A 72,089-nucleotide genomic window follows, 5' to 3' on the forward strand; every position below is an offset into this window, starting at 1 on the left:
GCCTTTGCCTGGTTTTCAGATTAGGGCAATGCTGGCCTCATAGGATGAGTTTAGAAGTTTTCCTTCTATTTCTGTTTTTTTGAAACAGCTTCAGTAGAATAGGTATTATTTCTTCTTTAAATGTTTGGTAAAATTTCCCTGGGAAGTCATCTGGCCCTGGACTCTTATTTTTTGGGATGTTTTTGATTACTGCTTCAATTTTGTTATTAGTTATTGGTCTATTCAGGCTGTCTATTTCTTCATGTTTCAATCTTGGTAGTTTATAAGTTTCCAAGAAGGCATCCATTTCTTCCAGTTTGCTTAATTTGTTGACATACAGTTACTGGTAATAATTTCTAATAATTGTTTCTGTCTATGGCCATACCACCCTGAACGCACCCGATCTCGTCTAATAATTGTTTCTATTTCTTTGGTGTTAGTCATAATCTCTTCCCTTTCATTCATGATTTTATTGATTTGAGTCCTTTCTCTTTTCTTTTGGATGAGTCTGGCCAGAGGTTTATTGATTGTATTAATTCTTTCAAGGAACCAGCTTCTGGTTTCGTTGATCTGTTCTGCTGTTTTGTTTTGTTTTTTTTTTCTGGTTTCTAGTTCATTGATTTCTGCTCTAGTCTTCATTATTTTTCTTCTGCTTGTTTTAGGCTTTATTTGCTGTTCTTTCTCCAGGTCCTTTAGGTGTAAGATTAGTTTGTGTATTTAGGATTTTTCTAAGATTTTGAGAGAGGCTTGAATGGCTATCTATTTCCCCCTTAGGACTGCCTTTGCAGTATCCCACAGGTTTTTGGACAAATGTGTTTTCATTTTCATTAGTTTCCATGAATTAAGTTCTTCTTTAATTTCCTGGTTGACCCAATCATTCTTTAGCAGGATGTTTTTTAACTTCCATGTGTTTGAAATCCTTCCAAATTTTTTCTTGTGATTGAATTCCAGTTTCAAAGCCCTGTGGTCTGGTAACATGCAGGGAATGATCTCAATCTTTTGGTATCAGTTGAGACCTGATTTGTGACCCAATATGTGGTCTATTCTGGGGAAAGTTTCATGTGCACTTGAGAAGAATGAGTAGTCTTTTTTTTTTTTTTTTTTATGATGGAATACAATTGTATTCCATGATGGAATATAACTGTATACAACTACAAAGTCCATCTGGTCCAACGTGTCATTCAAAGCTCTCATTTCTTTGTTGATCTTCTGCTTAGATGATCTGTCCACTGCTGTGAGTGGAATGTTGGGTTCTCCTACTATTCATGCATTGTTATTAATATGTTTTTTAATTTTGGTTATTAATTGGTTTATATAATTGGCTGCTCCCATGTTGGGGGAATAGATATTTACAATTGTTAGATCTTCTTGTTGGATAGACCCCTTAAGTATGATATAGTGTCCCTCTACACCTCTTATTATGGTCTTTGATTTAAAATCTAATTTTTTGGATATGAGGATTGCTACCCGAGCTTTCTTTTGAGGTCCATTAGCATAGTAGATGGTTCTCCATCCCCTCACTTTCAATCTGAAGGTGACTTTAGGTTCAAAATGAGTCTCTTGTAGACAACATATGGATGGGTCCTGCTTTTTTATCCAATCTGCAACCCTGTTTCTTTTGATGGGAGCAGTTAGCCCCATTACATTTAGAGTGACTGTTGAAAGATAAGAATTTAGTGCCATTGTACTGCCTGTAAAGCCCCTATTTCTGTAGATTTTCTCTTTCTTTCTGGTCTATGTGACTCTTAGGGTCTCTCTTTTTAAATAGAATACCCCTTACTATTTCTTGCAGGGCTGGGTTGGTGGTTGGATTTTTTTTTAAGTTTTTGCCTGTCCTGAAAGCTCTTTGTCTCTCCATCTATTCTGAATGTCGGCCTTGCTGGACAAAGTATTCTTGGCTACATGCTCTTTTCATTTAGTACCCTGCATATGTCTCTCCAGCCCTTTCTGACTTGCCAGGTTTCTGTGGACAGGTCTAATGTTATTCTGATGTTCCTCCCCCCATATGTAAGGAATCTCTTCTGGCTGTTCTCAGGATTGTTTCCTTGGGTGCAAAATTTGCAAGCTTCACTATTATATGTTAGGGTGTTGATCTATTTTTATTAATTTTGGGAGGGGCCCTCTGTCTCTTGGAGTTGTATGCTTGTTTCCTTCCCCAGATTAGGGAAGTTATCGGCTACAATTTGCTCAAATATATCTTTTAGCCTTCTCTTTCTCTCCAGTCCTTCAGGGATCCCAATAATTCTGATGCTGGAATGTTTCTCAGCATCATTAATCTCTGCAATCTTTTTCTCATGTGCTACTAGAAGCCTACCTTTGTTTTCCTCCATTTCCTTCTTTTCCATCAGCTTGTCTTCTAGATCACTACTTCTTTCTGCCTCATTTACCCTGGCTAATAAAGTATCCAATTTAGACTGCATCTCATTCATAGAATTTTTTTAGTTTGGCCTGATTGGATCTCGTTTATGACCTTAGAGTTTCTATATTTTTGCTAATGCCTTTTTCAAACCTAGCTATTGACTTCATGATTGCTATCCTGAAGTCTATCTCTTACATCTTGCTTATATCCATATCTGTCAGTTCTGTGGCAGATGACATTGTCTCTGTTTCTTTTCTTTTCTGAGAGCTTTTCCTCCTAGTCATTCCATCATTCCGGATGGTTGAGTGAATGAGGAAACACCAACTGTGACCCAAGAAAATGCAGCCTAGGAAAATCCAGAATGTTCAGAAGCCCCTACTGAAAAAACAAAGTTAAAATGAAACACAAGAAGAAAATTTATAAAATTTAAAAAATAAAAAAAAAAAATTAAAGGAGATGAGGGGAAGGGGGCTATAACCTCTCAGTGTGAACAAAGCAGGGTGTTTCCATTGTTTCTGGGTGTATTTTAGTCTGTTTGTTAGAGGAAACTCCTTCCCCAAATTATGAGGAAACTAAAACTTGTATATATATATATATAAAGGTGAAATTGAACAGTGAAAAAAGGACTACAATAATGTATATATCTATAAAAAATATAGACATGAGAAAATATAAGTTAAAAAGCTACTATGAAATATAAGTTGATATAATAAACATCTAATTGAGATGAGAAAAAAGTAAAAGTAATAGAGAAAAAACACAAGAGAAAGAATAAAAAGAAAAAGAATTTTATCTAAAAAATAAACAAACCATTGAGTCCACATCTGGAGTTCAATATACTATTTTCCCCTGCCATTGGGATTTTACAGTCGTATGGGGTCCATAGGGTTGTCATCCTCTTGTTCTTCCAACCTGTCTTCTGGAGGAAGGGCCTGCTGCACTATTTCTCAAGCAACCCAGCTTGGGCAGAGTTGCCCTGCCCCCTTGGATGGGCTCTGTGGAAACAGAGGTTTTATTTTGTTTTTGTTCTCTGGCAGCTTTCTATGTGTCTTCCAAGGATCAGAGCAAAAATGACCATATCCAAACCTTTGTCCCACAGCAGAGAAATTGCAGTCTGCTCTCTTCACTAAACCCTCTAGGACAAACAGTCTCCATTTCTTTATGTGCTGCTGAAAACCACAGCCTCCCATGGTACAGAGCCACAGTGACTCTCTCAGAGGTCGTCCCAGGGGCCCAGGAGTGTCCTTGCCCTTTACGCATCTAAAAGGTCAAGTAGCCCCAGGCTTGCATGCACACCCACAGTTCCTGGATCCTATGTGGGCACTGCTTTAGAGCCCTGTCCTGGCTGCTACCACTCTGTGAGTTTTTGCCTGGTCCCTGGCAAAGGCTCCTGATTTTTTCAGGCTGCCCAGGAGAGGAGCAAGTTTCAACCAGCCTGGCTTGCAGTTTATGGCAAGCTGACCTGAGACACTGTTCCTGGGATCGCTGACCATAACCTGTTTCCTGACTCCACTGCTCAGGTACTCTGCAGGTCCAGGAAGCCTCTCTGGCTCCAGAGCTTCTCATATCCTGATAGATACTACAGTGTTCCACCTAGAATTCTGGTTTTTCATTTCCAGAACCCCTTTCAAAGAGGGATGTCTCTCCCTAGAACAGATGTCTAAGGATTCTGCTTTTGTGCTTTGGTGTTGTATTACTTTCCAGGAGCAACTTATGGAGGCTCCCTCCTCTTCTTCTTATTTTTTTAAGATTTTATTTATTTGACAGAGACATGGCAAGAGAGGGAACACAAGCAGGGGGAGTGGGAGAAGGAGAAGCAGGTGCCCTGATGAGCAGGGAGCCCAATGCGGGGCTCAGTCCCAGAACCCTGGGATCATGACCTCAGCCAAAGTCAGATGCTTAAGGACTGAGCCATACAGGGGCCCTCCCTCTCCCTTCTGTTTATCTTCTGATATCTCACCACAGATTCATGACTCTGCCCTTCCTACTTTGCAAAAAGCAGTGCTTTTCTCATTGTAGAGATACAGATATATATTCTTACATTTCAGACTGGTTTTGTGGGTGTTCAGAATGGTTTGGTAGATATCCAGTTAAATTCAAGGAACCAGTTGGAACAGGGTCCACTGCTCCTCCACCATCTTGCCTCCTCCCCAGCTCTATTTCTTTAAATAAATTTTTTGCTTTCCTTTTTTTTTTTTTAATCTCTTCTCCTTCTGAGATCCCTATAATACAAATGTTATTATGCTTGATGGTATTGTTGAGTTTCCTAAGTCTATTTCATTTTTTTAAAATTATTCTTAGTTTTTTCTCTCTCTTATTCAGCTTGATTGTTTTCTATTACACTGTCCTCCAGGTCACTGATCTGTTCTTCTGCTTTCTCTAGTCTAATATCTATCTAGTGTTATTTTAATTTGTTATTGAGTTCTTCATCTCTGATTGTTTCTTTTTTTATGATTTCTGTTTCTTTGTTAAGTGTTTTACTGATGTCCACCACTCTTTTCTCAATTCCAGTGAGTATCTTTATGATCACTGCTTTAAATTCTGTATCAGGCATATTACTTTTCAACATTTCACTTAGGTCTCTTGTTGTGATTTTGTCCTATTCTTTCATTTGGGATATATTCCTCAGTCTCCTCATTTTGTCTAACTCTCTGTGTCTGTCTCTCTGTGTTAGGAAAGTCAGTTATGTCTTCTGTTCTTGAAAGTAGTGGCCTTATGAAGAAGAGGTCCCTGTTCACCAGAACCTGGAGCTTCAGATGTGTCTCCTATGTATGTTGTGTGTGCCCTCTTGTTATGGCTAAACCACTTTTGCCTTCAGTCCAGTCATCTGTGATGACTCTCTTTGCCTGTCGTGGCCAGGGTTTGGTTCCTGTATTGTTAGTAAGCTAGTCTGAGTGCCTTGGGATTGAGTTGATCAGACCAGGCATTTGTCAGAGATGCTGTAGCACCAAACTGCAGACACTTTCCCTGTGCTGTCCTCTGAGAAGCTTTCATTGGTGGGTGGGGTCTACTGTCAGACCAGATGTCTTCCCTGAGCCCCCTGCTGGAACTGCAGTTGGGGTGGTATGTGTGGTTATTTTCTCTTATCCACAAGGAAGAAGTTACTTTGGAGTAATGCTGGTTCCTGTCAGGCCACTTACACTTTACCAGAGTTGTGGAACCTCTTTGGATAGACTTGTGACAAAGACATATTGGTGGGGGGCAGGGCCACAGGAAAATGTGGGTGAAGAGTGCACAATGTTAGCAAGGTTTGTGCAGCTCTGCTGTGGGAGGAGACATGGAGCAGAAGTCTGCTTGGAAGGGGTATTTTTGCAGGAGAACGTGGGCTTGGAGCACAGTGTTAGTATGTTAGGTAGCAAGTGTTGGCACCACACTGGTTCCTGTAGGTGTCAGTGTGTCTATGCTGGGAGGCAGGGAGGGAAATGGCTTCCACCAGCATTTTAGTTCCTGGAGATGTCACCCAAGGATCCCTACCTCTCTAGCCCATACTCTGAGATTAGTAAATAAATCTCCCTCCTGTGTACCTTAGGTATTTTTCAAACTGCTCTTTCTGTGTTGTATCATTACAGGGCTATTTGATGTGTTGTCTCTTCAAGGATGAGAACTCAGTTTCTTTTTTTTTTCTTTTTTTTTTAAGATTTTATTTATTTATTTGACAGAGAGAGATCACAAGTAGACAGAGAGGCAGGCAGAGAGAGAGAGAGAGAGAGAGAGGGAAGCAGGCTCCCTGCTGAGCAGAGAGCCCGGTGCAGGGCTCGATCCCAGGACCCTGAGGTCATGACCTGAGCCGAAGGCAGCAGCTTAACCCACTGAGCCACCCAGGTGCCCCGAGAACTCAGTTTCTTATTACTCTCTGATTCTCCTAGAGCTGAGCCCACTGATTTCTTAATGTTTCAGGTATTAAGCCCTGCTGATTATAAGAACTCACAAAATTATGTCCTTTTGGTTTTCAAAGCCAAATAAGATGGGGATTTCCCATGCCCATGGTGCCCGGTGTGGAGTCTGTTCTTCTCCCCTCTCTGCACCCAAAGCATCCCTCCTTCTCACAGACAGTCTCACAGTCCTCTTTAGTGTCCAACCACATCTCTTCCCTTCCTACCCTCTTTGATGTGACATTTCTTTAGTGGAGAGTCTGTTTTTCAAGTCTTTGAGTCGTTTTCTGGGTTATTCACATTGATCTGTGTGTTACCTAGTGTATCCATGGGACAAGGTAAGCTTAGAGTCCTCCTGCTCCTCCATCTTCCCTGGAAGTCTATTCAGTTTTGTTTTGTTTTGTTTTGTTTTGTTTTGTTTTGGGTATCTGTAACAAGTGGAATATTCTGTGGACCACCTTCAAAGGGAAGATGTGTGGTGTTTGGGGATGGACAGTCAGGAGGGCAGTGGCTTTGGTCCTTGTTGTTTGGGTCCCTGTGCTGGCTGGATATCACACAAAAGAACCAGCCACCTGTGCTCTGGGTCTGAGCCAGTTTGCAGGGTTCAGCTAAAGGTCTGTTGTCAATCATTAGTATTTCCCAGGCTGCACATTGAGCAGAATGGCTGAGGCCGTGTAAACTAAATGCTACCTGAATGTTATAGCTATGAGAATCAGAGAGGCTTGTAAACAAGGGGTGCAGGAGGTGGTAGTTTTGTGGAGTGGTGACTCAGAGTCTAGTCTTTATTCTGCTGCTGTGTTGTGGTGAAAGGGTATAGGTGATGTCCAGTAACATCAGTGATGGGAAAGCTGGTGGGTGAAGGATGAGGACATTCCAATGTAGTCAAGTTACACTGGATTCCTATCAGTTGTCAGAACAAGAAGCCAGTTCTTGAGTTGATACTCTGGTCTATGTACCATGGGTGGCCATCTCTAAAGTTTCTGGGCAGTGTTGGGGGGATTTCTATCCTAAGAAAACCTGGCTTCTATAGGCTGAGCACACTCCCTATCATCCTGTTTTTCTCCAGCCATCTTCTATTCCCAAGTTTTGATGGCGACAATGACAGAAGCTAATTGAAGCAACTCTCTGAAATGATGTATGTAACTGCAGAATTTTTCAAGGAGGGATAGGTGGTAGATCTGAGATGGCCTAGAGTGGTTTTTGACTACCCTCTTGCAGCATTTCACCTTGCCATCCTCCTCTATACCCTTCCATGCCAGATGTTAGTAGCACTGAAAGGCCTCCTGAGGTGGTCCTCAGTCTAGTGTGCACTTTGTTTAGGGCATATAACAGATGCATGTTCTAACTGACAGTGTAGCATAATGGTTAGAAACAAGGATTTTGGAACCAACCTGCTTGACTTGAAATCCCAGCTCTGACATTTACTAGCTGTGTGATATTGAAGAAGTTACTTAATCTGTCTGGGCCTATACAGTTGAGCCAATGAGAGTGTTAAACTCCTAGTGTTTGTTGTGAAGATTAAGTAAGTTAGTAATTTGTAGAAATAGAAGAGGCCTGGCACATAGGTGGGTTTAAGAAAGGATCACTGGTATAGCTAAGTGTAGAACAATGCTTCTCAAAACATGGTCAGAAGACCACGTAAGGCCAGGAATAGGGAGGGGAGCCTGTTAAGTAGGAAGATACATTTGGGTGCGGCTCAGACAGGGGAGCCAAGTGTCAACAAGCACTGCAGGTGATTCTTAAGGAAAGATCAAGAGTCACTGTTGTAGGCAGAATTCTATGGATGCTTCCCCCACAAGGGCTGCTGCACCATGGTTATCAAACACTAATCCAGGTGTTGCTGTGAAAAGATTTTGCAGACAAAATTTACGTCCCTTTTCGGGTGACCTTAAGATATGGAAATGATCCCGGAGGGCCCGATCTATCATGGGAATCCTCTAAAAAAGACAGAGAGGGCTAATTTGCCAGAGGCATTCTCCAAAGCATTGCTAATTTAAAAGAGAGAGGGTCACGTGAGAAGGAACAGAGGTAGCGACAGATGCTGGCTAGGATGCGGAGAAAGGGGAACCCTCCTACACTGTTGGTGGGAATGCAAGCTGGTGCAACCACTCTGGAAAACAGCATGGAGGTTCCTCAAAATGTTGAAAATAGAACTACCCTATGACCCTGCAATTGCACTGCTGGGTATTTACCCTAAAGATACAAACGTAGTGATCCGAAGGGGCACGTGCACCCGAATGTTTATAGCAGCAATGTCTACAATAGCCAAACTATGGAAAGAACCTAGATGTCCATCTCCAAACGAATGGATAAAGAAGATGTGGTATATATACACAATGGAATACTATGCAGCCATCAAAAGAAATGAAATCTTGCCATTTGCGACAACGTGGATGGAACTAGAGGGTATCATGCTTAGCGAAATTAGTCAATCGGAAAAAGACAACTATCATATGATCTCCCTGATATGAGGGAGAGGAGATGCAACATGGGGGGTTGAGGGGGTAGGAGAAGAGTAAATGAAACAAGATGGGATTGGGAGGGAGACAAACCATAAGTGACTCTTAATCTCACAAAACAAACTGAGGTTTGATGGGGGGACGGGGTTGGGAGAGGGGGGGTGGGGTTATGGATATTGGGGAGGGTATGTGCTATGGTGAGTGCTGTGAAGTGTGTAAACCTGGCGATTCGCAGACATGTACCCCTGGGGATAAAAATATATGTTTATAAAGCTGTAAAAAAAAAAGAAAAAAGAAAAAAGAAAGGATGAATACCCAAGTTTTGTAGCAACATGGACGGGACTGGAAGAGATTATGCTGAGTGAAAGAAGTCAAGCAGAGAGAGTCAATTATCATATGGTTTCACTTATTTGTGGAGCATAACAAATAGCATGGAGGACAAGGGGAGATGGAGAGGAGAAGGGAGTTGAGGGAAATTGGAAGGGGAGGTGGACCATGAGAGACTATGGACTCTGAAAAACGATCTGAGAATTTTGAAGGGGTGGGGGGTGGGAGGTTGGGGGCACCAGGTGGTGGGTATTGTAGAGGGCACGGATTGCATGGAGCACTGGGTGTGGTGCAAAAATAATGAATACTGTTATGCTGAAAAAAAAAAAAAAGAAATAAACACTCTTTCAAATTAAAAAAAAAAAAAAAAAAAAAAAAAAAGAAAGACAAAGGCTTTTCTCTCAGGACCCGGGGACCGTGCTACCACCAAAGGAACTGAGTTCCACCACTCAACTGAATGAGGTTGGAAACAGTTTTTTCCCCCAGAGTTTGGAAAAAACAAACAAACAAACAAACAAACAAACAAACCATAAGTCCGCTGACATCTTGACGTCATTCTTGTTGAGACCATGAGCAGAGGACCCAGTTGAGCCTTCCAGGACTTCTGACTACAGAACTGTGAGGTAATAAATGGGCGCTATTTTAAGCTGCTAAGTATGAGTCAAATTGTAGCACAGCATTAGATGGTAACTGAAAAGACCACAGGTGGAGTGGGAAGGGCACTGGCCTTGGAATAGCTTATTAGATGTATATCCTCTGGCAGTTACCGAAATGCTTTTTGTTCATCTATAAAGTAGGCACAATAAGTAATACTTCAAAATCTGTGCTGAGAATTAAATGAAATGAAATATGCAAAAAGGCTTTTGCAGCAGGAAACACCTTGCACAATATAGAAATTCCTGAATTTTTCATTTCCAAACATATTCTCACCTTTGGAGCTTATTCAAAGCACCAACAAAGCAAGCTTTTTGTAAACCAAGTGTGCCCCCAACAATGCTTTCTGATTCTGAGGCTGAATTGATTATTGTCCCAATTTTGATAAGTACTCCTTTAATATTGCCTGGGGCCATGAGCCTTGGGCCATTTCTGCCCAGAGGCTGTTGGTCCCTGAGAAGTTGTTGTTGCACCTTCTGGAAGTGTTTAACCTCATTTTGGGAGCATTCTCTCCATATCCCAGAGCTTTAGCAAACACTCCTGAAGCAGATGCTCCTTGCATCTCTGGTGGGTGTGAGTAAGCCATATGGAAAGCTGCTTTTTTCCCCCTCCTTTTTTTTCGCTTTTCTTTTCTTTTCTTTTCTTTCTTTCTTTTCTTTTTTTTTTTTTTAAGTAATTGTCATGCTGCTATTGTAGGATTGCAAGGTTCTTGTCTCACCGAGTCAAAGAATGAAACTTGTGGACACAAAAGTAAAATGAAAGTGAAATGAAAGTTTATTAAGTGAAGGTGAGATCAGAAAGAAAAGAAAAAGCCCTCTAGAGTGAGAAGGATCCCAAATGGATTGCCACTGAGGGCTTTTAATGGCAGTCTTTTATTGAGAACTGACTGGGAAGCTTGTGGCCTTGAGATTCTTGTATCTTTGGTACTATCTCTCTGGCCTATACCTTAACCCCTTTCCTATTCATGGGATAAGACCTGTAGGTAGAAAGAGTTACACTGGGATTGTGAGCAGTGACTGTGTACTTTTTTATTAGTGGGGGTTAGGGATGGCACAAGCATCCAAGGAACCTGAGAGCAAGGCTTTCAGGAACTTAGGGGCCAGCTGCTGCCAAGATACCGTTACTTTTAAACGTAAAGGTGAGTCAGCCATGAGTTCCATGCGGTCACACTGTGCATGTTTCAGTTGTCTGTCAGTGGGCTAAGAGCTGTAAGGAGATTTTAAGTTACATATCCTTTGCCTTTGTTTCCCACATCACTACTGCCACTAGCAACTCCACATCTTCCTTTAAGGGATATGAGGTTCTCGTTTGATAAACCTCTTGGGTGGGAGGATACCCTAGGAATATGTGAGAGCCACAGTGGGGTCTCCCTGAGAAAATTGTGAATTATTGATTTGTGGTGTTTTAAAGTACAGCCCAAAGCTGATGGGATCGTGTAAGAGAAATAATTTTAGATGTACCTGTCCAAAGGTGGCATGACACCATAGCCAACAGGAAAAGAATTTTAGGGGGAGAATCTGCAAGAGGCAAGGCTGGGAGGCCCAGCACTGCACATTACCATGGTGTTTTAATCACATGGATTGTGATTTGCAGCTTTCCCAGAAATGACTGATGAGAAAATTCATTAGAGTTCTATGTTGTGCGCCATGTAAAACCTCCTTTTTCTCTCCACATGAAATCTAAGTGAAATATGCATGACTTTCTAATGCAGTGCTTTGAGGGGAATGGTCGAGTACTATACATAGACTCAAGTTGGATATAATTAAAGAACCAAAGCTGAGCATGGTGAAGCTAGAAATCTGGTGCAATTCCTGAGTGCCTACTTTGGGGTGGGTGCAGTGTTGGGAAATAGGTGCATAATACATGCATATATGTATCTAGGAGTATGTACACAGATATGCACATACTACATGCAAAAGTTTGAATCATCACAATCATCTTGCAGAATATTATTATTCCTAGTTAGCAGGAGAAAAAGCTCAGAGACATTAAGTGCTGTGTCAGTCCAAGATGGGGGGCTGGGATTGCACACCAGTACATGTGCTTTCCATTGTACCACACTGTCTGCTTTAAGGATGAAATGAAGTATGAGAAAAAAGACTTGTAATTTTCTTATTTCATCTATAACTTACAGAAATTCTGATGCTAAGGAACATGAGAGGAGTCAAGACTCAGTTTGCTCAGGCCAACTCTCCTAGTATCGTTAATCCGAGAAGGGCTTGAGGTGAAAGAGTGAGGCTCACTTGCTGAGTGACATTGTCAGGGTAGTTTGAGGAAAACATTCCGCTTTCTCTCCTTAATACTGTCTAACAGAGGGAAACAAATATCTTCACCTTTCTGCCCTTTAATAGAGAAATCTGTGCCCAGAATTTTCAAATAGCAACTCAAGAAACAAATAACCTTTGTCCCACTAATTTATCATTTTTGTAACTCAATAATAGGTCTCTTCCAGCTGGGCCACTGTATTATAATGAAGCATGTCAGAGAGATCTTGAAGCTTAATGAATACAAAGAAATTAAACTCCAAACCTGCTGATTTGAACAATCACCACTGCCCTCCCCATCCCCCCTTTTTGGTATATTTCTGAGCCATTAAAGAAACTAATTATTTTCTCTTCCATTTGCCCACTAACCGAGGTCAGACTTGAATGTGTAAGCAATGAATGCCTCACCCCCTTGACTTTACATCAACACAGGCAGAAATTACCTCTTGTGGTGATGAGGCTTTCTCTCCCACCTTTCTTGCTAAAGGCATATAGTATTTTATAGAAACATTAGGTGAGGATCTGCCTTTATAATAATCATATAACTTAGAGCAAAAAATAATACATGCCTGAGAATGAAAGAGAAAAGAAGTATTGGGTGCCTGTATTGAGCTTCCAAGAGCTGCTGACAGAGCCATTTGCCAACTGGAGGGAAATGATGGCAGGGGGGAGAAAGAGATTAGTGGTGACCTATCAAGGACATGTTGGTGGGAGGGAGGAGGAAGCCAGCTTTCTAGATACCTTTAAGTAACGAAAAACATCCCTTGTGTGGGTGACAGAACTCAGTGTCAGTATTGATAGAAGCACCACATCACTGGTGGCAGGATATGGGGAGATCAGTTGACCAGGAAAAGAGTGCCTGAGGGAGTAGGGGGTTCAGAGCAGGGGCCCCACTTTCAGGCAAAACTAGAACACCTCTTGTTACTTGTGGGAAGACCTGGGGTAGGTTACTAGACATCTTTGTCTTTCCATCTATAAAGTGGGTATGGTCACTCAGCAGGCTTTTTTATACCAATGCCTAGCAAATTGTAGGTTGTCAACAAATCATAGATAGATTTATTATTAAGGTAAATTCCATGTATAGATGGAAAGCTTGAATTCCAGAGTAATATTAGAGAATGCCACCACTACAGACCTCAGCCAAGACCCTCCTACTGAAGAGAAGTGAATCAGATTCATCAAGTCAGATGATCAGAGTCCCCGAGGCCAGGGGTTCTAACTCTAACTCTTCTTTACTCAAGTTTTTATGGCTTGGGGATGTTGAGACCAGGCCAGGGAGGAATCCTGGGAAGGCTGCCAGGGGTCACAAGGGCACTGACCTTGGGTCCAAGAGTTGTAACACCACCTTTTCTTCCAGTTCAGTATGGGAGTTTGGGAAAGTCAATTCTTCATCTATAAATCTAGGGTAAAAGGGACTGCACTAGCTACCTTCTTAGTCTCTTCCAGTTGTAACATTGAGACTTGCAAGTGTGGAAGACAAGGTTCCTAAAAGACGTTGTATCTCATTCCTTCCCGCTGAGGGTCACTATCCTATCCCATCAGGGTCTCATATGATCCCAGCACACTCACTGGGTACTAAGGCTCTTTTCTGGACTCAATATTTCTTGCTTCCCACCTCCAAATGTCCATTCAGGCTGTCCGTGATGTCCATAGTTGACTGCTCTGGGGAAAGAGATGCTTCTAGTCAATTTTTAATCATAGATAGCAGGTGTTGAAGACCTGGATGTATGAATGCTTATCATCTTAACTAACCTGTTGCTAGCTCCCAGTAGCTCTCTCACATAACCTGAATGATCTATACATCTGTCACCTGCCACAGTAAACTAGAGGCTGAGCTGTAGAATTTCCAGTTGCCCCACTTCTTCTCAAACACATTCTCCTCCAACACATTCTCATTCTTTTTTGCAATAATAAACTTTTTTTGCTGAAAAGAGTCTTATCCCATTCCTACACTACCTCTCACATAGCCCACCACCTTTTCCCTCTTCATAATACAGAGTTCCCTGTATCTCCTAATATAGTGGGTGGAATCAGACTCTGCCCCCTCTACCTGGCCTTCTGGAGGAGGACTGTGGTTTCCTTTAATAAAACTTGCACTGATGGATTTGGTCAAGAATCAAGGACTAGTAAACTTTAATGGTCTCTGTGGGAAAATTGCCTCTGATTTCCCTTTCCTCCTCCTGAACTTCAGAGCACAGTATCCATACTACTACCTTCCACAGCTGAGGTACATCAAATCCAAATGGGGTCTCACAGAGATCCCAGATTCCTGGAAAAGATTTCTAAATTTATTTAATGCATCATGGTGTCCTTCTGTAGCTAGCATTAACCCAAATATTCTGAGAAATAGGTCTACGTCTTTAGGCAAAGAACATGTCACTGATCTTCCTTTCTTCATTTATGTTCTTGAAATGAGGATAACTGGCTAAGGTTCTAATTTAAGAGAAGGGTCTGGTTCTTAAGGAAATAATCTTACCAGTTGTGCTCCTCTCCAAACCCCATTTGGTCAGGGGACCTTCAAGGCAGAGTGGGAAGAGGATATCTATTAACCCTAAATTGTAGATCTAGACACTTTACACCCCTAGCAGAAAAGAGTTTTCTTAGGGTCAGGCAGGTAATACAAATAAACTGGCCTTAAGTACAGGTGAGACCATAAGGAGAGATGGAGTCTGAGGAGATCTGGAGAAAATAAGCCATATATACAGAAGGTCAATCTTTTGGGGAAACACAGATAAAAGTTTACCAGATCTTTCAATATTTCAAGAGAATACAGAAATAAAGATTTTTAAAATTTGAAATATTTTATAATTGGCAAATAATTTAAAAATAGGAAACATTATATCATCTTCTACAGAATATGTTAAATATTAACATAAAATATATCTGCCAACCAGATATGATCTAAACTTTTCTAGTTTTCAATCTTTGTTTTATAGGCTTGATCGCATTATTTTCAACAACCCTGGAAGGTGGATTTTATTATATTGTTTTACAGTGGTAGAAACTGAAAATCAGGAATGTCAAGGGATTTTCATGGAGTCATACGTCTAGGAAGTGGTAGAGCAGGGGCTCAGAAATATGCCTGCCTGTCTCCTCTTCCAGGGAGGAGCCCCCCTGAAGTCTGCCAGCTGCCCCCTGCTGCTGTGCTTGGTTGTACAGTCAGGCAGGCATGAATGTTTCCTCTCCCTTCCTTCTTCACATACTTCATGGTTTTGTAGGACTTCATGAATCTTCTTACGAATTTGCCAGATTTGACCCCCAACTACTTGAGAACTCCAAAAACATCTGCAGAAAAATGTACTTGTTTCTGAGTCATTGTGTTGCTATGGCTCATTCAAATGTGGTTTTTAAGTCTCAAATAATGTTATTTTTTTTTCCTTTTTCCCTTCTTTTTTGGAAACAAGGTATCATTCCCTGGCTTTTATATAAAGGAAATAAAATCAAATTTACAGGTGTTCCTAGTCAAAAAATACATACAGAATTGAACTACTTTTTCTTGGTTACCAAGTAGGTTTGGAGCTTGAAGGGGGTTGAAGAATTGGCACTTTCTTTAGAGCCTATATGATACTGTGAAATGGGAATCATTGGCTTCTTTTTGCAGATGAGAAAACTGAGTTCAGAACATTTAAGTTACATGCCCAAGGTCTCACAATGCCCAAGTTCTCACAATGCCCAAGGTCATACAATGCCCAAGTGATAGAGCCAGAATTTAGATTGCCTGACTCTAAATCTAATAGTCTTTGCTTTGCACCAGGCTACTTCTGAATTTTACGGTAAGTTTGTCTGTGCTAGCAATGTTAACAGAATATCTGAGGAATTCTACTTTTGAATAGTGTTATTTCTTGGGTCAGAAAAAAGAAAATAAAATATGTCCTGGATTTAACAATATAATAAGGGGTTTATATATATAGCACCAAAAACAGGAGGAAGCTAATCCCGACCTAACCCTTCTTGAAATTAATGCAATTTATTATTTTCTCAAAAAATTGTCAATGGTGTATGGAATTATCACAAAATAACATGTACCATTTTACAAAAGTCGATGAGTCTGCAATTGTATAATTGCATATAACCCTCTGTGCTCTTGTTGTCTATATTTTATAACTATATATGCTATAAACCCCATGATTGCTATTGTTTTTGTTTAAAAAGTCAATAATAGTCTTTTATGTATGTCATCTAGGGTGTATTTATATGTCAACTTATAACTTTACCCATTGAACATACCCTTTGTATTTATATACATGAAATGTATATAATGAATAAATATATATTTGTTTCTAAAATACATTTAGGGGGCCTGGGTGGCTCAGTGGGTTAAGCCTTTGCCTTCATCTCAGGTCATGATCTCAGGGTCCTGGGATTGACCCTGTATCAGGCTCTCTGCTCAGTAGGGATCCTGCTTCCCCCTCTCTTTCTATTTCTTTCTCTCTCTCTCTCTCTGCCTACTTGTGATCTCTGTCAAATAAATAAATAAAATCTTTAAAAAATACATTTAGATTTGCATATATATTTAATATGTAATATATAATTTATATTTTATATATAATACATATATAATATAAAATATGTGTATATATGTTAATATGCAGATGTACAATGTATTTACATATACATATACAATTATATAGTCTGTTTCCGTAGTGTAGTGGTTATCACGTTCGCCTCACATATACAATTATATATTTATATAGAAGTATACGAAAACTGAAAGACATATTTATTGGCCAGAATTCTAAGTTGACTTTTTTTTTTCTTTAAACACTTTATGCCATTCCACTGCCTCTTGTTCACAGTATCTCTAGAGAAAAGTTAGTCATCTTTTCATCATTGTTCCCCAGGATGTATTGTGTCTTTTTTTTTTTTGTCTGCTTTTAGATCTGCTTTTTATCTTTTATATTAGGCTGTTTGATTACTGTGTACCTAAGTATGGTTTCTTTGTGATTACCCTGCCTGGGATTTATAGGCCTTCTGAGATCTGTGAGTTGATGTCTTTCAACAGTTTATTGCTTATCGTTCCTGGTATTTCTGCTGCCCCACATTCTTCCTTCTTTCCTCTGGGACTACTTGTAAGTTGAAACATTTGCTATTATACAACAGGTCTAGTATGTTCTTTTCTATTTTTCATTCACTCATCTTTGTTTTTGTGCTTTAGTTTAGACTGTTGATGTATCTTTAGGTTTATTAGCCCTCTCCTTTTCTGTGTTCCATACTCTGCTAATCCACTTAATAAAGTCCTTATTTATGATACTATATTTTTCATTTCTAGCATTTACATTTGTTTCTTTTTTTGTAGCTTTCACGTCTCTGACCCTTGCCATGCTTCACATGTGTTTGTCTTTCCACTATATCCTTTAACATTTTTCCATAATTATTTTAGATTCATATCACTCCAAAATCTAGGCCATCTCTGGCACTGCTTCTATTGACTGTTTCCTTTCTTGACTTTGGATCAACATTTTCTTGCCTTTTTGTGTCTTATAACACACAAAAGAGCACTAACAAGTGAAGCCAACAGTGTTTGTTTCTGTAACGCTTCACTGTTGTTTTTCTGTTTTGCCATAGGAGGAGGGCTAAGTCAACCTGATGTGGATTAGCCTGGGCCCAAAAGGGTCTAGACTTTGTCACCCCTTTAGTTTCACTCAGTTCCCTACCAGAGAATACCTGAAGAACAGGATGGATGTTTTCTTTTCATTAAGAACTAAGATCTCACAGCTGATGAGATTCTGGAAATTTGCTCTGATTCATCACTGAGCTTTCAGATACATGGGAGACTTCTCCCTGCTTTATAGCTGAATGGAAAGTTTTGAGTCATTAATGACTTTTGTCTACCATCAAGTCCTACTCGCTGCTCTCTGTGCTTTGGAAATTTGCATTCAGCTCAGTGGTCCAGGCTTTGAAGGTCTTGGGAAAGGCGAATGCCTTAGGAGCTCTCTTTTCTTGGTTTGCTCAAGTTTGTGTCTTCAGTCCTCTGATAGTGCTTAGAATATTTATTTATTTATGATTATTTAGGTGGAAGTAAAGATCCCATAACTTTTTTCATCTATATCATAAGCAGGATTATTTTGTTTACTTTTGTTATTGCTATTGGTGTTGCTGGTGGTGGTGGCGATGATGGCAGTGGTGTGTGTGTGTGTGTGTGTTATATATGAAAGCAGGATTTATGTCTTATTAGCTTTGCTTATGCAGTGTCTATACCCATGACATATATTTTTCTATTATTGTCCCAGGTAATTTTATCCTTGTAGGTCATGCATCTGGTCACAACTCTCATGACCCTACTGTTTTGCAAATAGCTTTTGAAGTTCCTTCATGTACCTCCCACCTCCTTGCTACACATTTTCAATTTTGTCAGCTAAATTAGGTATAGCTAAAAAGGAATGATCTTTTCTCTCACTCCCCCTTATGTGCACACACACGTACACACATACACACACACACACATGCACATTCATGAGGAAGATAGAACAATTAATATACTTTTGGAATATGGCTTGAGTCAGTGTTTTGGTGGCATTCCCACTGACATGTAAAATTAGCTCCTGTAGCATGTCAACAAAGTGTCTCATCATAGACCAGATTTCTTAACACATTTGGAAAGAGTCAGGAAAAAAAATAATTCAGAACCTAAAAAAAAAAAAAAATGAACAAGGAAAAATGGACTTTTAACTCTTTTCTTGAAAATATCTGAAGGCCTGGAGCACCTAACCCAGCACTGTACCCAGTCTTTATCCCAGGGCATGTGGCTAGTAAAAGGATAGTCAGAGATGAATGCCAGTAGTTCTTTTGGATGGACTCAGAGCCAAGAAGTTCAGCTGTGAGAAGAGAGGAGGTAAATATGTAGTTCCATGGCAAGTGCCTGGAAACAAATGAAGGATGGTGGGGGGAGGGGTCCACAGTGACTTACTAGCTCAGACCTGATGGCTCTGATTATTTCATATTGGAAGGCACTACTTTCCATAAAACATTAACACTTCACTATTCAATTCGAATAATTTAATTTCAACTTGATGCAATTCAATTCAATCCAACTGATATATCAAGTATATATTAGGTAACTACTATATGTCTAATGCTGTCTTAGTCACTATGATGATTACAGAAAAAGGAATGTACAAAATGGTTCTGTTCTCAAGGAGATTATGAGTATAATTCTACTGCTGAAAATGAGGGCTACTCATTATTCAACTAAAATTAGAGAACAAAATAGGAGAACTGGGCTAAAAGTCAGATCAGGGTTTAAATTCCAGATCAGAACTTTGCTGATCCGGTCATTTAATTTTTCTGTACCTTACTTTCTTCCTCTGAAAAATGAGGGCTTGTAATAGATCAGTGGTTCTCAAACTTATTGTATTTAATATTCCCTTTTATAACAAATAATTTGTAATGCCTCACTTACCAAATTGAAATGAAATTTGCAGATATTATAACATACTTATATACATAATAAAATCAGTATAATGACCTAACTATAATATAAATGAGAAGTAAAAAGTGAGTATTTTTAAATAAATAATATCTACTTCAAAATGTAAATTTTTAGAAACACCTACAATAGATGATGCAATGAAATAGTCACATTATTGCACCTGCTTATAATGAATATATTTGGGTTCAAGAAAAGTGAGGTCAGAAGTTGTTCTGTGCAAGATGTACATTAAATGAAAGGGCAGAGTTATAAACACATATATTCTAGGACTAGGTAACTAGTAACAGACCAGACTTACTTGTGCATGAAACGAGAGAGAGAGAGAAATAGCTTTAACTGAACAGGGGCAACGTACCAATTCAAATTACAGGCTGTTGAGGTAGAGAAATGAGGAAGCATGTTATTTCCCACAAATGAGCTTATCTTTATTTATAAATGTAGTGTCAGAATAATGCCTGATGTTGTGACATGGGGTAGGATAGTGACAAGGCATCATGGAAAGCATATCTCTTGTGTGAAATCTCGCCACATGTCAAGGCATGCATTCAGCCTCTGGGTGTCCAGTGGGACACTCAAGGTTTATGTAGGAGATGAGGCAGTTCTCTGCTATTCAGGAATGTCTCCAGCATTGCTGAACTTTTCGAATCCCTGTTCTCTTTCCACCACATGCTACCACTGCTTTGTAATTATGAGAACCCAAAACACCCTCATAAAATTTCAAAATATCTCCCAATGAAGGGGTCCTTAATATGTTTCAAGTTCCACAAGGCACTATTTTAATAATTCAGAGCAAAATAAGTAGAATAGATTATAAACTTAATGGCAAGTTGTTTGGGAAGATCCATGAGAACAGACCACCTCGGGGCACCTGGGTGGCTCAGTGGGTTAAGCCACTGCCTTCGGCTCAGGTCATGATCTCAGGGTCCTGGGATCGAGTTCCGCGTCGGGCTCTCTCCTCAGCAGGGAGCCTGCTTCCCTTCCTCTCTCTCTGCCTGCCTCTCTGCCTTCTTGTGATCTCTCTCTGTCAAATGAATAAATAAAATCTTTAAAAAAAAAAAAAAAAAAGAACAGACCACCTCGATGGAAGAAGTAGACCTTGAATTGGTCTGGAAGGATGGCTAGAATTTGGCCAGCAAGTGTGGCTTATTCAAGCACTTCATTGTGTTGATAAACAGAATTATCAAGATTGCAGAGAAGGCCCTTATAGCCTGTAAGTGTTGGTAATTTGACAATTCCTGAGCCTGCTCCTCATGTAACTCCAATGCTTGTGTGGATCTTACATGATGCCTACATGTTCCTTACACCAGATCACAAACTGAAAGAAGCTCAATGCCCTTTAAAGGAAATATGCTGCATTCATTAACATTCCACAGTTTTAGACTTCATAATTCAAATTGAGTTTAAAATGGCAATGATTCTGAATTACAGAGGTTTTAGCTTAGCCAAAGAGAGATTTTCAAAAATAGCCACATGGGACCAGGTGCAGGGAAGGGGTTCCAACAGGTTTAGAGAGTTGTCTGGGAGATTCTGGGTGCCTCAACCCTCAATGATTTGTCAAGTGTCCATGATAGAGTGTCCATCCTGCAAATACAAAGCTCTCCTCCAACTACCTGGCACTTCATTGAGTTCCCTGTGGATGGTGCTAAGGTCTAGGCTTTAAGAGCAGCTAGGGAACCTTTTTGTTACAGGGAAGTTTGATTGCTCTTAAGTCCGAGGAAATATGTCATCCCACCCAAGTGCATTAATAGCTGAGGGACAACAAAAGCAAGCACATCTGAGACGCAGCTCTTGGTCGGCACTTCAGAGGAACAGCTGTGGGCAGCAGGTACCGTGGAAAAGCAATAGATAGCTTGCAAAAGAAACTTTGCTGCCCAGGCAGTGAGGCCCGTCAGGAAGAAGGGTACAAAAACCAGCTTCTTGGGGCATGGTGGACTTTCATAACCTTGTGCCCTCCCGCAAGTCATTACAGGTAGGGATGGCTCAGAGCCCTTCTCTCCCGGCAGTGTGACAGATCATGATCGCAGCCATGTCAGGGGAATCTGGCTCATAGGTATCTTTCTCCAGGTGACTCTTTAACCCACTTATTACTGTGGGATTTCTGGAGGGAAGGACATATAAGTGTAGTGAACATTAAAAAGGGCAGGCCCTGGAGGTCATAGTGGGGCCCGACAAGAAAGAGCTTTGCTTTCAGAGTCAAACCTGATTGCTGGCTGGGCCTGGTCACTCTGCATCTGTGTAGCTGCCCAGGCTTCACAGGATAGGCCTCTGCCCACCGTGCCAGCCTTCATGCTCTCCATGCTCTCTGGGCCCTGCCATGGTCCTTTCCCCTGGTTCTTCAAAAGCCCCTTACTCCTTTGAACCAATCACTTCATAACCCGGAAGGTTTTCAGTCTTTCCCTCAGGTCAGGCCATGGCATTTCTCTGGCTAACTTCTTCTTCTTCTTCTTTTTTTTTACAATTTTATTTATTAGACAGAGAGAGAGAGACAATGAGAGAGGAAACACAAGCAGGGGGAGAGAGAGAAGCAGGCTTCCTGCTGAGGAAGGAGTCCGATGCGGGGCTTGATTCCAGGATCTTGAGACCATGACCTGAGCTGAATGAAGGCAGACGCTTAACGACTGAGCCCCCCAGGGGCCCCTCTCTGGCTAACTTCTGCTCTGGAAGTACATGGCACACCCCAGAGAGTAATGAAGGCTCAGTGAAGGGACCTGGGGCAAGGGTGTGGGCAGACTTAGGGGAAGCAACAAGCCATGGCAAGACACCAGGAACTGGCAAAGAGGTCAATGTTTGTTTCCCAGGCCTACAGCGTCAGTAGGAAGAACAAGTACAGGCACTTAGTGAGAGCTGGGCTATGGACTGGGGTTCCCAGAAAGCAGTACCCACTTCCAGAGCAGCTACTGGACACCAGAGAATGAATATAGAAAAACAGTGTCCTTCCTAGACAGTGTGGCAGCCAGAAATCACAGGAAGGAGACCATGGTCTCACTTTTACCTCTCAAATCTCATAAAAGTCAAGGTTACTGGCAAAATTGAAGTGATAGCCAGAGTCATAGCTGCAAGGGATTCTGGAAAATACAGTTGGATGAGAACACCAATATAGGTCCAGCCACACCTCTGGGTGTTTACTAATGTCTCCCTCTGTCTAACCCCTTTCTAGCTATGACAGTTCTCATCCTCACCTGATCTGGATCTCTGCTCATGCTTCCTTCCCCGGGATGCCCCTCCCTTCCTTCATAGGAGGTGGTCCCCATCATTCTTCATTTTCCTATCTTGCTCTAGGGACTTCATAGCTGAGGTCTACCTGAAATTAAAGCCTATTCATTTACTCTTTTCTCTCTATAGCAGTATATAGCCCATGTGAACAGTTGCCGTTTTTCCTTTTCTCAATCCCCCTGTGTTCCCTGCCTGTTTTTCAGTAGAATTTGTTGAAAGGATATTGAATGAATAATCTAGGAGAAGAGAAGTTTCGGGTCAGATATTAAAGGACCATTATGATACACACTGAGAGTTAGGGGTGGGGTTTTAATAGAGGTGATGCTGGAAGGGACTTGGGCAGAGAATGCTTATGATGCTACCTGTGATTTCAAGGTAGTTACTCTGGCAGCAGCTAGAGAGGGAAGCAAAGTGGATAGTAGATAGTAGATAGTAGATAGCTGGTCAGTAGGGCAAGGGTTGCTAGCCAGTTGGGTGGGCCATCTTGGTTGCAGACACTCTGCTGGGCCCATGGCAGGTGTGTAAGTGGTGTGGGGAAGCTGGCAAGCTTTGTAAGTATAAAATGCCTAATCCCTGTACCCTTAGGAGTCAGAGATCTATTTGGGGATATTAGAGTAGCATGCATGAAATATGTGGAACATACTGAGAAGTACAGATCAATACAGCAGGAGTACACAGGTCCCCAGAATACCCTCAAGAAAGGAAAAGCTGGCTTGGAGGATCCTCGATCCAGAGGACTTCTTGGAAGTTATAGGATGAGTGACGCACCAGCAGAAAATCCAGGCTAGCTAGGAATGCAAGAGAAATGCCTAGGAACCAGTTGGAAAAGGACTGACTAGAGACTGCTTGGCACTGGGAGGAATCAAATACATTCTTTTTCAAACTCATTGAATAAACACCTGAATAATCCAAATCCAGTGAAAATTTCTGAGTGCTCTTGTTCTCCCCTTTAAAGCATACTACTCTGGGACAACATCTTCCTGCTTGGAATGCTCTCTGTCCTTGACTTTGGTCTCCCTCTCTGACTCTTCTTCCTTTTCCAGTAGGGATTATATCCTTTGCCATGTTTTTTCTCCCTCCTCAGAGCATCATTACTCTTGATGACTCGACTTGGTCTTTCTTGTTCTCCCACTCACCTCGACATCCAATCATCACCAGATCTTGTCAGTTCTACCTCCTAAACTTATTTTAAATCCCCCTTTTTATATTTTTATGACAATGTCCCTATAAAATTCACTGTCTTCTATAGACTGGTCTATAACTCTATCCACCCATCAGGTCACCTCTTGTCTCCTCCAATCCACACAACAGTGGTCCTTCTAAATAATAATCGCGAGCTTATGATTTTCTACACAAAGCCATTCAATGACTTCCCTTAGTTCCTATGATCAAACAGAAATTAACTAATGCTGATTAAAAGGCCTTAGATGGTGTGGCTCCAGTTGCTTATCTCAAACCATCTCCATCTCTATCTAACTCCCACCAATTTACTCTAAGAAACCATGATCTATCGTGCCTCAGGGCATTTGCACAGGCCACTTCCTAGACTAGAATATAACCTGCCCGCATCTTTCCTCTTACTAACTCCTACTCACTACTTGGCTATCATTTCCTTCAGAAGTTCTTTCTGACCCCTCTTGTCTAAGTTAGTTTCTGCTCCCACATGATTCTACCACAGTTATCATTGTATTATTATCAATTTAATGATAGTAGTTATCATTGTACTACTATTACCTATTTTACTTTTTATGTGTCTCCCCATAGACTGGTATTGGATCTTGCTTTCTACATATTTTATCCCCAGTGAGTGCCAAATACATAGTAAGTGCTCACCATAGTTTTATTGAGTAAATGCATATATAAATAATTTCCACCTACCTAATTTTTTCCACCTATTTTCAGTGCCACTACCGATACAAAACCCCATACTGGGCATATCTTACTAATTTCTGGTTCTCTAGCTTTCTTTTACACGGCTGCTTGTTCTGTTACAACCCCTCTGGTGGAAGCCTTTGGCAACTTGCCATCCTAGGCCTTCCATGAGATGACTGTTCATTCCTAGGTCCCATGTTCTAGCCCCATGGATCTACTAACTATTCCCCATCTTTTCTCCCCTTTAGTGGTTTTCATCATGTTGCCTCTACTTGGAAAAAAAAGTGTCTATTTAGTCTCTGAACTCCCTTCACCTTCTTCTTTAGATTGAAATTGATTACTCTTCCCACTAAACATTACCTGATTTACATAATAGAAAGAGCAGATATTACGTCTCGCACAAGCTACTTCATTTGGGACATTTTCGTATTCTTGCCGATAAATGAGACTAATGATATCTATATCATCATAATAGTTTTTGCTTGTCCAGTTCTTGCATGTGCTATGTGCTGGGTAGCCTTCTAAGCACTCTCTCTATATTAATTCATTTAATCATTAAACCTGACCCCTTTTACAGATAGAATGGAGGCAGAGGGAAGTTAAGTAGCTTCCCCAGTGTTACAGAGCCGGGGGCAGCAGAGCTGAGATTCAACCTGGTAGCCTGGTTCCAGGTCTATGCCTTCAGTCATACTGCCTAATGGAAGGGAAGAGTGAGGTAGGGCATGAAGATGCTTAGTACAGAATGTAGCTCCCGCAGACACTGAGTGGGATTCTATGGGCCCTGAAGTCAGGTGGATTTGAGACTGATTTGGCTATTTAGGAGCTGGCTGACTTTGTTTTTTGGTTTTGTTTTTTGTTTTTTTAAATATTTTATTTATTTATTTGACAGAGAGATCACAAGTAGGCAGAGAGGCAGGCAGAGGGGGCGGGGGGGGGGGGAAGCAGGCTCCCTGCTGAGCAGGGAGCCCGATGCAGGGCTCAATACCAGGACCTGAGATCATGACCTGAGGCAAAGGCAGAGGCTTTAACCCACTGAGTCACCCAGGCACCCCAGAGCTGACTGACTTTGAATAGGTTATTTATCTAAGCCTTAGTCATCTAATCTAAAAACTAGAATATTGTCAGTATTTATCCCACAGGATTATTCTGCAGATTAAAACACACACACACACATGCACACACATACATTCACATATATGCACAACATAGAATATTCTTAGACTAGTACCTGGCACACAGCTATATCTTCATAAATGTGTATTTTTATAATATATCATAATCACCATTATTATTTTATCACATTCTGTTTTGTGTTATAGTTATTTGTGTTTCAATTTTAATCCCTTCTTTAAGATTGTAATCTTTCTGTTCACGGCATGTGTCTTAAACTCCTGTACAAGGTTTGTTAAATGAGTAAATAGATCATCATTTCATTGTGATTCATTTAAACAATTATGGAAGGGTTGGTGAATTGAAGAGGGAATAGGGATTTTTGGCCAAGAAAAATTCCCTAAAATGGAAATAACCATGATGTCAATTCTTCCCTACTCCACCTTTCTTTCTTCCCTTTCTTTCTCCCTTCCCACCTTCTCTCTCTTTCTTCCCTTCCTCCCTCTTCCCTCCCTTTCTACCTTCCTCACTTCCTTCCTTCCATCCCTGCTCCACCTACCATTCCCACTCAAAGAGTAAAAGGAGAGGGGGCTGGGGCTTTCCTCTTTTCATCCCGTTGAAGCAGATGCACAATGTCCATCACTGGACATTAATAACTGGGTCTGAAGGAGTCAGATTCTTCCTTCAAATGAAGAAATCCCATTCATGTTTTTAACTCAAAAGTGTCTCTTGGTATCTTTGTATGTTATATGTAGCCTAGTGTAATGGGGCATAGAAACAGTAAAGAATTTTGGAAAGAATCAGGGCTTTGGCGGACTGTGGTTGTAGCACTGACTTAACATTGACAGAGTGATTCTGGGCAAATCATCCAAACAAAGGGCGTCTCATTTCCTCATTTGTGAAATGCTGTGAGATCAAATTGAAGTGTACTTGGGAAACTTTGTAAGACCTTCCTTGAGTTGTTGCTATTGATCTTGTGTTAAATGTGGATTTCCTAGGGGTCTGAATTGTCATTATCTTCTTCCCAATGTACAGACAAGTCATGTCCAAGAAATGTGTTCCTCCTAGAGGTGGAGCGAGAGTTTCAGGAAGAGCAAATGTGGGCAGGAATATTAAGGATCAGCTAGCCCAGCAGTTCTCAAACTTCTGCTACCTCTCCGATTTTCACCACATCTGTGAAATCTCTGCACTATTATTGACACAATATTTTCCTTTAATACCACTCACCTTTTTACTTAAACAACTACAGGAAGGAGACCTTATTTCATTGCTATAAATGGAAAAGCAGTATTACTTCCTATAAATGGAAGGCGAAAAAGAAATACAATAAGAACTCATCAATGCCATTAAATTCTAGGTAGGTTCTGCTGCTTGCCAAGGTTCTCAGCCTGAGGCCCACTTTCTCTCCCTTGAAAAGGGAAATTAGCAGATATTAGAGAGGTGTTAACTGAAAACTTGAACTGAGCCGAGCTGAGACTGGAAGGATTGAAAGATAATTGAAAAGGAGATAAATTTTTCACTCCGAATTAAATGTAGCTTAATGCTGTATTCATGCCCCACCTCAAGTCATCTCCACTACTCACATTTTAGAGAAAAAGTTACCTTAGTCTAGCCTTTTCTTTCCACCAGTGGGAAAAACTGAGGCCCGGGTGGATCACAACTTTGGATCATATCGCAGAGAAGCTTTCCAGGCCCAAGCTCTGACCCAGGTGTGCTGGTTGCCTGAAGGTCGTATCACCATGGCCACCACTAAGAGGTAGGCGTTCTGTTAGTCACCAGCTCCTTTACCCACCCTGAGGGAATTTGCATTTATTACTTCACTTAGTCTTCACAGCAGCCCTGTGAGATGGACAGGTTCCATTTGACTTTAGCCTTCTCATAGACATGGGAACGGAAGCCTCAGGAGGTCACCTGATATTTTAACGCTGGCGGGTGGCAGAGCCAGGTCCCGATACTGCCTCCTAGCTACACCTTCTTTCTACTAGATGGCCCAGTCTGTCAAAAAAGGCCATCTTGACTTGGTTTCATCTCCTGCTTAGTGACTGAAATGTAGATGACATACACAGATTATATTCTCTGCGAACAAGGCCTTTCACACAGTTGGAGTTTTCAAGCTCACCTTCTCTTTATTCTGTCTGAGGCATTTTGGTAAGGAAAATAAGCTTTCCAAGTAAAATCCCATCTCTTTGGTCCAGCATCAAGTGAGAAGCAAGGAGATGACAAATTGCTGGCCAGGAAGTTAGTAGGTCTTGTTATGGTCAGGCTGAGTGGCCCAGGGACTATGCTGCTGGGCCAGGGCTGGGATAAGGCTAATAGGGCTATGGGCTTGCAGTGGACGGACACACTCAGCCACACCTGGAACTCCCTTCTCCCCTGTGCACAGGATTCCAGTAACAACTCTTAGTGCCACTCACTTTGTCTAAAATGAATTACACAATTCCAGACTCCCTAATACGTAGGTGAGTTGTTGCAACCTGTGCTCTGTGCTTTCCCCATAAACTACATGATCAAGTCTGAACTACTTAGCCTGGCATTCAAGTGTTTTCATGGGGTAGAGGAGTGGTGGCTCTAGGCTGCATGAGCGACCATCCCCAACTCATCTGCCTACTCAGACCTTACTAGCCTTGCAGAGGAAACTCAAGACCCATTCCCTAAAGCCTGTCAGAGGGCCCAGCCAGCAAGTGACCGTTTATTCTTATATTTATTTCATATTTTTAAAGGAGATTATATGTCTCTTTGCATTTTAAAATTTTTATCCATTATTTATATATTTAAGTTTAATATATGGTTACGTGGCATCTTAGAAACAGACCGTAATTTGTTTAGGTCAGGGTGTGTCGTTTCTTTGAGGTCCATGGCTGTCTGCTCTGTATTACATATGAAGTAGATGCTCAATGCAGTATTCACATGGCCAGGAAAGAGCTTCCCAATCAAAGTATAATAATAAAGTGTTAAAAGTCTTAAGGAACAGACAAAGATGTTGGAGTTGAGCTTATTTCGCACTCCTAACACTGGCTGCTGCAACCCCTTTTCTCTCTCCAAACCTAAGGTATTTTCCTTTCCGCTGCGCCAGTGGATGGAAGGAGAGTCGCTGCTGATCTACTTCCAGGTTTTTGTAATTCCCCTTCTTGCTGGTGGTCCCCCTTTCTGTCCCAACCAGAATGGACACAGAGAGCTTCAGCAACCCCTCCTTCATATTTCTCTCCTTTGCCTTTCCCCCTGTGTGGTGGGTGGCAGACTCCATTCCCTTGGCCCCCCAGACACTGTAGAGGCTAATTCACTACTGGGGCTAAGGAGTCAGGGAGTAGACTCCAGTGAGCACTAGAGTCCGGGAAGGAAAAAGGCTGTGCTGCCTTGGCGGTAATTGTCCTGGAGGCCCGTTGTCATGGCGACTCTAGAGGCAGGCACAGTGTGGAGAGACAGGAAGAAATAAACGAGACAAGGGACTAGGGAAGAGGAGATTGATTTGGGAAAGACAAAGGGAGCCTGGGAAGCCAAGCCCACTGCTGCAGGAGGTGAAAGGGGGTGAACCAGAAGCATGGAGAGGTGGAAGGAGGGAAACAGGAGTTGAATAGGGTAAACTGATAGGGAGAGAGAGGGGAGGAGGCCAGGAGAGGAGAGGGCCTGAGCAGTGTGCAGGGCAGGCGCTGGGAGGGGTTGGGAGCCAGCCAGCTCTCAGAGTAATCCTTAATTATCGCCCTGATGTCTTCCATCTCTATCTGCTCTTTGATCTCCTGTGTTGCACATTAAGTATAAGCAACCGAATGCCTGCGTCTCATGTTTAAGAACGCGATGAGGCGCGACTTCAAAGCCAGGAGTGGAACAAGACAGTGGCGGGCCTGGCGTTCCTGCGGCCTGTGTGCTGGCCCAATTAGGTTAAATGGGGCCCTGAAATCTTCCTGAACTAAGCCAGCTTCCACGCTTATGCCTGCCACCAGCTGCCAGGCTTAATGAGATGAATGGCCCCAGGCCAGCCAGCTGACCCTTCCCCAGGAACCCCAGGTTCTCAGATGGGCTGTTGGGAAGCTGGTGTCTGGACTCAGGCCACATGGGACAGGCTCCTGGGGGAGGTCCTAGGCAGCTGGGTCTGGTCCATTCTCCATGTGGCTTCGAGGCATCCATTCAGTGACAGGGCAATAGGAGGGATGGTTGATTTCTGACCTTTGCCTTCATGTCCAAGTTTCAGCTCCTATTGCTCAGGTTCTGGGGCAGGTGCACCCACTGGTCCCTGATGTTGGAGTCAGCGTTTAGTCTGTCAAGAGTAATGATCTAACTACCTTCCTTGGGCCTCAGTTTCCCCTTCCCTAAATGCAGGGATGAGGCTGGAGACTGACAGTGTTTTCTTCAATGCTGTGATATGTGCTTGGATCATCCTGGACACCTTTTAAGGCACTTCTGCCTGGCAGATCCTACAATAACTGAGAGGTCCCCAAAAGAAGGCCTTTCTGTCCTGCCTACAGGGCACACAGCCCTTTTTAGGGATCTCATAGTGACTGGGTCACACTTGCCTGAGAGAAGAGGAGACAACCCAGAAGTTTGTTCAAATTGAATTAGAGGAAATACAATGAGGGTATTTAAATCTTGAAAAAATACATCTAGAAAGAAGGCCATGATTCACCCAAAGGAATCTCTAAGGACTCACACATTGAATTTTATATTTAAGAGAAGGTGAAGAGGCTGGTAGCCCTCAAATTCTGCCAAAAAGGGGAACTCTTATTCTGTCTATGGTCTTTTGGGGGTATAGGGGGGGCACATTAATCCAGGGGTTATGAGCAGGGGTTGTAAATTTTAGCTTGTATCTTCAGGCATTTAGACTACCCGAGCTCAGTGGTCATTGATCTGGGCCCAGGAAGGCTGGCAGAAGCAGTGTACCTGAAGTGCCTCAGAGTAGCTCACAACCAGGATGGACACAGCCCCCCATTGCTGGGAAGAACAGTTCTACTTTCTGGAGCATTTGCGGAACAAATAACTCGGTCCCATTTCCCACCTGGCTCACTGTCCTCACCCTTGAGACTTTCACTCAAGAGCCTTCCACAGACATCTTCTCAGCCACCATCCCCTTCAGGAGCTGTGTCTGAGCAACAGAGTGAGCCTTCAGCACCAGGCCTGGGGCAGTGACAGATGTTATTTTATGGAACGTGCTCCAGAAGTGAAATCCACAGCTCCCGAGTGTCACAGGAGGTAAAGCAAGGAGGCTGTGCATTGGTGTTACTCTCCTCCTAAGAAGAAAACAGACCAGGGTGAGGGGAAGGCTCAAGCAGAAAGGCACTCTTTTCTTCCCTTGGCCTTTGGGAGGCTTCAGGTCTCAGGCAGCCCTGCCTTGGATTCTGAGCTCATGAATAGATTGATGAAATCCTACCAGGCCAAATGGACCCCAGGTGTTTGTTTGTGAGTGTGAGGCCCCAGGAAAAAGCAGTGACTTTCCATGTTCTCCTGGAGGCCTCTGACAACCCAAGTGAAGCCAAAACTAGAAGTGGTGGGGCTCTCCCTGACAAGTACACAGAAGGAGCAGCACTTGGAAGCTCTTCATTAGAAGGCTTCTCTGCACAGCGTGACAGGGCGCTTCAGAGCAGGCTTTGGGCTGGACGCCATGGGCTACGTTCTACATCTTCCTGTGTGATCACGGGCTAGTTATATCATGGTCCTCAGTTTCCTCATTTGTGAAGTATGGGCAATAAGTGACCTATGTTATAACCCTGTTGTGAGGATGAGAGGACAATGGTGCCTGGCGCTTCATATTCTGTCAATGTTATCTGTTATGCCCATCCATGATTTCCTTTGGTTCTCACATGAGGTCTGTGGGCAACAGAAATGGTATAAGCCCCTTTAATAGGAACAGAATGAGAGACTTTGCCCAGCTTACAAGTGGTGGAATTCTGTTCATTGTCACTTCTTCCATGATGCTGTATACGGTGGAGAAAAGGAATCTTCGGTCTCCATGAATGTGGTGGTCATTGATTTTACTTACAATTATTTCTAGTTCTCCCTTATTCTGAACATATGGTAGGACTGTAATACAAATTAGGACCATGTGACTTGATTTGACAAATAATATGTGATCAGAAGAGGGATTTTTTTTCTTTTTTTTGCCCTGAAAGAAAGACTGAGATCCCTGTCTACTAAGTTGCTCCCATGAGCCTCTCAATATCTCAGATGAAGTACAGAGATTCAGACTGGACAAACACCATGGGCAGAGATGGGTTTTGAATTGGGCTTTCCTTGCCCTTGTCTTGGGCTGCCCAATTTCAAGAACTTGATCTCCATGTCTAAGAGATTTAGTCAGGGCTGATATTCAGAGGCTCCTCTCTGGGGCATGAGGCCTGGAAGAAGCCTTACAACAAACACCCTCTCATACTGTAGAGGAGGAAAGTGAGGTTGGAGACCTGAAGTCAAGTTCCACCCAATTCCTGAAAGGCAGGACCAACTGCAAAAGTCACATGACCTAGGGCAAGATTAAAATGCAGGACCCCTTACTTCATAAGTATTAGGAATTTCAAATTGGTGGCTGCAGAGTATTAAACCCAGCACAGGGACCTTCAAAGCATTCTGCATAGTTGCCCACCCTGCATCTCCCTGAAGCCGGCTCTGCTGGATGAACTCATCACTTCATAAGGCAAGGAACGGAAATCCACTTCAGACCTCAGTACACGTCCACCCCCTCGAAATGCTTGAGTAAATTAAAAAGGAGTTCCATGAAAAATCGTCCAGGTTACAAAAGGACTCCAAACCTGAGCGTTGCAGTGTGGGCCGTGGCCGGCTTCTTCACACTTTCCTTTGCAGAACAGGAAGATGCTCCCTGCCCTGTTATTGTGATGCAGTTGAGAAGGTAACAATTCAGATGTTTGACCACGAATCCTAGAAAGCCAGATACCATTTTTATGTGTGCTGTTTTAAATGTTCTTGGGGTCTAGGGAAAAATTCAGAATGCAGGGAAGGGGACACACGTTAGGGGCTTATCAGAATCTGCACCTGCACTATTTACTTCCTTGTTTGTTTTCTGACTTCCCTGCTAAAGTGTTAATGCCATGGGGGCAGACACTTGCCTCGCTTCATCTCTCTTCCCTATGTACAGAACACTGTGGAAAGTAGGTTGTCAATCAGTGCTTGTGGTGTGAATAAATGATGATGGACACTGTGATGAACCGGACAGGCCTGCCTCACTGTGGAGCTGTGGAAATCCTTGCCTGTCCATGGGTGCAGAGCTGTGTGTGTGTGTGCGTGTGTGTCCTTCCCCTTCTCCACCCAAACCCGAACTTAAGTCAGGACAAGACATAGTTCCTTATAAATGACTGCCTCAGCATGTCAGGTGACTCTTTCCACAGAGTTTGCTTTTTCACCAAGGATTAAAATGCCTTGCTTGCTTCCATCAATCATCAATCACCAAATATTTACTGAACATCTAGAATTCACACATTCAAATTAAGTAAACATTTGTCTACTGATTATAGTGGGATTAGGTGCCATGAGGACTTAAGGATAGAAGACTAATTGTGTGATCTCAGGCCCCAGCCCACCTCCTCAGGGGTGGGCGCCAGAGTAGGGTTCAGGGCTTGATGCCTTTCTAGCTCCCTGGAGTCACGGAGTCCTCCGTCATGCTGTCTGGATGTCTCTTTGCCTTTGGGCAAGGCCAAACTTCTAACAGGGATCCAGAAAGGAACAGGGCAGGATCTGAAGGTGTCGCTCCTGTGCCTCTGAAGACCCAGCTCCTCTCCACCCCTCCCCAGGGTGTCACAGAAAGAAAGGAGCTGGTGGAGTCAACAATGCTCCCAAGTTAACAAACACAGCCTCTTCTTCTTCAATTCTCTCTCTCCGTTTACTGAAATGGTAATTTTAAGTCTCTAATAGCTCCTCAGGGCACTGAGGTGAGGCAAGAAGGGGATGTATTTATGTTCACATCTGCCAGCCTGTCTTCTCCAGCGATGGCGAGGCTGATGGTGCTGCTGATGAAAGCCGCCCCCTCCGCTCCACTGGTGAGAAGGGGAGCAGGCTCTTTGCATCTCCCAGGTGACCAGGTGACCGGCCTGCCTGCTGCTCTCCGCTCTGGGCCAGCCCGCCATGTCCTCTCAGGCTTCAAGACAGCCCTGGTGGTCCATGCATATTCATGCTGAGAGGCAGCACCCTCCTCAGAAGGGCCGACATCCTGGGCATTTATTAATCACTGTCTCCAGCTCTCTCAGGGCCACCAGACAGGAAGCCCCTTTGTAGGAAGGCTGCAACAACCGTTGTCATTGCCAACAATGGGCTTAGCAGAGTGGAAAAGAACAGTACCAGCATTAATGAGGTGCCTGCTCTGGAGGCTGAGCACCGGGGAAGGGCGTCCGAGTCCTCCTCCTCAGGAAGTGTGGCTGCCTTCTGATTGCGAGCACTCAGCACAGCAGCACTGGACCATCACAACAGGGGCTCGGTGTTGCTGAGAGCTTGGTTAGCACTTCCAGGGATGTTCTCTTATCAGATGCTTTCAACCTTGGGAGACTGGTATTCACACCCCAAAACTGGCATTTGGGGAAGAGAAGTGATTGATCCAAAGTCATGCAGCTATGAAGTGATAGACTCCATTCAAATCTCCTGACTCCTAATCCTGTACTCTCTCTGCCATCCTACAGCCATCCCAGCAGGAGGGTTATGATTGGAGGCATTTCCCGAGTTTTCCAAGGAGCCTGGCTCCCCTCTCTTAGCCATTTCGTGCACACCAGTTTGTCTAAGCTGTGTTTCTGGTAGGACTTCCACAGGTTTCCAGCTGAGTAAGAAATCAAAGCTGAGAGAGATAGGAGAGATCCTAAACTCTTAAACTCCTTATTTTAACAAATTAGGAAATTTGGGGAGCGTGGGTGGCTTACTTGGTTAAGTGTCTGATTGTTGATTTCAACTCAGGTCATGATCTCAGTGTCATGAGATCAAGGGGATTTTTCTCCTTCCCTCTCCTTCTGCCCCTCCCCCCTCAGAAGATAAAATAATAAAATAAGTTAGGAAATCAAAATGACAGCCAAATCTAAAACCTAGATCTTCCTCAACTTTGTTCTAGATCTTTCTCCTCCCCTTTATGCCCTGTCTTTCCACCAAGCTCAGACTCCTGTGCCTGGATCTTTCTCCCAGCAATAATCTGCATCTACCCAGAGAAACCTGCTTTATCTCCCCTGGCTCCCAACCTGTTAACTCCATTCAGATCCCCCCAGGTGAGCCCTCTCATCACCTCAAACATGAACTATGTTCAGTTCTACCTTTGTTTCTTTGTGCGGGCTGGCTCCTCATCTTTTTTCTTTAAGTGCAATTTTTTCCCTGGCCTCTGAAATTTTTAAGTGCATCTTCATTACGGATGTATATCCAGCTCTCCCCTGTCTTCCTTCCCACAACTTCTACTACATACCTTGTTATACTTAGTTATCTCTACAGGTAAGTCCTTGGTTAGATCAAGGCAGGGTGTGGTGCTTTACTTAGCTCCTAAGTTTTCTTCATTGTCTGGTTGGGACCAGATACAGAGAGGTTCCTCAGGACATACTTAAGAATTGATAGATGATAATGTTGCCCATTTATAACTCTATCTCCAAAGTCTGTACCCCTGCTTGCTCTCAGAGTAGCACACAGCAATCCTTCTTTCTTGAATGCAAGAAATGTTTAACGAGAAGGCATTATATGCTGGACACCATGGGAGGTACTGAGGGGACAATGATTAATGAGCATATCTGCCCATTAGGCGGCTGTTGTCTACAGGAGGGGACTGAAGTCACAGGCCAGTGAGAATCAAGGAAAGAAAAGAACCTGTGGCTGAAAGTCAAGACAGCAGGGCCCCTGACAACACTGGAGTGTGCTGCAGTGTGCCCATTAAGCACCTCTACCCTTCCACTGACCATTTCAGCCATATCCACACCTTCTGCCATTTGTGCTGTGACCCTGAATTTCCAATCCTGCCCCACGATCTCCGGACCTGCCAGCCTGTCGTGATTAACATTTTCCTTTCTTCTATTAAATTTTTCCAGCTGGCTCTCTCTTTTACAAGGCTCCATGCATTCCATATAGAATCACTAGTGGCTGGTAACCATTTTTTGTTCTTCTCATTGGAGACAGTGACAAATGAATGATTCTAATGGGGGAACTCCAGGTGCTAGATGCAAGTCATTAAAAGAGTTGTCTGGGACAGAGTTGGGGCTTTCCACATGCTTCTCAAGAAATAACATGGAGTTGATAGCAATAGCTGTTTATATAACTTTCAGTTTCTCTCAGCTCTTCTACAAGCAGTTAATTCTCCACAATGAACTAATGAATGATATAAGATTACATCCAACTATAAAGTGGAGTCCCAAACTGTGCTAAGAAAAATAGCTAGAAGACATGGTGGGGCCCCACTCTGAGAGCAGAATGACTAATTCTGACCACCAGACTGGTTTTTCTGTTGGACGAGAAGCTGTGCAGCATAGGAAGGGCACAGTTCCAATAAGCAGAAATATTTCAGGAATCTAATAAAAAGAGAAAATGAAAGGAAGGCAAAGGGCCTGCCATCAGTTAAACATTTGCATATATTAGCATGGGGTAAAGAACGAGGTTAAAAAAAGGGGGGGGCTCCTATAGCTAGATTTTATCAAAGGTGCAACAGGGAAGGATCCTTCTAACATAATGAATGGATCTGATGACATCCATAGAGAATGTTGGAAGAAGAGTTGGAAAGATATTGCAATAATCTTGGCAAATGATAGTGACATGAAGATGGAAAGAAGTTGAGGCTTCTAAAAGGTGTTTTGGAAACAGAATTAGCAGGACTTGTTGACTGATTGGATATAGAGGACGAGGAGAGAGAGCTATCAGAGTGAGCCCAGTTTTCTGGTATGAACAACTTAATAGGCAGTTTTCCCATTTCTTGAGATGGGATGGACTGGAAAGGAAACTAGTTGAGAGGAATAAGAATTCAGGCTCAGACATGGTGAGCCTAACAAGTCATGTATCAAATAGAGATGTCAAGTAGACAACTAAATATAGAAGAATGAACTACTAAGGTGGGGTTTGCATTAGAGATATAAATTTGGAAGTTGCCAGCATCTAGAGGGCATTGAAAGCTGGTAGAATAAATGAGATAATTCATTCCCTCTATAGAGAGTGAGAAAAGAGAAGTGGTCACAGCTCCTCAAAGCATAGGAGGTTAGAACTTAGGAAGTCATGGAAGCAAAGGAGGCTGAAATTGAGTAGCCATATGTGAAAGAAAAACCTAGTAGGATGTGACATCCAAATAAGCCAAAAGAAGAGAGTTGTAAGGAGGAGGGTCACCGACAGTGCTAAATATTGCCAGAAAGGCAAGTAAAATGCATTGAAGAAAGGATCCAGTAGATCTGGCAACATGGAGGACATTGGTGACCTGAATTGAAGAAGATTAAATGAGAGCAATTGCAGAAAATTAATTGGAGTAGACTGATGTGTGAATGGAAAATGAGCAATTAGAAGTAGCCTGTGAATCTGCTCTTTACAAAAGTTTGGCACTGGAATAAAGGAAAGAATAGAACAGTGCCTGAAGGGGATTGCCCTGTCAACAAAGAGAATATAGCACTTTCAATGACAGAAGCTCTGTGTTGGGGAAGGCTGATGGAGGAGTCAGGGGTCCAGGTCGGGCAAGGTCAATGGTGGACAGGCACTTCCCCCAACATAGCTCCAAAGACTTCGTCTATGTTGCTAGGAGGCTGAGCTGCAGTGGTTGAAGAGCTAAGATATTTGTGGGTGCAGCAGAGCAGTGATTTATGGGGAAAATACTGAGGAGTGTCTGGGACTAAATTAGAGCTGTCCCAGTAATACCAGAGAGAAAGGTTTGAAGTAAGACATGTAGTCAAATAGAAAAGTAGATTCAAATGAGAAAACCAATAGCAGGGTGGAGTCTATTGGCAGTTTATTGAGATAGACAGAAAGAAGTGGCATGTGGTGATGCTGAAACCAGTGGGGGAGGAAGTGGGAGGTGTAGTGTTTGGCCTGAAGCCACAAGCCTGTGTTAATTCAAAATTGGGTTTCCCCTGATACTGAGCTAGATGTCAGGAGACCATGTTGGGCCTTTGTACACCTATCTGCTGCTCTCCCTCCTGCAGATAGACAACCATGGACACAGGAGCTCAAGCGAGCACCAGCCCTGGTTATAGACGTAGGTAGGTAACATGCTCATTGTATGGGGCCTCACATGTATTGTGAAGGATGTTGGACAGGGTGAACTTCCCAGATATGCCCCCATGTCCTACTGCCTTCCAAACAATGCTGCTCACGCCTAATTTTCTGTCCAAAGCCTTGGTGTTGAATAATGTGGACTCTGAAACTGATCAGCAGATGGCAATGGAAATTATCTTTTTTTTTTAATTTTTTTAAAAGATTTTATTTATTTATTTGACAGAGATCACAAGTAGGCAGAGAGGCAGGCAGAGAGAGAGAGAGGAGGAAGCAGGCTCCCTGCTGAGCAGAGAGCCCGATGTGGGGCTCGATCCCAGGACCCTGGGACCATGACCTGAGCCGAAAGCAGAGGCTTTAACCCACTGAGCCACCCAGGCGCCCCTGGAAATTATCTTTTATTGACTGTCGGCCACCTGCCAACAATATTCTAAGAGCTTTTTTCACCAAGTCATTTAGTTCTCACACGTATTTGATGTAGATGCTATTAGGATTCACATTTAGAAATGGGGAAACCGAGAGGAGTCAAGATGGCAGAGAAGTAGCAGGCTGAGACTACTTCAGGTAGCGGGAGATCAGTAGATAGCTTATCTAAAGATTGCAAACACCTACAAATCCAATGGGAGATTGAAGAGAAGAAGAACAGCAATTCTAGAAACAGAAAATCAACCACTTTCTGAAAGGTAGGACTGGCAGAGAAGTGAATCCAAAGCGACAGGAAGATAGACCGTGGGGGGAGGGGCTGGCTCCCAGCAAGCAGCGGAGCAACGGAGCAAAATCAGGACTTTTAAAAGTCTGTTCCGCTGAGGGACATCGCTCCAGAGGCTTAACCGGCGAAACCCACGCGGAGTCAGCGTCGCCTCAGGTCCCGCAGGGTCACAGAAGGATCGGGGGTGTCTGAGTGTGGCAGAGCTTACAGGTATTAGAACGGGGAAGCCAGCTACAGAGACAAAGCCGAGGAGTGAGCTCTAAGCTCGGGGTTACCTTGAACCGGTCGCAGGCTCGGTCAGCTCAGAGCGCGGCCAGAGGCCAGGGTGACGGGAATAACTGGACTCTATTCTGTGAGGGCCCACGGAGGAGTGGGGCCCCGAGCTCTAGGCTCCTCCAGGCCGGAGACTGGGAGGCCGCCATCTTGATTCCCGTCCTCCAGAACTCTACGGAAAGCGCTCAGGGAACAAAAGCTCCCGAAAGAAAACATGAGCTGATTACTCAGCCCAGCTCCTGGTAAGGCCAGTGCAATTCCACCTGGGGCAAAGACACTTGAGAATCACTACAATAGGCCCCTCCCCCAGAAGATCAACAAGAAATCCAGGCAGGAGCAAGTTCACCTTCCAAGGAGTGTAGTTTCAATACCAAGGAGAGCAGCGGAATTCCAGAGGAGGAGAAAGCAAAGCACGGAACTCATGGCTTTCTCCCCATGATGCTTTAGCCTTGCAGTTAATTTAATTTTTTTCCTTTTCAATTTTTTTCCCTTCTTCTGCTAAAATTTTTTAACTTTTACCCTTTTCTTTTTAACATTTTTTAACTAGTTTATCTAATATATATATTTTTTCCTTTTTATATTTTTTCTTTATTCATTTTCTTTTTTTAATTGTTTCATTTTTTTTTCTTTCTGAACCTCTTTATATCCCCTTTCTCCCCCATCATGATTTGGGATCTTTTCTGATTTGGTTAAATTTTACTTGCTCCTTCATATACACTTATCTGGACAAAATGACAAGGCAGAAAAATTCACCACAAAAAAAAAAAAAAAAAAAAGAACAAGAGGCAGTACCAAAGGCTAGGGACCTAATCAATACAGACATTGGTAATATGTCAGATATAGAGTTCAGAATGACGATTCTCAAGGTGCTAGCCGGGCTCGAAAAAGGCATGGAAGATATTAGAGAAACCCTCTCGGGAGATATAAAAGCCCTTTCTGGAGAAATAAAATAACTAAAATCTAACCAAGTTGAAATCATAAAAGCTATAAATGAGGTACAATAAAAAATGGAGGCTCTCACTGCTAGGATAAATGAGGCAGAAGAAAGAATTAGCGATATAGAAGACCAAATGACAGAGAATAAAGAAGCTGAGCAAAAGAGGGACAAACAGCTACTGGACCACGAGGGGAGAATTCGAGAGATAAGTGACACCATAAGACGAAACAACATTAGAATAATTGGGATTCCAGAAGAAGAAGAAAGAGAGAGGGGAGCAGAAGGTATATTGGAGAGAATGATTGGAGAGAATTTCCCCAATATGGCAAAGGGAACAAGCATCAAAATCCAGGAGGTTCAGAGAACCCCCCTCAAAATCAATAAGAATAGGTCCACACCCTGTCACCTAATAGTAAAATTGACAAGTCTTAGTGACAAAGAGAAAATCCTGAAAGCAGCCTGGGAAAAGAAGTCTGTAACATACAATGGTAAAAATATTAGATTGGCAGCAGACTTATCCACAGAGACCTGGCAGGCCAGAAAGAGCTGGCATGATATATTCAGAGCACTAAACGAGAAAAACATGCAGCCAAGAATACTATATCCAGCTAGACTATCATTGAAAATAGAAGGAGAGATTAAAAGCTTCCAGGACAAACAAAAACTGAAAGAATTTGCAAACACCAAACCAGCTCTACAGGAAATATTGAAAGGGGTCCTCTAAGCAAAGAGAGACCCTAAAAGTAGTAGATCAGAAAGGAACAGAGACAATATTCAATAACAGTCACCTTACAGGCAATACAATGGCACTAAATTCATATCTCTCAATACTTACACTGAATGTTAATGGGCTAAATGCCCCAATCAAAAGACACAGGGTATCAGAATGGATAAAAAAACAACCCATCTATATGTTGCCTACAAGAAACTCATTTTAAACCTGAAGACAACTCCAGATTTAAAGTGAGGGAGTGGAAAAGAATTTACCATGCTAATGGACATCAGAAGAAAGCAGGAGTGGCAATCCTTATATCAGATCAATTAGATTTTAAGCCAAAGACTATAATAAGAGATGAGGAAGGACACTATATCATACTCAAAGGATCTGTCCAACAAGAAGATCTAACAATTTTAAATATCTATGCCCCTAACGTAGGAGCAGCCAACTATATAAACCAATTAATAACAAAATCAAAGAAACACATCGACAATAATATAATAATAGTAGGGGATTTTAACACTCCCCTCACTGAAATGGACAGATCATCCAAGCAAAAGATCAACAAGGAAATAAAGGCCTTAAATGACACACTGGACCAGATGACCAGATGGACATCACAGATATATTCAGAACATTTCATCCCAAAGCAACAGAATACACATTCTTCTCTAGTGCACATGGAACATTCTCCAGAATTGATCACATCCTGGGTCCTAAATCAGATATCAACCAGTATCAAAAGTTTGGGATCATTCCCTGCATATTTTCAGACCACAATGCTCTGAAGCTAGAACTCAATAACAAGAATAAATTTGGAAAGAACCCAAATACATGGAGACTAAACAGCATCCTTCTAAAGAATGAATGGGTCAACCAGGAAATTAAAGAAGAATTGAAAAAATTTATGGAAACAAACGATAATGAAAACACAACGGTTCAAAATCTGTGGGACACAACAAAGGCAGTCCTGAGAGGAAAATATATAGCGGTACAAGCCTTTCTCAAGAAATAAGAAAGGTCTCAGGTACACCTAAAGGAGCTGGAGAAAGAACAAGACAGAAAACCTAAACCCAGCAGGAGAAGAGAAATCATAAAGATCAGAGCAGAAATCAATGCAATAGAAACAAACAACAACAACAACAACAAAAAAAAAACCAAAAACAAACAAACAAAAAAAAAAACAAACAAACCCCCCCCCCCCAAAAAAAAAACAATAGAACAAATCAACGAAACTAGTTGCTGGTTCTTTGAAAGAATTAATAAGATTGACAAACCCCTGGCCAGACTTCTCAAAAAGAAAAGAGAAAGGACCCAAATAAATAAAATCATGAATGAAAGAGGAGAGATCACAACGAACACCAAAGAAATACAGACAATTATAAGAACATACTATGAGCATCTCTACGCCAACAAATTGGACAATCTGGAAGAGATGGATGCATTCCTAGACACATATAAACTACCACAACTGAACCAGGAAGAAATAGAAAGCCTGAACAGACCTATGGGTACCAGTAAGGAGATTGAAACAGTCATCAAAAATCTCCAAACAAACAAAAGCCCAGGGCCAGAAGGCTTCCTGGGGGAATTCTACCAAACATTTAAGGAAGAACTAATTCCTATTCTCCTGAAACTGTTCCAAAAAATAGAAATGGAAGGAAAACTTCCAAACGCATTTTATGAGGCCAGCATCACCTTGATCCCAAAACCAGACAAGGATCCCATAAAAAAAGAGAACTACAGACCAATATTCTTGATGAACACAGATGAAAAAATTCTCACCAAAATACTAGCCAATAGGATTCAACAGTACATTAAAAGGATTATTCACCACGACCAAGTGGGATTTATTCCAGGGCTGCAAGGTTGGTTCAACATCCGCAAATCAATCAATGTGATACAACACATTAATAAAAGAAAGAACAAGAACCATATGATACTCTCCATAGATGCTGAAAAAGCATTTGACAAAGTACAGCATCCCTTCCTGATCAAAACTCTTCAAAGTGTAGGGATAGACGGCACATACCTCAATATTATCAAAGCCATCTATGAAAAACCCACCGCAAATATCATTCTCAATGGAGAAAAACTGAAAGCCTTTCCGCTAAGGTCAGGAATACGGCAGGGATGTCCGTTATCATCACTGCCTTTCAACATAGTACTAGAAGTCCTAGCCTCATCAATCAGACAACAAAAGGAAATTAAAGGCATCCAAATCGGCAAAGAAGAAGTCAAACTATCACTCTTCACAGATGATATGATACTATATGTGGAAAACCCAAAAGACTCCACTCCAAAACTGCTAGAACTTGTACAGGAATTCAGTAAAGTGTCAGGATATAAAATCAATGCACAGAAATCAGTTTCATTTCTCTACACCAACAACAAGACAGAAGAAAGAGAAATTAAGGAGTCCATCCCTTTTACAATTGCACCCAAAACTATAAGATACCTAGGAATAAACCTAACCAAAGAGGCTAAGAATCTATACTCAGAAAACTATAAAGTACTCATGAAAGAAATTGAGGAAGACACAAAGAAATGGAAAAATGTTCCATGCTCCTGGATTGGAAGAATAAATATTGTGAAAATGTCTATGCTACCTAAAGCAATGTACACATTTAATGCAATTCCTATCAAAGTACCATCCATTTTTTTCAAAGAAATGGAACAAATAATCCTAAAATTTATATGGAACCAGAAAAGACCTCGAATAGCCAAAGGAATATTGAAAAAGAAAGCCAAAGTTGGTGGCATCACAATTCCGGACTTCAAGCTCTATTACAAAGCTGTCATCATCAAGACAGCATGGTACTGCACAAAAACAGACACATAGATCAATGGAACAGAATAGAGAGCCCAGAAATGGACCCTCAACTCTATGGTCAACTCATCTTCGACAAAGCAGGAAAGAATGTCCAATGGAAAAAAGACAGCCTCTTCAATAAATGGTGTTGGGAAAATTGGACAGCCACATGCAGAAAAATGAAATTGGATCATTTCCTTACACCACACACGAAAATAGACTCAAAATGGATGAAGGATCTCAATGTGAGAAAGGAATCCATCAAAATCCTCGAGGAGAACACAGGCAGCAACCTCTTCGACGTCAGCCGCGGCAACATCTTCCTAGGAACATCGCCAAAGGCAAGGGAAGCAAGGGCAAAAATGAACTATTGGGATTTCATCAAGATCAAAAGCTTTTGCACAGCAAAAGAAACAGTTAACAAAACCAAAAGACAACTGACAGACTGGGAGAAGATATTTGCAAATGACATATCAGATAAAGGGCTAGTGTCCAAAATCTATAAAGAACTTAGCAAACTCAACACCCAAAGAACAAATAACCTAATCAAGAATGGGCAGAAGACATGAACAGACATTTCTGCAAAGAAGACATCCAGATGGCCAACAGACACATGAAAAAGTGCTCCATATCACTCGGCATCAGGGAAATACAAATCAAAACCACCATGAGATATCACCTCACACCAGTCAGAATGGCTAAAATGAACAAGTCAGGAAATGACAGATGCTGGCGAGGATGCGGAGAAAGGGGAATCCTCCTACACTGTTGGTGGGAATGCAAGCTGGTGCAACCACTCTGGAAAACAGCATGGAGCTTCCTCAAAATGTCGAAAATAGAACTACCCTAAGACCCAGCAATTGCACTGCTGGCTATTTACCCTAAAAATACAAACGTAGTGATCCGAAGGGGCACGTGTACCCGAATGGTTATAGCTGCAATGTCTACAATAGCCAAACTATGGAAAGAACCTAGATGTCCATCTACAGATGAATGGATAAAGAAGATGTGGTATATATACACAATGGAATACTATGCAGCCATCAAAAGAAATGAAATCTTGCCATTTGCGATGACGTGGATCGAACTAGAGGGTATCATGCTTAGCGAAATAAGTCAATCGGAGAAAGACAACTATCATATGATCTCCTTGATATGAGGGAGAGGAGATGCAACATGGGGGGTTAGAGGGGTAGGAGAAGAGTAAATGAAACAAGATGGGATTGGGAGGGAGACAAACCATAAGTGACTCCTAATCTCACAAAATAAACTGAGGGTTGATGGGGGGAGGGGAGTTGGGAGAGGGGGTGGGGTTATGGACATTGGGGAGGGTATGTGCTATGGTGAGTGCTGTGAAGTGTGTAAACCTGGCGATTCACAGACCTGTACCCTTGGGGATAATAATATATTATATGTTTATAAAAAATAAAATTAAAAAAAAAAGAAATGGGGAAACCAAGGCATAGAGAGGCTTGTTAGTGCACCTGTGGTGACTCAGGAGGTAATAGGCAGAGAGGGAGTCAGAGCATGGCCCTGGGGCAGTCTGGGTTAGAGCCCCTGTCCTTAACCTCTGGGCTATAGTGTAGCAAGTCAGGCCTCCTCACTCCTTCATCATTCCAGGAAAGGCTCATTCACCAGCTTCTGACCTGCTCCTTTCAAACTGTTCCTTAGACTGACTTACCCCAGAAAGTTGACAAGACACTTGCTGTAGCTGCAACATTTAATTGTTAATAAGACAGGAGCTGGACAGGTGGAATTCCAGTCTCAGAATAGTTTTCCCAGCCTCCTTGGGATGAAGTGGGATGCCCCAGTCTGCCAGAGCAGTTCAGGGTCCATTCCCACACCTCCCGGCCTCCTGTTTAAAGATTTGCCAGTCACCCCACAGAAGACATTGGAAACACAGATCTATTGACCTTAGTTTGAATGATTCTGATAGCCCACAAAATGTAACACAAATATAAGCCAGGCCCTCCTGATTGAACCTGGCCTAGATAGAGCAAGAGCTCACGATTTCTGGAATTTTTTGCACCGACTTCCTTCTTTTTAGATCTTTCATACCAGCCAGGAGCTAGCAATATGACTTGCTCCAGGGGTTATAGTCTGGTTTAAAGCACAAAGGAGCCCTGGCTGTGGGGCAGATATGGGAGGTCACCACATCCTAGTGGAGGATTAAGGTGACAGGTAGCCCTGCAGTTTCTCTGCTGAGCTGGGTCTGAGGACCAGTAAGGAGAGAGCAGAAAAGAGGAAGAGACAGGCAGAAGAGAGCAGACAAACACCCACCTAGAAGGAATGCTTAGATTTACCCATTACCTTCTCCAGGACACCCAGACCCAGTGCCCCTTTTACTGACTCCTGGCATGGCCTGTTGTACATTAAGCATGGAGTGCCGGCCCACCAGGAAATCTTCCCTGTCTGACATATGCTTATTTATTCTATTTAACATCAGGTTAATTGGGGAAAACTTAATGTGGTAAAATTCACCCCTTTTTTTGGTTACTTTTCCGTTCTGTGAGTTTGGATATATGCATGCAGTCATGTAACCACACAGTCAAGATCTGAAACATTCCTGCCAACCTTCGTAACCCACACCTCCTCCAACCCCAGCCCCTGGAGACCACTGATCTGTTCTCTGTCTCTGTCGCTCTGTCTTTTCCAGAATGTTACTTGGATTGAATCAAACAGTACTCAGGCCGTTGAGTCCAGTCTTCCACTTGGCACAACACTTCTGCACTGCATCCGTGCTCCTGCGTGTAACAGTCGCTCTCTCACTTTCATTGCCAAGGTGTATCTATTCAGTTACGTGGATGTGCCACAGTTGACTTGTTTGCTGGTTGATGGATACTGGGTTGCTTTCAGTTTGAGGCGTTTATGAATAAAGCCACCGTACCCTTTCACACACAGATTTTTGTGTGAGCGTAGGTTTTTATTTCTCTCGGTGCGTATCTAGGGTTATTTGCTGGATCATATAGTCAACGTATGTTCAACTTTATAAAAACTGATGAAATGTTTTCCAAACTGACTGTGCCATTTCCCAATCCCACTGGCAAGATGTAAGGGCCTCATTCAGACATAGCTCTCTGTGTCTTCAACATTTGGTATTGTTAGCTTTTGTTTTGTTTTGTTTGCCCCTTTTTAATTTTAACTATCCTAATAGGTGTAGAGCAGTATCTCACTGAGCTTTCCATTTGCAATTCCCTAATGATTTATGATATTGAGCACCTTATACGGTGCTCCTTTTTCATCTCTATAACTTAATTGGTGAAGGGTCTGTATAAATCTCCTGCCCACTTCTAAAATTCAGTTTTTTGTTTTCCTGGTATTAAGTTTTGAGAGTTTTTTATATATTCTAGATTCAAGTCTCTTATCAGATATATATTTGTAATGCCTTCTCTACAGATACTTATTTTAATTCCATTTTTCTTTCTCTCTTCATTCTGAATACCATTCCCACTTCCCACCATTAGCCTACCAAGGTTATAAAACACAAAGAACATGTTCATCTCCATTTTCAGGACAGAAAAACTGAGGCACAGATACTTTAAAAAACTTATTGCTCCCAAAACTATAGACAGCTGAAGTCAGGTGTGAAATTGATGACCAAGAAGGAAGTCTTGGAATGTTTTGAGCTATTACTCCACTTAAAGGGCTGCCAATCTATTATTTAGAATTCCCCAAATAGAGTCCTCAACTTACTTCAAGGAGAGGGAAATAGACATTTGTTAAATACCTATTATGTGCCAGGAAATGATTTAGGTCAGGGGCCAGCAGACAACTGCCTATGGGCCAAATCTGGGACTTTCTTTTTCTTTCTTTCTTTCTTTCTTTCTTTCTTTCTTTCTTTCTTTCTTTCTTTCTTTCTTTCTTCTTTCTTCCTCCCTCCCTCCCTTTCTTTCTTTCTTTCTTTCTTTTAACAGCTTGCAAACTAAGGAGATACAGATGAAATTTTGTAATTGATTTGATGATGGAGAAAACTACTCTGAGCCCTAGTTAAGGGAAATGCAACCCTTCCCCAAAAAAGAATTTCATTTTTCTTATTAGTAGACATGTGAAAATTATACTCAAAATTTGCTAAAATAATAGATCTCAGGTGTTCTTACCTCTTCCACACACTGATAAGTGTGTTAATTGGCTTGATAGTAGTGATCATTTTACAATGTATACATGTATCAACACATCACTTTGTACACCTTAAATATATACAATTTTTGTTAATCATACCTCAATAAAGCTGGAATATTATCTCAATTATTATTGTTTTAATTATATATTATTAATTGTTTTATATTTTGAATTTTATCAATAACGTATTTGAGGATTTTTTTTTTCTTTTCTTATACACCTATACCATATTCTCAAATTGACCTCTTTGTAGAATCTAAAATATCTGGCCCTTTACAAAAGTTTGCTGCCCACTAATTTAAGTAGTTATAAGTTATCTTTTCTTTAATCATTACAAATACAGCAACCTATTTTACAGATGAAGAAGGTTAGGACATTTGGAAAAGATGAGCTGTTGAAAGTTACTTAGCTAATGACAATGGAACAAGGATGTGTTCTCATTTCAAAACCTGGTGCTCTCTGCAGAAGCAAATTCACAGCAGTGATTTAGTAGAAAATGGGAAAAAAAAAAATCCAGGGCCAGATGGTAGAGTGAAGGGAGAACCTGTTCCAGGTTCCTGAACCTGCTTTTGGCCAATCCATGAGGAGCCTCTACATTAAGAGCAGGAACTCATCAGAATGACCTCAAGATCCTGTGGGATTTCCAAATCACCCAGGGAAATCTTCACTCTACTTAACCTGCTGAAGTATAAATACATTTTTAAAAATCTTTTAATAACAATGCTTTATTCTGAAACAAAACATGTTAGGTAAAGCCTCATGAAGCTATGAAGCATGTGGACATAAAACCAGACTCCCTGAGTCCACTTCCCAATAAATGGAGGTACCTCAGTTTATTTATTTTTTAAACAAGCTAGACTGGGACTCATTCATAGGTCTTCTATAAAAACTAAATGAGTCAGTATTTGTGACGTGATGGCAAAGAGCAAACACTATGTCAGCATATATTTAAAAAATAAAATAAGTGTTCAATTAATCAGAAAAATCAAATCTCCAGAAAACAGGTCTCTTCACTTTCTGGTTGATCAAGGCTTTTCTGTAATAAATGAGTCCTTAAAGACAGGACAAGAAGAAGAGACACTGATAGCAATGGCATTGCCTCAACTTCCCCAGAGTGATCATTCTCTGGTGGAGGGTGGGCAGAGAAGCAGGAGAGGAATGAATGTACTCCACCACTGTCTGCCTAGGTACACACTCCCCAACTGTCCAGTCCAGAGCAGTGGTCCGGGTCTCCCCAAATTATAATAATTTATAGTATCATCTGTGTAGAAAAAACACACTCCTTTGGTGACCTCTTGCCCTTTGATGTCAGGAGAGTATATCCATTTCTACATCTGCCCCTTCAGTTTCAGAAAGACCACACCCTGTGTGTTCCATGCTGATGCCGTAATTAAGATTCTTCACTACCCCCACCCCCCACACACACTCTGAGTGCTCAGCGCTGTAAAGATGTGAGACAGACAGACAATCTCATACAGCAATTTAGATATTTCTATCATGAGCCTTAAACACATTCTTAGTCAGGAATTCCAGTTCCAAGAATAGAACTCAAAGGAATACCGACAGCTAGGGTGTGTGTAGCAGGGCGTTGGTGGGAGCTACAGAATTTAAAAAAGAACCTAGTCTGATACCCGCTCAGACTTGCCTGGAGTCTGTGCCGGTGTCTGGAGGCCAGGGCAGCTGGGGGTGGGTCTGAGGGCATTTGGTGAGCACTGTTGGTGGACCAGGGCTGCGTGTAAGGCCTTCACGGTGCTGATAGAGCCCTATCAGGCTCAACACAGCTGTCCAGCTTCCACAGGGTCAGCAGTGCAGATGCAGGATCCAATGTAGCCCAGTTCCTTCACTGTTGACAGCTTCTGTAGCCTACAGGTGACCACTAGGACGGGTCAGCTCTGGGGCTTGGCTGCCTCAACTGCTTCAGCCTTCCTCTCCCCTTGAGGACCTGCTATATGAGAAATCATTCTAAAAGGTGAATTTCCACATGAATGTTAGGGATTATCATCTACATCTACAGGATTTTAGTCCTTTAATCTTCTTGGGTTTGATTCTCAGATGCCCTAGGGAGCCTTTAATTTTTCGTCAGAATTCAAGGTAATTAATCTTTAATCACTTTAATTTAAACAAATAAATAATTGGGAAGATTTGCTTTTAAGGGGGACTGTTGAAATCAAGTAGGAAACTGCAGTCCCTAAGTTAATATTCAGAAGCATAGGGAAATTGCTAGAATGTTCATGTATTTAATGGAAAAGGGGTTAGGACATTCATTTATTTAACAAACAAGAGAGACTTGCATCAACAAAGATTACCTCATTGAACCTCGTGGAATAAAGCTAGGTAAGCTCTTATTCATTTTCTAGGCAAGGAAACAAAGGCTAATCGACTTGCCTAAGATGAGGTAGTAGAAGTGGCAGAGCTGGATTTGAACCCAGATCATGCCAATATGCTTCCCCAACATTGAAGCTGGTCACTGGGTAAACCTGGCTATTCAGCGTGCTGTTGGTCCTTGGCTGTGCAAATGCACCAAATCACAGATAAGGACATTTAATCTGTTCTGTGATCTAGGGAGCTACTTGGGAAATGGAAGAAGAATTACCGAGATGACTCATTCCATGTCAGCAGGCGAACTGTAATGGAGTTTTTATTACTATTTTATAATTTATGTATTTGTCAAAAAAAAAAAAATCAATGGGAAGAGCGACGCAGCAGAGCCCCCTGATGGCTATTTCTTCACAGGGATTTGCTTGTGTGCCAGAAGGTGCTTGTGAGCATGGATGTTTGTGCATTGGTCTCACACTCTCACGCAGATACCCACGCTCTATAAGATTTTGAGTTGGAGATAGTTTGCATGGAATTAAATTATATTTAAGGAATCTAGAGGCTGTATTTGTGGTCTGTGTGTGTGAGAGAGATACAGAGACTAAAGACATTGTGTGCATTATTGAGAATGTGCCTACTGAAATCATTGTTCTATAACCCCCGGCACACTGAAACTTCTTTATCCTACCTTTAATTTCTTTTAACTGGAAAAGGAAATGTACAGTGACCTAGAACTCTCTGTAGTCCTTGGATTTCATTTGTTATAGGGACCTAGTTTTAACATTCTCCTTTAGGAAAGCACTACTTTGACTTAGCCAGGGACCTCCTTGGGACCCATGCACCCTGCCACCAACGCTCCTTCCTTTCCTCTTCTCAAGGGTGAGAAGAACAAGAGATTCTCCCTGTGCTTGGTTGTTGATGAAATTCATGAGTATCTCTTTTTTTTTTAATTTTTTATTTTTTCAGCATAACAGTATTCATTATTTTTGCACCACACCCAGTGCTCCATGCAATCCGTGCCCTCTAAAATACCCACCACCTGGTGCCCCCAACCTCCCACCCCCCACCCCTTCAAAATTCTCAGATCATTTTTCAGAGTCCATAGTCTCTCATGGTTCACCTCCCCTTCCAATTTCCCTCAACTCCCTTCTCCTCTCCATCTCCCCTTGTCCTCCATGCTATTTGTTATGCTCCACAAATAAGTGAAACCATATGATAATTGACTCTCTCTGCTTGACTTATTTCACTCAGCATAACCTCTTCCAGTCCCGTCCATGTTGCTACAAAACTTGGGTATTCATCCTTTCTTTTTTCTTTTTTTTTTTTTTACAGCTTTATAAACATATATTTTTATCCCCAGGGGTACATGTCTGCGAATCGCCAGGTTTACACACTTCACAGCACTCACCATAGCACATACCCTCCCCAATATCCATAACCCCACCCCCCCTCTCCCAACCCCCTCCCCCCATCAACCCTCAGTTTGTTTTGTGAGATTAAGAGTCACTTATGGTTTGTCTCCCTCCCAATCCCATCTTGTTTCATTTACTCTTCTCCTACCCCCTCAACCCCCCATGTTGCATCTCCTCTCCCTCATATCAGGGAGATCATATGATAGTTGTCTTTCTCCGATTGACTGATTTTGCTAAGCATGATACCCTCTAGTTCCATCCACGTCGTCGCAAATGGCAAGATTTCATTTCTTTTGATGGCTGCATAGTATTCCATTGTGTATATATACCACATCTTCTTTATCCATTCGTCTGTAGATGGACATCTAGGTTCTTTCCATAGTTTGGCTATTGTAGACATTGCTGCTATAAACATTCGGGTGCACGTGCCCCTTTGGATCACTACGTTTGTATCTTTAGGGTAAATACCCAGCAGTGCAATTGCAGGGTCATAGGGTAGTTCTATTTTCAACTTTTTGAGGAACCTCCATGCTATTTTCCAGAGTGGTTGCACCAGCCTGCATTCCCACCAACAGTGTAGGAGGATTCCCCTTTCTCCGCATCCTCGCCAGCATCTGTCATTTCCTGACTTGTTAATTTTAGCCATTCTGACTGGTGTGAGGTGATATCTCATGGTGGTTTTGATTTGTATTTCCCTGATGTTCATGAGTATCTCTTAAGGAATCACTCTGAGGTATGTGCCATGCACCTCTGGGAGAACTCAGAGGTTCTCAGATCCATGCAGCTCAAAACTCCTTTACTGACATGATGGGTTCCTAAGTTTTTAAATATAAACTTGGACCTCAGCTTTGCTCCTATCTTAGAGAAAAAGATGGTTTTGGAGCATGGGTTGGCCTCCATAATCCACCCCTTCTCTGGAGGTAGCAAGGTCTTTTCTGGGTTTCTTTGGGCTAAAATTGTGGAAATGAGTCTGGCCAAAATGGCAAAGGTTATTGCCAAACATGAAGCCTCTCATGAGAAACTTTGGGTCATAGTCTAGAAGAGCCATTTGGGCTCCTACTTCGCTGTTCTGTGTCTATATTTGAGTTGGACTTAGTAGATATGAGTTTGTCCACTGTTATGGAGGGTATATTATATGTAGATCGGAGGCTCAAGGTGGTAATGCCAAAGGATGTAAGTCATTGTCTTTGCCCAATATTTTATGGAAGAAAACCTGAAAACGTATGTGCCAAAGGTGCATATTACATGTATAGAGTGGAGGGGAGACTCCAAGTTCAGGGTTCCTTCTAGCACATTGTTCTGCTTTTCCTTCCACTTCACCCACAGGTTTTTGTCTTTATTTCTTTTGAGATGCTTTCTCCTCTTTCTGCTTCTTTTTCCCTAGGAAATGGCCCTCTCCTGGCCCTGCGGGTTCTGCTCCCAGTTTTCTGGACCATCCAGAAAGGTCACTGCCTCTTAGCCCCAGATTCTAAATAGACATGCCAAGCCCGATGATGCTTTATGATAAGGGCCAAACAAATAAGAGCAGAACCTAGCTCTCTTGCTTTCCCTTCACCAAAAATGCATTAATAAAGTTAATTAGCACTGACCTGAAAAAAAAATCTGAACAATAACCTCCTGGCATTAGGATCAAATGCAATGAAGCACAAGCAATAAAAACTCCATTACTGCTCCCCTCTGAGAGACTGTCACTGATCTTTGGGTTTACATCTCCCAGGACTCTCCCTGCCTCCTCTACACCTCACTATGGGACTGACAAAATGCAGCCAGGTATGAAGGTGAGCTGGACTAGGCCCCAGGTAGGACTATATGGTTAAATACATGACTTCCAGAAGCCTGGGGGAAACACAGGCTTGGTTTGGGCTGTCATCAGTATCCAAAAGGGCCAAATAGAGAATGGTGTAGGAGACAGGCCATCAGAGATGGCAACTGTTTCTCTGCCAGTCAAGGCTAGTAGTTGACAAATACTCAGGAGCTGGAGAAACAGGTGCTTGGTACTCTCCCCAGATATAGCAGAAACCTCACCTATGATGTCAAGAGTAATTCTAGATTGTATTCCCTGCAGGCCAAAGGTAACTAGTTTTTTAGGCCCTCTTGTCAGATTTGGTTCAGAAACTGGGCAAATATACGTATATAGTTACTGACCCCAAGGCACTGGGGATGTAATCCCTGACTTTCTTCCCTCCACACACCCTCCCCGAAACTGCCAATGATCTCATTTTGCCCTTGAATTCATATTTCGTGCTGAACATTGAGAAGCTGAGATACAGGGACACAAATATGAGCAAGACTCAGTGTTTGCCCTCTATTGTTCCTCAGTCTAATGGGATTGTGTAAACAACCCACTGGACTTCTGTCCTTTCTTACTACTTCCCTCTGCCCTTCCTTTCCATGATATGATGAGATATTTGAGGGAGTGTTCCATGTTGGTATTAAGTCTGCCTTATCTCATTCTCTACCTTGATCTTTCCAACCCATGCTCCATTACTGAGGGCAGGACTGGGAGGATGAATGGGGCCTGCTGGACTAAATACTCTTTCTATATACTGCATGGGGAGCCCATGCCTCTCCCTTTGCTCCTGAGGTCCTGCAATGACCCATGGTCTCAGACAAGCATGATAGGAGCTGAAGTTCCCACCTTTTGGTAAGAATAGAGACAGCTACTCTTTTCCAGAGGTTGCCTAAATTCTAGAGGACACTTTGTTTAGGTGGAAGAGGGATGCTGGGAGTCATGAAGGAACACACACAATGAAAGTATCTCTTGTATGCGGCACTTGAAATACATACATTGGTCCAAAAGTCATTGTGGGAGATATTCAGAAATGATGGGAGTTATAAAGTTAGAAGAAGGAGAAACCCAATTCAAACTGTCCTGGGTGGGAGGAGAGAATGGGAACTTCCTAATAACACAAATAACCCCTTAAAATGTTTTAAACAGAGACATTTGCCTGTGCATTAATACTCAATCCCATCTACCTGAAGTCTTTAAATAGGAATGCAATTCTGGAATGTTTCAAAAAATGATACGAGAAAGAAAGCTGCAGCCTTGTGGGAAACATACTGCCTCCTCATCTGCCCAAATTCCCAAACCTGCATCCATCTAATATCTCAGGTCTGACCTGCTGTATTTGCAAACAGCCACCTAATGGCTTTCTTTGCTTCTGGTTCATCTCCTGTGTGGCCAGAATTGTTTTCTCAAAACACAGATGGAGCACCTATTTAAGAAAACCTTGAATGCTCGCCAGAAATCAAGGTCCTGCAAAATCTCCCTCCATCCTGCTTTCTGCCTTTGATGCTTTGAAACCAGACTGACTGTTTCTTGGACATTCCCTTCCCTGTCCTTCCTGAGCTATTCCAGCAGCATGACTATTCTCCAGTTAGCCTGGACAAATAAAAGAAAATTCCAATGTGCCTTGGAATTGTTTGTTGGCATGCCTATCTCTCTTTCTGACTATAGGCTCTTAGAATCTACATATATCAATATTATGATAACACCAAACATTTGCCAAGCAGTCATTATATAACTTTGCATATAACATTTAATTTTTTTTAAATTTTTTTATTTTTTCAGCATAACAGTATTCATTATTTTTGCACCACACCCAGTGCTCCATGCAATCTGTGCCCTCTAAAATACCCACCACCTGGTGCCCCAACCTCCCACCCCCCACCCCTTCAAAATTCTCAGATCGTTTTTCAGAGTCCATAGTCTCTCATGGTTCACCTCCCCTTCCAATTTCCCTCAACTCCCTTCTCCTCTCCATCTCCCCTTGTCCTCCATGCTATTTGTTATGCTCCACAAATAAGTGAAACCATATGATAATTGACTCTCTCTGCTTGACTTATTTCACTCAGCATAACCTCTTCCAGTCCCGTCCATGTTGCTACAAAACTTGGGTATTCATCCTTTCTTTCTTTCTTTTTTTCTTGTCTTTTTTTTTTTTTTTACAGCTTTATAAACATATATTTTTATCCCCAGGGGTACAGGTCTGCGAATCGCCAGGTTTACACACTTCACAACACTCACCATAGCACATACCCTCCCCAATATCCATAACACCACCCCCTCTCCCAACCCCCTCCCCCCATCAACCCTCAGTTTGTTTTGTGAGATTAAGAGTCACTTATGGTTTGTCTCCCTCCCAATCCCATCTTGTTTCATTTACTCTTCTCCTACCCCCTCAACCCCCCATGTTGCATCTCCTCTCCCTCATATCAGGGAGATCATATGATAGTTGTCTTTCTCCGATTGACTGATTTTGCTAAGCATGATACCCTCTAGTTCCATCCACGTCGTCGCAAATGGCAAGATTTCATTTCTTTTGATGGCTGCATAGTATTCCATTGCGTATATATACCACATCTTCTTTATCCATTCGTCTGGAGATGGACATCTAGGTTCTTTCCATAGTTTGGCTATTGTAGACATTGCTGCTATAAACATTCGGGTGCACGTGCCCCTTTGGATCACTACGTTTGTATCTTTAGGGTAAATACCCAGCAGTGCAATTGCAGGGTCATAGGGTAGTTCTATTTTCAACATTTTGAGGAACCTCCATGCTGTTTTCCAGAGTGGTTGCACCAGCTTGCATTCCCACCAACAGTGTAGGAGGGTTCCCCTTTCTCCGCATCCTCGCCAGCATCTGTCATTTCCTGACTTGTTAATTTTAGCCATTCTGACTGGTGTGAGGTGATATCTCATGGTGGTTTTGATTTGTATTTCCCTGATGCCGATATGGAGCACTTTTTCATGTGTCTGTTGGCCATCTGGATGTCTTCTTTGCAGAAATGTCTGTTCATGTCCTCTGCCCATTTCTTGATTGGATTATTTGTTCTTTGGGTGTAGAGTTTGCTAAGTTCTTTATAGATTTTGGACACTAGCCCTTTATCTGATATGTCATTTGCAAATATCTTCTCCCATTCTGTCAGTTGTCTTTTGGTTTTGTTCACTGTTTCCTTTGCTGTGCAAAAGCTTTTGATCTTGATAAAATCCCAATAGTTCATTTTTGCCCTTGCTTCCCTTGCCTTTGGTGATGTTCCTAGGAAGATGTTGCTGCGGCTGACGTCGAAGAGGTTGCTGCCTGTGTTCTCCTCGAGGATTTTGATGGATTCCTTTCTCACATTGAGATCCTTCATCCATTTTGAGTCTATTTTCGTGTGTGGTGTAAGGAAATGATCCAATTTCATTTTTCTGCATGTGGCTGTCCAATTTTCCCAACACCAATTATTGAAGAGGCTGTCTTTTTTCCATTGGACATTCTTTCCTGCTTTGTCGAAGATGAGTTGACCATAGAGTTGAGGGTCCATTTCTGGGCTCTCTATTCTGTTCCATTGATCTATGTGTCTGTTTTTGTGCCAGTACCATGCTGTCTTGATGATGACAGCTTTGTAATAGAGCTTGAAGTCCGGAATTGTGATGCCACCAACTTTGGCTTTCTTTTTCAATATTCCTTTGGCTATTCGAGGTCTTTTCTGGTTCCATATAAATTTTAGGATTATTTGTTCCATTTCTTTGAAAAAAATGGATGGTACTTTGATAGGAATTGCATTAAATGTGTAGATTGCTTTAGGTAGCATAGACATTTTCACAATATTTATTCTTCCAATCCAGGAGCATGGAACATTTTTCCATTTCTTTGTGTCTTCCTCAATTTCTTTCATGAGTACTTTATAGTTTTCTGTGTATAGATTCTTAGTCTCTTCGGTTAGGTTTATTCCTAGGTATCTTATAGATTTGGGTGCAATTGTAAATGGGATGGACTCCTTAATTTCTCTTTCTTCTGTCTTGTTGTTGGTGTAGAGAAATGCAACTGATTTCTGTGCATTGATTTTATATCCTAACACTTTACTGAATTCCTGTACAAGTTCTAGCAGTTTTGGAGTGGAGTCTTTTGGGTTTTCCACATAGAGTATCATATCATCTGCGAAGAGTGATAGTTTGACTTCTTCTTTGCCGATTTGGATGCCTTTAATTTCCTTTTGTTGTCTGATTGCTGAGGCTAGGACTTCTAGTACTATGTTGAATAGCAGTGGTGATAACGGACATCCCTGCCGTGTTCCTGACCTTAGCGGAAAAGCTTTCAGGTTTTCTCCATTGAGAATGATATTTGCGGTGGGTTTTTCATAGATGGCTTTGATAATATTGAGGTATGTGCCGTCTATCCCTACACTTTGAAGAGTTTTGATCAGGAAGGGATGCTGTACTTTATCAAATGCTTTTTCAGCATCTTTGGAGAGTATCATATGGTTCTTGTTCTTTCTTTTATTAATGTGTTGTATCACATTGATTGATTTGCGGATGTTGAACCAGCCTTGCAGCCCTGGAATAAATCCCACTTGGTCGTGGTGAATAATCCTTTTAAAGTACTGTTGAATCCCATTGGCTAGTATTTTGGCGAGAATTTTTGCATCTGTGTTCATCAAGAATATTGGTCTGTAGTTCTCTTTTTTGTTGGGATCCTTGTCTGGTTTTGGGATCAAGGTGATGCTGGCCTCATAAAATGAGTTTGGAAGTTTTCCTTCTATTGCTATTTTTGGAACAGTTTCAGGAGAATAGGAATTAGTTCTTCTTTAAATGTTTGGTAGAATTCCCCCGGGAAGCCGTCTGGCCCTGGGCTTTTGTTTGTTTGGAGATTTTTGATGACTGTTTCAATCTCCTTACTGGTTATGGGTCTGTTCAGGCTTTCTATTTCTTCCTGGTTCAGTTGTGGTAGTTTATATGTCTCTAGGAATGCATCCATTTCTTCCAGATTGTCAAATTTGTTGGCGTAGAGTTGCTCATAGTATGTTCTTATAATTGTCTGTATTTCTTTGGTGTTCGTTGTGATCTCTCCTCTTTCATTCATGATTTTATTTATTTGGGTCCTCTCTCTTTTCTTTTTGATAAGTCTGGCCAGGGGTTTATCAATCTGATTAATTCTTTCAAAGAACCAGCTCCTAGTTTCGTTGATTTGTTCTATTGTTTTTTTGGTTTCTATTTCATTGATTTCTGCTCTGATCTTTATGATTTCTCTTCTCCTGCTGGGTTTAGGGTTTCTTTCTTGTTCTTTCTCCAGCTCCTTTAAGTGTAGGGTTAGGTTGTGTACCTGAGACCTTTCTTGTTTCTTGAGAAAGGCTTGTACCGCTATATATTTTCCTCTCAGGACTGCCTTTGTTGTGTCCCACAGATTCTGAACTGTTGTGTTTTCATTATCATTTGTTCCATAAATTTTTTCAATTCTTCTTTGTTTCCTGGTTGACCCATTCATTCTTTAGAAGAATGCTGTTTAGTCTCCATGTATTTGGGTTCTTTCCAAATTTCCTCTTGTTATTGAGTTCTAGCTTTAGAGCATTGTGGTCTGAAAATATGCAGGGAATGATCCCAATCTTTTGATACCGGTTGAGACTTGATTTAGGACCAAGAATGTGATCTATTCTGGAGAATGTTCCATGTGCACTAGAGAAGAATGTGTATTCTGTTGCTTTGGGATGAAATGTTCTGAATATATCTGTGATGTCCATCTGGTCCAGTGTGTCATTTAAGGCCTTGATTTCCTTGTTGATCTTTTGCTTGGATGATCTGTCCATTTCAGCGAGGGGAGTTTTAAAATCCCCTACTATTATTGTATTCTTGTCGATGTGTTTCTTTGATTTTGTTATTAATTGGTTTATATAGTTGGCTGCTCCCACGTTAGGGGCATAGATATTTAAAATTGTTAGATCTTCTTGTTGGACAGTTCCTTTGAGTATGATATAGTGTCCTTCCTCATCTCTTATTATAATCTTTGGCTTGAAATCTAATTGATCTGATATAAGGATTGCCACTCCTGCTTTCTTCTGATGTCCATTAGCATGGTAAATTCTTTTCCACCCCCTCACTTTAAACCTGGAGGTGTCTTCGGGTGTAAGATGAGTTTCTTGTAGGCAACATATAGATGGTTTTTGTTTTTTGATCCATTCTGATACCCTGTGTCTTTTGATTGGGGCATTTAGCCCATTAACATTCAGGGTAAGTATTGAGAGATATGAATTTAGTGCCATTGTATTGCCTGTAAGGTGACTGTTATTGTATATTGTCTCTGTTTCTTTCTGATCTACTACTTTGAGGGTCTCTCTTTGCTTAGAGGACCCCTTTCAATATTTCCTGTAGAGCTGGTTTGGTATTTGCAAATTCTTTCAGTTTTTGTTTGTCCTGGAAGCTTTTAATCTCTCCTTCTATTTTCAATGATAGCCTAGCTGGATATAGTATTCTTGGCTGCATGTTTTTCTCATTTAGTACTCTGAATATATCATGCCAGCTCTTTCTGGCCTGCCAGGTCTCTGTGGATAAGTCTGCTGCCAATCTAATATTTTTACCATTGTACGTTACAGACTTCTTTTCCCAGGCTGCTTTCAGGATCTTTTCTTTGTCACTAAGACTTGTCAATTTTACTATTAGGTGACGGGGTGTAGACCTATTCTTATTGATTTTGAGGGGGGTTCTCTGAACCTCCTGGATTTTGATGCTTGTTCCCTTTGCCATATTGGGGAAATTCTCTCCAATAATTCTCTCCAATATACCTTCTGCTCCCCTCTCTGTTTCCTCTTCTTCTGGAATCCCAATTATTCTAATGTTGTTTCGTCTTATGGTGTCACTTATCTCTCGAATTCTCCCCTCGTGGTCCAGTAGCTGTTTGTCCCTCTTTTGCTCAGCTTCTTTATTCTCTGTCATTTGGTCTTCTATATCGCTAATTCTTTCTTCTGCCTCATTTATCCTAGCAGTGAGAGCCTCCATTTTTGATTGCACCTCATTAATAGCTTTTTTGATTTCAACTTGGTTAGATTTTAGTTCTTTTATTTCCCCAGAAAGGGCTTTTATATCTCCCGAGAGGGTTGCTTTAATATCTTCCATGCCTTTTTCAAGCCCGGCTAGAACCTTGAGAATCATCATTCTGAACTCTATATCTGACATATTACCAATGTCTGTATTGATTAGGTCCCTAGCCTTTGGTATTGCCTCTTCTTCTTTTTTTTGTTGTGAATTTTTCCGCCTTGTCATTTTGTCCAGATAAGAGTTTATGAAGGAGCAAGTAAAATACTAAAAGGGTGGCAACAACCCCAGGAAAATATGCTTTAGCCAAATCAGAAGAGATCCTGAATTGTGAGGGGGGGAAAAAGGGGATAAAAAGGGGTTCAGAAAGAAAGAAAGAAAAAAAAAACTATTAAAAAAAAGAAAGCCGATAAAGAAAAAATATAAAAAGCGGAAAAAATATATATATATTAGATAAACTATTTAAAAAACGTTAAAAAAAGAAAACGGTAAAAGTTAAAAAAAATTTAGCAGAAGAAGAGAAAAAGAAAAAAAAAATTGAAAAAGAAAAAAAAATTAAATTAACTGCAAGGCTAAAAAATCATGGGGAGAAAGCCATGAGTTCCGTGCTTTGCTTTCTTCTCCTCTGGAATTCCGCCGTTCTCCTTGGTAGGTGAACTTGGTCCTGGCTGGGTTTCCCGTAGATCTTCTGGGGGAGGGGCCCGTTGTAGTGATTCTCAAGCGTCTTTGCCCCAGGCGGAGTTGCACCGCCCTTACCCCGGGCCGCGCTGAGTCATCCGCTCGGGTTCGCTTTCGGGAGCTTTTGTTCCCTGAGCGCTTTCCGTAGAGTCTGGAGGACGGGAATAAAGTGGCGGCCTCCCGGTCTCCGGCCCGGAGGAGCCGAGAGCCCGGGGCCCCACTCCTCAGTGCGCCCTCAGAGTACAGCGCCGAATGACTCCCGTCACCCTGGCCTCCGGCCGCGCTCCGAGCTGACCGAGCCTGCGACCGGTTCAAGGCAACCCTGAGCTGAGAGTCTCTCCTCGGCTCTGTCTCTGCAGCCGGCTTCCCCGTTCGAATACCGGTAAGCTCTGCGACACTCAGACACCCCCGATCCTTCTGCGACCCTGCGGGACCTGAGGCCTCGCTTACCCCGCCTGGGCTTCACCCCAGTTAAGCCTCTGGAGCGATGTCCCTCAGCGGAACAGACTTTTAAAAGTCCTGATTTTGCTCCGTTGCTCTGCCGCTCGCCGTGAGCCGGCCCCTCCCCCCGCGGTCTATCTTCCCGTCGCTTTGGATTCACTTCTCCGCCAGTCCTACCTTGCAGAAAGTGGTTGATTTTCTGTTTCTGGAATTGCTGTTCTTCTTCTCTTCAATCTCCCGTTGGATTTGTAGGTGTTTGCAATCTTTAGATAAGCTATTCCGCTGATCTGCCGCTACCCGAAGTAGTCTCAGCCTGCTACTTCTCCGCCATCTTGACTCCCTCACATTTAATTTAAAAAAAAAAAATGTTTTAATCATGTTAATGTTAGTCACCATTCAGTACATCATGAGTTTTTGATGTAGTGTTCCATGATTCCATGATTTAATGATTCGTTGTTTTCATATAACACCCAGGGCTCCATGCAATCTGTGCCCTCCTTAATACCCATCAACGGGCTAACCTGTCCCCCCACCCCCCACCCCCCTGCCCTCTAGAACCCTCAGTTTGTTTCCGTGAGTCCATAGTCTCTCAGGGTTCATCTTCCCCTCTGATTTCTTCTCCTTCATTTTTCCCTTCCTTCTCTTAATGTCTTCCATGCTATTCCTTATGTTCCATATATAAGTGAAACCATATGATAATTGTCTTTCTCTGCCTGTCTTATTTCACTTAGCATAATCTCCTCCATTCCCATCCATGCTGATGCAAAAGCTAGGTATTCATCCTTTTTGATGGCTGAGTAGTATTCCGTTGTATATATGGACCACATCTTCTTTTTTTTTTTTTAAAGATTTTATTTATTTATTTGACAGGCAGAGATCACAAGTAGGCAGAGAGGCAGGCAGAGAGAGAGAGAGAGAGGAGGAAGCAGACTCCCTGCTGAGCAGAGAGCCCGATGCGAGGCTCGATCCCAGGACCCTGAGATCATGACCTGAGCCGAAGGCAGAGGCTCTAACCCACTGAGCCACCCAGGCGCCCCTGGACCACATCTTCTTTAACCATTCATCTGTTGAAGGGCATCTCAGCTCCTTCCATAGTTTGGCTATTATGGCCATTGTTGCCATGAACATTGGGGTGCATGTGGCCCTTCTTTTCACTACATCTGTATCTTGGGGGTAAATACCTAGTAGTGCAATGGCTAGGTCATACGGTAGCTCTGTTTTTAGTTTTTTGAGGAAACTCCACACTGTTTTCCAAAGTGGCTGTACCACCTTGCATTCCCACTAATAGTGTAAGAAGTTTCCTTTTTTTACACAACCTCATTTAATTCTTAAAGGTAGGTAATATTATTAGTTAGTTTGTTTGTTTGTTTGTTTGTTTAACAGAGAAGAAGCCAAAGGGGGGAGCACATAACCAGCATGATCAGAGCCGAGGCAGCTTGACTTCAGGGCCCTGTTCTTGGCCCCTAAGCTACTACTGGTTTTCGGATCTGCCAATGTGCATAGGAGGTCTCCAGTCACATAACAGGCCTGGTCAATGTTTGCAGACAGAAACAGTAGGTGAATGAGAGGATAAGGGGACAGTGAAAGAGCAAACCACTCTGGAAAGATAGGACTATGGATTGTACTGGGAATGAAGTTTCAGGGGACTGGTGTGCTTGCTCTGTCTCTCTTTTGATGAACTGGCAGAATTTGGAGGAGGTAGCATCTAGCAAGGTAGCACCAGGGGCCTGGGGAGACCCTCTCTCCCACCAAAAAATACCTCCCTCCGCTGCTTGATGGTGCCTGAAATTGTATGATTATTACAGTCTAATTCCTTCAGCTTAGGCTGCTATTCCCCTGTTAAAATGCAAATACTCCTGGGAGAGGCAAGTTATTAAACTTTATTAGTCTTTTATATCCCATGGAGAATTTATTGATCAGCTCCTTCTTTTTAGCAATGACTAAGATAAGGGAGAAAGATGGAGATCATATAAATGTCCCAGGTTCCAGGGAATGAGGTCACCTGGAAGGCAAGTGGTGGAGGAGCAGAAATTTGGGGAGGAATAATGACAAACAAACATTTCCCATGGTGTTCTACTGAGTAGGGACGTAAGTGGCCAGTAGCATGGGTTTCAAGAGGACTGGCTCTGGAAGGCCCATAGTCCTTGGCATCAGGACCAAGTTACTGGGTCAAGATGGGGTTCTCGGTCACCATAGCAGCCATCCCGGCCTCTGTCTTGTGCAAAAGAGCAGCAGCACAGGCAGCACCATAACCACTGCCAACAGTCTGTGGATTCTCGATCTCTTCCCGTGCAGTGTTCTTGGAAGCCCATCCTACCCATTCTAGCCTAATGGGAAAGTCCTGGGCAGCCTTCCTCTGTGTGTGTTGCTGCTTATTTGTTGTACTTTTCTGGCTCTTCTGGCCTAGAGGTGATGTCTTAGCATCCTTCTCAACCCTGTACACACACTTCTCTGAAACCCTCCCTTATCATCCACACACTGCCTGTACTGTGGTTAGAAATAGATTAAGAGAGAGAGCGAGAGATCCTTCTTAAGGACACGTCAGGGTTTGGAGAACAATATTATTTTATGTGTTCTCAAAACACTTTGTTCTGCCTTCAGATTTATGGGATGGCCTTTATTACTACAATAAAATATTTAAACAAAAATAAGAGAGGAAGCCTGAGGTTTTTGGCCTCCATTTCTCTAGAGCCAGCCCACACAGAAATTTTTATTCCCTAACCTTTGCACACCTCCTCACCTCAGAGACCCTGGCAGCTGTGGTCTGCCACACACTCCTGATGTTCAAGAATCAGGAAAGGCTGTAGTTGGGGCTGTATCTTTATTCAACATGTAGTGTCTGTCCACCTGGTGGAAAATAAGCTTGGATTCTACCACATGGAGTACATTTTTCTGTTGTTCAGTGATTCACCACAGTTCAATGATTCATGTGTCTTACTTTTGAAATTGAAATAGCACACAATAACATTTTAAAGGGAAAAGAAAGTGATTGCTATACTTAGGAGTTATAGTGAGACAGAAGTCGTGGTCAGGGTTCGATGGTATCTTAGAAGGACAACCTTCCTGGGGAATAGAACTGGGGGACCAGTTCTGACCCTCATAAGCTGGGTACCCTTGGACTTCTGGCATTCTCTCCATCATTCACTCAGCAACTACTTGCTGAGTGTCTACTATGTATTAAACATCATGCCAGTCTGAAAGGGGAGGCAGGTAGCTTAAATGGCTTCTTCCTGCTATAAGATTCTGCAGAAGAGTTGATTTTAATCAGCACTGAACACCTTGGATGTTCAGTAAGACTAAGAATGATGGACAGGATTTTCCTCTCACTTTTCAAAGATCTAATGAATTTGCCAAATGTGAAGGTCATAAGAACCTAAAGCAGGTGGCAGGTGGTAAATCTTGCCCTTCTCATTTTGCAGCACGGGAGAGCCAGAGGTTCTGGGTTCCTTATAATTCACTGAAAAGAGTCAAATAAATTTTACTTCCTCCCTAGTGGATTTTATTTTCTCACTCTGAAGGCAAATGGTTCCAACATAGGGACTGGTCGTCAGGAAGACAGAGAAAAAAAACCCAGGTGGCACCCTTTCAAGTCCATTTTTTTCCCCAGCCTTTCCTTTCCTCCCTAGCTGCTTCTTCGTCAGAAGGCTTTAGAATCTGTACTTGTGCAGGCAGTGTGCTAGGCTTTAGGCTTCTAGCTTTTGTCCTTGGGAAACTTACAGCCTAAGGAGGGAGTGGTTCTGTTGGAGAATCATAGGTGATATTGGGGTAATATGGGGAGGAACACATCAAAACTTGAACGGATTCAAGAAGCTTCTTCCTAGAGTAGCAATTGAGTTTAATCTCAAGAAGTAAATGAGTTCTGCAGGCAGACAAGATGTGGAACATGCTGTAGGCTGCTGTAACAGCATGGACAAAGGTCCTGAGATGGGAGCATGTGATGTGTTTGGAGAGGTAGTTTGGAATGAAGCCAGACACATGGGATCAAACATCAAGAGGTTGAGAACCTTGGCCAGGGAAACCTCTAGAGCTGCCATTGCAAATGCAACGTTGTGGCAGGATCATCTCTCACTTCCCCCCAAATGTTCTGCTGTCACCAAGCAGCTGCCATGTACCAGATCTAGCTCTCATCTGCTCCTGTCAAATCTTAATCCTCTGTAACATTCCTCCATGGAAGTGCCATCTTTTTGCTTCAGTTGTTACCTTTCAAGAGGAGAACTCATTAATTAAATAATAATAATTTAATGAATAACCTTTCATGTTAACAGAATAAGCATAAAATCAAAAGAAATTATACTGAATGGTGGACTTTCAGAATTGAGATATTTCTGAGCAGGAGATTCTTTTAAGGAGGGGAGGCTCCTCCCCATCAACACAAAGGTGCCAAGGGCAGGGTGCCCCCAAATGTGCAGGTGTGGCATATTCATTATTTTAAATAAAAGTTACTTAAGAGCCTGTTCAAAAGGACACTCAGATCCTCCTCATCCCTCTGAAAGCAGGAAATAAATCTCCCTTGTGAAACCTTCCCTCCCTGTACCAGAAGGTAAAGAGACAGCCTTATCACCAGAGATAGGAAATTTAGGGCCAAGAAGTCAGTATCAACAATCTTTGTTACTTTTTACTAATTTACTCCCTCAGCCCAAATTCTGCTTAGAACTCCTTTAATTGGTATTAAAGTTCCCAAAGTTAAGTTTTCTTTGATCCTGTCAGTTTCTCATAGATTTACTGTTTCTTTGTCTAAAAAGTATAAGAACTGCTTGGCTTGATAATTTCTCTGGGTCTCAATTTCCTTATTGGGTCTTTATGCACATGTAATCTATTTTTTTTTTTTTATTCCCTCCAGTTAACTTATCTCCTATGGATTTAACTCTTAGTCTATCTGGAAGAACTTAAAGAGTAGAGGAATTTGTTTTTTCCCTTTCCTTCAAGCCCGAGTCATACCTATTACCTAAGAGTGTGCATGGAGGAAGCCATGCTGGCACCCACCCCACCAGCCTGCTTCCTGTAGGACACCAGCAAACCAGCAAACCAGTGGCTGTTCTGATCCACCGTGAGGGAGACTGATGGTCCTCAAACTGCCATCAGACTGAATCTCCATGCCTTCTGCATTTTTCCTCCATTAGACTACCTAGCTCTCTTTCACATCATTCAGCCACTAGGTCTCTCTTTACCAAAAGCTCCCATTGCTCACAGCAACCATCAGCTCAAAGAATGACAACGGGAGGGGTCAGGGAAACTTATCTGCCATTCAAATGCCAGAGGATTTTTAAAGTAGAATAACAGGCAGGTTTGTGTCAAACTCTCAGAGGATTTAGAGAAAAAGTGTTTCAACTCTTCTGAAAAATGTGTACTGTGCCTTGGGAAAATGGTTCAAAGTAAGAAACAAGGTGAACAACAAAAGCATAGTAAGTGGACTTGGTGTGGATCTAACTCGAGGTGTTGCACGTGTTGAGCCAGCACTGGAGTAGTCTAGGAAGGTTGCCCTAGAGGAAATGTGTCTTAAACTGTGTTTAAAACAGTGTGAGCTCCTTCTCCACCCATGTTGCTTGCATTCCCGTAAATGCTGGATTGGACCTGCTCTTGCTCTCACTTTCTCATTTCCTCAACTCTAGAGCCTTGGTTGCTGCAAAGGCTTGTCATGGTGTTGAGGGAACATGGCCTTTGGAGTTACCTACCTTTGGATTACCTCAGGCACATTATGTGATCCTCAGAGCTCAGTCTCCTTTTCTAGAAAATGGGAATGACAAAATATTCACCTTATGTACCTCAAGTAAAGATGTCAAAAAGGCAGATGTATTTAGAAACACCATAGAAGACACTTAAAACTCTCATAGGAAGTGTTGGATTTTATCCCTGTCACTCCAAACCCCCTACTAGAATGGCTCAAGACTGAGTGAGTGATCTTGCAGAGAGGCCTTTGTCCTGAGTCTGGAGATCCGTCTACCAAGGCTCTGTCAGAACCTTCTTATTGCCCTTCTGTGTTCTCACTCTCCACAGCCACCTATGGCACCCTCAGCAGCTGATGTCAGCCAAAGCCCCATCCCCCACTCTGCCCCTCAAGACACCATGAAAATGGTAGCTTCAATATCCGTGCAACTGGCTCAGTGACAGTTGTGGTCTCCATTCCCATTTAAGAGAATAAGCCTTCAGTGTACCCCCACACTCCAGGCTTTCAAAAACTCAGTTACTATGAAACACCAAAAGAATCTGTTTTCATCATCCTCACTACATGCAATGAAACTTGCTGAAAAGTTGCTTACCAAGTACAAGTATATCATCTCTATTATTCATCACCAAAATCCTTTGAGACAAGGGTCATTAACCCCAGTTTTATAGATGAAAAATAGATACCGTGAAAGATTAAGTGACTTTCCTGAGTTCACATTGAGAACAGCAGAGCCGGGGGAGTCACTCTGTGATCTGTAAGTGATACGACCATTTATTGGTTCATTGATGTGTCTGATTTGTAGTTCTAGGAAGATGCTCACTCTTGTCAAACCCACAGGTGAGGAGGTGGGCTATTCTAAACAGAAACGCAGACAAACAAATGGGAAACTGTTTTACTGTCATTGTATGTATAGAATATGTTCAAATATTCCTTGCATTTTCATCGTACCACCTGGTCACTTTCCATCGGGCCCACCTACAGATGCCTGTTAAAGAAAATGTGCCTAAATAAGGTAGAACATAGCCCCCAGACACTGGGCTTTGCTTAATGTTTTAGGGTAAGAGTAGGTGTGAGGAGAGATTCTGCCACTTAAGATTGCACTAAACTGAAATTCCCTTGAAATTGGTTGTTCCAGCAGCTCTTTCAGACTCCTGGCTGCCCTTTGGCTCTGCCTCAAGCTGCCCATTTAAGAAATCACTTTATCATGCCTTGGTGTGATTGTGTTTGCCCAAGGACTGAGCTCAAAGGTCCTTTTAAATTAAAAGGTTTTTTAAAAACCTCTTTAAGCTGCAAAATACTGGGGAGTAGAGTGGGAGAGCCCTGAAGGGGGGGTTTAGGCATCTAGGTGGCAGGCTACTAGTTTTACTCTTTAACTGGAAATGTGGGTCACAGCCAGTGACTGGGATGGTTCCAGCTGATCTCGCAGAGAAGGTCAAAATCGAGCATTACTCTGTGAACTGTATTACAAACACAGCATGGGTATAGGCCTATTCTGAGACAGGACACTGGTGATGTTAACTCTTTGATTGCTCAGGATTAACCTCTTGTTTCCAGCCTCAACTACATCATGGCACCCCGTAATCAATTCTTCAGTTTAGAAGAAATTTTTCTGGTGCATCACCCTCAAAAAGATGAAAAAGGCTGATATCGCTTCATAATTTCTATCAGTGTGGAGTACAGAGTGAGACAGAATGGCAGACTCTTAACAACGTCTAGGAAGTCAGAAGAGAAACTACTGATTGATTGGATTGTTGCCACCAATTCTTCACCTTTCCTGGGAACCATACTTTTGCCATGGCCTCATGATGACACAACATGCTTCCCTACCCCTTGACTTTAGACTCAGTCATGGGACTTGCTCTGGCAGGAGATGTTAGTAGATGTGAGGATGGCAGGACCTTAAAATGTACGTGGGTGTGAGGCCTCCCTTCTTCCATTTCCTTAAGGAAGACATGCCCTACCTAGCCCACTAGTGGCTAGTGGAGAAGGACAAAGGACATGTGGAACAGAACCACTCAGGCCTGTACTTACTGAAAGGGAGCCGCCCCTGTGAATCATCACTAATATTTTGTGGTCATTTGTTTTGGCATAACTGTGACAATGACTAATATAAGGATTTTTTCATGTGGTTCTGAAATCCTCAGGTTTCCACAGGTTTCTCCCTGACTTAAGAAATTTTTATAGACATCTGCTACATATTAGCACAATGCTAGGCCCCATGGAGACACAGGAAATGTGGTACGTACCCCTGCCTTCAGAGATAAACTGTCTACAAAGGACTGAGAAAACAAACACCACAATTCAACTTGACATCTCATTATAGTTAAATCATTGTAGTCATAATAGGAAGGACCAAGTCAGCTTCTAGCTGATCATGTCAGGAATTTAGATCTCTATGTACCCTTTGTGTCTTGCGTGTGTGTGTGTGTGTGTGTGCATGTGCATGCGCATATATGCTGACTCTAAAAAGCTATATTAGATAATAATACAACTAGAATTGGTCTTAGATGTTTACACTTCCATGCATATATGTGTACACCATGCAAAATGACTATAAGGAGGGAAAGGTATTTGCTGTTGGCCACGCTTTTTTATTGAAGGTCTTACACACATTTAAGGTGAGATATCTGAAGGAAAGAGGTGCTAATCATGGTCATGGCCATGACATGGTTAAGGGAGCTAGGGTTGATATGACTCTGAAGGCCCTGATTTTGTTCACTTTCTGGCCGCCTCTCCTCTGTCAAGAGGCCATGTGGCATGGCGGAAATGGGCCAGCTTTGGTGAGACCTGTGCATGGTGTCCATTATGTTTATGTCACTTCCTAGCTGTGTGACTTGGGACATGTTTTCCAATTTCTCTTATGTTTCCATTTCACAGCTTTAATCTCTGAGAGGTAGCATAAGGATTAGAGATAACTTGTCTGTTATGGGATGAATTGCATGTGCCCTAATGCCCCCCAAATTAATACATTAAAGTTCTAACTCCTAGTGCCTCAGGATGTGAGTGTTTAGAGACAGATCCTTTAAAGAGGTGATAAAGTTAAAATAAAGTCAGTAGGGTGGGCCCTACTCCGGTGAATGGTGCTCTGATGAGAAGAGGAGATTTGGACACAGACGGTGGAAAGAGGACCATGTGAGGACGCAGGGAAAAGATGGCCCTCTGCAAGCCAAAGATCAAGGATTCAGGAGAAGGTGTCTGCTAACACTTAGATCTCAGACTACTAGTCTCTAGAATTTTGAACAAATAAATTTTTATTGCTCAAACTACTCAGTATGTGTTACTTTGTTTTGGCTATACTAGCAAACTAATACAATGTCTGAAACTCCTGGCATAGAATGTACAGTATCAAGAATGATCTCTGCAAATGCAGTGAATTTACTTCTCTTGTCTTTCCCTCCCCCTGCTTCTCACTATGGCCTTTTTTCTTTTCCTCTTTTCCTTTTTTGTCTCCCATCTTCCCTTTCTTCCATTTCGCCTCCTCCCTATCCTTTGCTTCACCCAAAATACATAGACCTCCTCCTTCTCAGAATAAGGTAGGAGGCAGGGTGGTATGGAAGCAATCTAACTAGTATTTATGTTCATATAAAAGAGAAAAGGAAAACCCTGGCATTTACCTGGACTGGCCAGAATCACAGAAGAATAACAATCAGATGAGATCCTGAGACACTCGTGAGGATGAACTCCTCTTCTAGGAGTATGAAGTTTACCTGAACTGTGCATCATGAAAACTGTGATAGGTCATAATTACCTTTTGCTTAGCTAGAAAAACAAATGAACAAAAAAGTATCTTGGGAGGTGGCTCTTCCTATTCATTCCATAATTTTAGGGCTGGATTCCTGCTTTAGAAAAACCTTTTGGCCTATGGTCCCCATATCTAAATCCATACATGGAAAGATTAAGGTGGGACCAGCAGGTGGCCCAGGAAGCCAGTGGGAGAGCTGTCTGCGCCAGTCCTGTAGCTCCTCCCAAGAGTAGTTAGAACAGTCTTTGACAATCCACTTCCCTTCCAGAAAAGACACTCTCTTTGCCCAGAAAAATGAGTGTAATCAGACTGGCTTGCAAAATCGTTTTGAGATTTCTTGGATGAGAGGCTCTGTGTAAACCTAGGGCACTGTTGTTTTCATACCTGGTTGGTGGGCCAGGGGAGAAGGGAAATGAGGAAGCAAAGCAAAAATGGCTCCTTGGCAGCTGGTCCCTGAGCCTCTCAATCATACCTTGACATTATAAAACTGCTCACAAACAGAACAGTCATAGACATCAGTGGGGAAGCCGAGGATGAAGCAGGCAGTCTTAGGAGAGAAGAATGTAAGCAATAAACAGGAGGTTAGAAGTCAGATAGGAAAATATTCATATCAAGGGGGAAATATCCAGCTGAGTGTCCCCTGCTTCTCTGGTGATCCATTTCTTCACCTTTAAAATGAATGGCTGTGACTGTTGGTCATTTCTGGAACTCAGACTGTCAAATTTCTAGAATTCCTCATTAGCCAATAGAGAGGGAGTCCAGGTCAGAAGTTGGGAGAGGGGATGCCAAGATAAGGGTAAGAGTCAAGATGGAGGTGAAGATAAGGGAGCAAATAAGAACAGGAAAGAGGAAGGGAAAAAGGGGAAAGAGAAAGAAAGGTGAGGGAGGGGATTCTCTCTTCTCAGAATCAAATTCCAACCTGGGGTCAGCAAAGGACAGCTTTCCTCATGAGGTTTTGTTACTTTCCAGATGACTTATTTATTTATTTTTTATTTTTTAAAAGATTTTATTTATTTATTTGACAGAGAGAGACAGCCAGAGAGGGAATACAAACAGAGGGAGTGGGAGACGATGAAGCAGGCTCCCTGCTGAGCAGGGAGCCCTATGAGGGACTCGATTCCAAGATCCCAGGATCATCACCTGAGCTGAAGGCAGATGCCCAATGACTGAGCTACCCAGGTGCCCTTTCCAAATGACTTCAAGCAGAAAGTAAGAGCAACCTTCCACATATGATGGTGCTATCACCTCCAACAGCAGGGTGGGAATTACTTTGACAAACACATCTAAGGGACTCCTGGGTGGCTCAGTCGGTTAAGTGTCTGCCTTGGGTTCAGGTCATGATCCCAGGGTTCTGAGATTGAGCCCTGTACTGCATAGAGTTCCCTGCTCAGCAAGGAGTCTGCTTCTCCCTCTGCCCTTCTCCCTCCGTTGTGTGTGCATGGGCTCTTGCTCACTCTCTCTTTCAAATAAGAAAGAAAGAAAGAAAGAAAGAAAGAAAGAAAGAAAGAAAGAAAGAAAGAAAGGAAGAAAGGAAGGAAGAAAGAGAAAGAAAGGGAGAAAGAGAAGGCAAGGCAAGGCAAGGCAAGGGAAGCGAAGGGAAGGAAAGGAAGAAAGACACATCTGAACTTCCTAGGTACCATGCCGTCCAAGGTCTGCAGTGGCTGAGAAGCTGGCTGTGCCTCTGCATGGGAGTGGCAAGAGCTCCTGACCCTGATTCTTTCTTTCATTTTTTCCTGACTTAGAACAGCTTTAAAATGGGAAGAAGCCTATTGAGGTTTAGGGGCTACCTGGCATAACCTGAAACACCCTTTTCTG

This window comes from Lutra lutra, chromosome 2 (assembly GCF_902655055.1).
Source record: "Lutra lutra chromosome 2, mLutLut1.2, whole genome shotgun sequence".
NCBI classification, from domain to species: domain Eukaryota; kingdom Metazoa; phylum Chordata; class Mammalia; order Carnivora; family Mustelidae; genus Lutra; species Lutra lutra.